Genomic DNA, 72,089 nt, shown 5'->3' on the forward strand with positions numbered 1-72,089 from the left:
GATTCAGTGCCAACTTCACCTTTCTCTCACCCCCTAAATGGCTCATCTCAAGTACTGGAAGATTGCCAAATTATGGTTATATTGGCCACACAGGTAAAAAACACACTATTCAAAGCTAAGAATACAGCATCCATGGGACCAGATGACATCCCGAGCTGTGTATTACATGAACTACAAAATTAATTGGCACCTCACCTAAGTGTCATGTTTAATCATACCCTCACCTCAGGCTTCATGCCCACTGAGTGGCACACAGCTACAGTTATCCCACTCCACAAGAGGGGATCCGCCTTGGATCCTGGGAACTACCGTCCCATCAGTCTGACGAGCCTGATCTGCAAGGCCATGGAACGTATTACCATGGAACTTATAAACAAAGCCATTGGCAAACTTAAAATACTGGACCCCACCCAGTTTGGGTTCGTGAAGGACCAATCTTGTCTCCTGAACCTGACTGACCTCTTCAAATCAGTCTCCAGAGCAGTGGATGAGGGTAAGGCAGTTCACACAGCCTATCTGGACCTTGCCAAGGCCTTTGACACCATCCCCCACTCTGGAATCATAGATAAACTTACTAAGCTGGGCATTAATCCCTACGTCACTTGATGGGTTGCCAACTGGCTTACTAACAGAACCCATACTGTAAAAGTAGCTGACTCCAAATCCAGCTCCAGACAAGTGACAAGTGGAGTACCTCAGGGTTCAGTCCTGGGAACTCTCTTGTTTGGCACCTTCTTCTCTGAAGTACAGGCCAACACTAAGGGATTCTGGCTAAGAAAGTTCACAGATGGCTGCAAACTGGGAGCCATTACTGAATACCAAAATGATGTGGATACTCTACAAAAGGGCCTTACAAAAACAGATGCTTGGTGCCAGAGCCATGGGCTCAAGCTCAATGCCAAGAAATGTATAGTTACCCCCTTTGGGAAAAAACATGTACTCGTGAATTACTACATAGGTGGCAGTACACTAAACACCGAAAGTGTGATAAGAGACTTAGGGACACAGGTGGACAGTGGTCTCATCTTAAGTAACCACATTGCCACAACAGCCAGGAAATCCTTCTATTTGGCACACCTCATCACTAAGGGCTTTTTGTCCAGAAAGAAGGAGGTCATTGTCCCACTGTACTCATTCCTCATTATAGAATACAATGCCCCATTTGGTATGTACCTCTCAAGACATCTGCAACAACTGGAAAGGCTGCATAAATACCTCACTAAAAGAATCACAGGCCTAAAGCAGATACCCTATGCTGACTGCATATCGTCTACTCTGAGGCGATCTCTGCTTTACATACAAGGCCATGTCAAACCCAGAACTGTTGGATATGCTACACTTAAAGAAATCCCAATCCCTCAGAGTCAAACACTCCAGGGATCTAAACATTGTCATCACAATAAACAAAACATGCTGTAGTGATAGGTTCCTGACCCAGAGACTCCCCAAACTCTGGAATAGACTGCCCATACATGTCAAGCAGAGTGCCTCTTTGGCCCTCTTCAAAAGGAACCTTGATGACTGGATGGGAGAAAGGAAATTCACTCCAGGGATCATGTCAGTCACCCTGCTAGACAGGGGTCCAGGGAAGTAAATAGTGTGGGGAGAAATAACCAGGGAATTGTTATGGATAGGCTTGTATTGGCCCTAGGCCCGATAGCCTAGTACCAACCTATGAACCTATGAACCTCAAAGATAATATAAGCAGCATTGTTACTGATGGCAACTGTTCTACAACTCCATGTGCCCATTGCAATTTTTGTGGAGCATAGACAATAGTGGTTATTTCATACATCCAGAGATGAAACATAAATATTTATTTAGTGTAACAGCTAACTGTCTAACACAACATGTTGCTTACTTAGCACACTGTATATCTTGTGGGTCCTACTATGTGGTGAAGACTGACAGGATGTTGAAGGACAGGCTTAGAGAGCACCTATATCATGTTAGGACATGCTTAAAAAATAATGCACTGAACATGTATTCAAATTCCTAGTTATTGAAGTTATTGTACCTAACCCATGTGGAGGGGATGCTAGGACCTACAGGGAGAGTAGGGAGGTGAGATGAATAATTAGGTTTAGGGCAGATTGGGGACTTGGCCTCAATGAGAAAGTGCCATGAAAATCAATTTTGAAGTCCAGAGCCCTCAATATTAAATGAGCCCTGTGTCCATATATGTTTATATATTTTGATATATATATATATTATTTATTTTTATTCATGTATTTATATAAAGTTAGGATTGACTATATATGCATGACATGTGCTGTGTTTTGTTATGGTGTGATGCATTTTGAATTTCCTGTTTTAGGAATGTTGCTTTAAGGTAATTTTTTAAATTAGCAAACTAGTATTTATGTAGGCAGTGCTAAATGAGTTGTATCATCTGAAGAAGCCTTTTTGGTGAAAGCGCTTACCTCTGTTTTATTGCTGATACATTAAACTAACTTACATATTTCAATCTGTTTGAGTATGCGTTTATGGTCCCGCTGAGCCTTGGTCTGTTCCACTGTCTTTACACATTTATTTGTGTTATTTTTGGGATTACCTGTTTGGAGTTTAAATGTTCTTCCTGTGTCTCTGTGGGGTTTTTCCCACCTCCAAAAACATGCTGATAGTTTTCATCTCAAACTCACCACGAATGGAGCTGTGGGCAGCAGCACAGACTGTAAATGATGCCCTATAGGAGAAGAATTGTATAGACAGACCATTTTGGGCATATACCATAGTGAACAGTATCCTCAAGTTAGGAGAACATAGATCACAGTCTGGCAAGGCCAGACAATTGATGGCGTAAAAAATATGGCTGTAGGTGATTTGGTCAAGTTGACTAATGTTGCCAAATGGGCATGGGTATTTGCCGGTGATAAGTGTGCTGAGGACCTGACCTATTCTGACCTACACCAGGGACCCATACTAATGGTGGGAGGGGTGTGTGTGTCCCTGTTGACCACTGTGTGTGTGCCCAACATAAAGCTTAGCAGCACTGGTCAGTAAGCCCAACTTAGTTTTCTTGGGATAGCTATGTTGAGAAAAAGCTGGATGTAAATTCAATCAACCTGCCAAACATGAACTAAGAATTGCTACGATCCTTGTAGGTTCACTGACAAGATGGAGCTTGGAAGTGGATCCCATGGCAAGGAGGAGACTCGACACATTATATATCCAAGAGACAAGATGGAAGGACAATGCACCAAAGCCACTTGGCTGGGGATCCAGAGTCCACTACTCTGGACTGCTCTGTCTATACTGACTATGTTTCTGTTCCCTACAGTAGTACTGGTCACACCACTGTTTGTAAACCTTACCTTTCAGATTCTTTGGCATTCTCCTGTCATATACTACATCTGACACTGTATGCCAGTTGGCTGCAGCCGCCTGATTCTAGGTTTGACTTCCTTGTTCAGACTTCCATTATCCTCACCTGTTCAGCTATTTTCCCTTCTATCTCTGTTCTCATTTTTTTCTGATTTCCCACATTTGCTCCCATTAAAAACATCTTATCTGTACTCAGTTTCATCCCATGTGCCTTCAGTTTTGCATTCCCCTATCCTTTTCTGAAGTTTTTGCCCTGAATCTGTCTTTAATGCCACATCATCTGCATATAGTAACTTTGTTTATGTGTCCCGTCCGACCAGTTTGCTAATGTAGTCCATCACCAATATGAACAGCAGTGGGCTCAGAGATGAACTTTGAGGTACACCCACTCTGTCTGGGAACCCCTCTGTGAGACCGAACACTATTCATACTTGAGCCATTGGGTCCTTGTACATAGCTTGCACTAATTCTACCAATGTTTCTGGGACTTTAAACCACCACAGGACTGCCCAAATCAGCTTTCTTGGGACCTTGCCATATGTGTTTTCCTAGCTTATGCCCAGTTGGACTCTTTCCTCATGTCTAGCTTCTTTTCAGCTGTCTCACTGCAAACATTGGTCAGTTGTACTTCATCCTGATCTGAATCCAAACTGCTCATCTCCCATTTTACTTTCTACTGCTCTGCACATTTGTTTATCACTCACCCTCTCCAAAACTTTCATGCAATGTGACAGGAGTCTGATACCTCTGTATTGTGCACAGTTGTTAATGTTCCCTTTTTCTTAAATACTGGCACCATTATGCTTATTCTCCAGTCATCTAGGGTATACCTTTCTCTCCACACTGCTATGAGTACTCTCAGCAGCCATTTCTTCCCTGTCTCAACCAGCATCTTTATCATATCTGCTGTGACATCATCTGAGCCTGCTGCTTTCCCCGATTTCATTTTCCTTAGTGCTGATCTTACTTCTTCTGTGGTGAGCTGTTCCTCTTCTCTCGTTGTAGGCTGTGTCTTGGACAGTACAGCTTCAGTGGGTTTTTCTTTATTCGGAAGCTGCTGGAAGTACTCCTTCCATCTGCCTTGATGTCTTGTTGGCTGGTGAGCAGATTGCTGCTGGTATCTTCTTATGAAAGATGTCTGACTATCTTCTTTATCTTTCTGTCTTTACCTTGCAACCTGATATAGTTTCTTTGTGCCATCTACTGACTGCCTTTCCAGAAGCTGGTAGAATGGCTCTGATGCCTCCTTCTTTACTACTGCTACTCCTTTCCTAGCATCTTTGTTAGCCAACCAGTATTGCTTCCTAGCCTGGTATGTGTTTTCTGTCTCCCACTTTTTTGCTGCACTCCCCTTGACTAATTTCTTGAACTGCTGTGCTTTCTCTGCAGTCAACTTCTGGATTTTTAGGATGGTCTCTGCTGACCTTAGAGTCTCTTCTGACCACTACTGACAGCTGATTGTGGCAACCAGTGGTTTATGCCTTGGGACAATTGTTTCACTGAGGATAACTTTGTAATTGCTGATTCTATCCTACTTGTCCTTTCCTTACTAGGAGGAAGTCTACTCGAGTTGCATGATGGCCTTTCTTGTATGTGATCTTGTGACTGTCACTCTTTCTGAACTATGTGTTGGCTACTATCAAGCCATTTTTCAGACACAGATCTAGAATGGCCTCTCCTTCTTTATTCCTGCTGTTCCACCCATGTGGACCCAGGCAGGCATCATATCCTCTACTGCCTGTCCCAATATGTGCAGTCAAGTCACCCATTATTAACACAAGTTCATGTTGTCCTACTTTCATCTAGCAGGTCCTGCAACTGCTGTCTGAATGCACTTTTTTCTTTATTATCACAACCTTGCTGTTGGGCATATGGTGAGATTATGAATACTGCCCTAACATCAGGATGGAGTATGATTGCCATGAGTCTGTCACTAACAGATAGTTGAGAAGAAGCTAGAGATAAGGGAAGAGTTCCACATCCCTCACTGCCCTCTGAACCATCTCTCTCACCACAATTCCCACACCATTTCTAGCCTGTCCTCCTCCTTAGTAATAGACTCTGGATCCCAAACCAAGTGGCTTTGCTGCACTGCCCTTCCATCTTGTCTCCTAGATACCATCATATCATCAACTTCCAAGCCCCATCTTGTCAGTTAACCTACATTTATTGTATCAATTTTTAGTTCATGTTTGGCAGGTTGCTTGGTTTTACGGCCAGCATTCTCTCAACAGAGCTATCCCAGGTAACCCAATTTGGGCAACTGGATACTAGACAGCCAGTCATTTATTGACCCCGAACTTCTGGGCTTAATGGCAGATGCATACTAGCCAATAATGATACATATTTCCCTTCCACTGTTAGCATGGTTCCCTGACATTGGTCAGAGTAGGCCACGTCCTCAACTCATTATCACTGGAAAATGACCATGCACATTTGGCAACATTAGTCAACATAACAAAATCACCTAGACCCATACTTTGCACTATTGAGTGGTTAGCCCTGCCACTGCACACAGTCTGTGATCCGTGTTCTCATGGCCAGTATTGTGAGCGCTATTCATACCTTTGTACCCACAGGGATAGGAAGACCACACATCTCAGCAGTGCCCCTGTGGGGGCCATACATATTCATTAGGATCATTTCAATATCCCTGTCCACTCTGTACCTTTCTTGTATCTCCTGATTGTTAAAATTTTAATGAGATACTCTCTGCCTATATTTCTGCCTTCTAGACCAGCAAGCACCACTGTGTGCAAGAGGTTTTGGCTCGACCAAGACAAGCTTGTACTTGGAAATAGTAAGTCAAGCTGCAGGTGACAGCATCATCATGGATTGCAAAGTAGATAGAAAAGGCAAAATTATTGACTGTGAACCGCAAATATGTGAGAACAGGCCTCATTAGAATACACCGTTTTACTTAATTTCTCATTTACATCTCATTTTGACTTCATTTGCTTAAGCTTGTTCATGGCCATCTCATGCTGGGGTAAATGGCATTTGTGAATTGCACCTTTACTGTGGAAACATGATGACAGCAAGGATAGCTTTTACACGTTCATATAATGACTGTGAATACCATACATGTTAACACTTATTTTCCTGTAATAAGCATGAACGTGCTTATTCCTGTAATAAGCATGTTCCATGGTATGAAAATCTTTGAAGATAGAAGAATGCTGAGATATATTAAAACTTACTTTCTAGAAAGAGGAATGAGGTAATATAAACTAGTATTCCATGGTATGTACATGGTATGCAACTCTTCCTTGAAGGTAGAAGAATGCCAAGATATGTTAATATTTAGTTTTAAAGAAAAAGCATGAAATAATATTAATTACTATTTGCTCATAAAGAAGTTATTTAGCTCATTTTTATTGATTTCATATTTTGTAGTTTTATTATTTAATCACCATTTCATCATTCAACTATTTAGCTTCCCTGGCAGTTAGCTTAGATGATTAAGGAATTATTAACAAGTTGCTTCCTGTGGTCCAGTGGTGCAAGGTTTGATTCTGTCAGCATCCATTGCCTAAATGTGTGACTCTGAGCAAGTCATTTAACTTAACACCCCTCCAAGGCTGAGTGTGAAAAGGTCCATTAAGATCAGTGTTCTACGCTGGAAAACAAATAAACAAATATTATTACAACATATGGAAACCCAAGCTATGAAATATGATGACAGTTTTGATATCTTTCTGAATGTATACATAAAAAAGGAGGAGTGGGAGGTGAAGCCCCCCATGTAGTGGATGTGAAGTAGCATTTCCAAAACTGAGCAGTGTATAGGGAAGGGACCTCTACTATGTTCTATTGATGCATTGTAGTGCATTTTTACATTTTTGGTGCAAGAAAAGGATTTGCTTTGTTACTTTGGAAATTGTCACAGTTTGGATTGCATAATAATAATCGTTGCCTCAAGGGTTAGTAGGATGGCCTAACAGTTAAGATGTTTGCCTTATAAACACAAGGTGCAGGGTTTGAGTCTCACAAGAGATAATTGGCTAAGCTTAAAATGGCTTGCAAGGCCCATTAGCCTAGTACTAATGTATGAACCTATGAGTTCATGGCTTGACTTTTTCTATGATTTTATTTTATTTTGTTTGCACTTTTAACATACTGGTTGCCACTACACACAACATGAATGTTTTTGATGTTAGATTGTTTATCATTTTTCCACAGCAGACTATTTTTTTTTATTCTTGCTATTATTCATTAGTCAGAAAAACAAAGAAGCCTCTTAAAGTTGAATAAAATCCTTTACTGGTGTCTCCTGGTACATCGGCTTATGCCTTCATGGGATAAATTACACACCAGAAAAAAACCTTCCTTATGTAGTAGTACGTCAATCAACACCACAATCAAACCGTGTTCGTATTAAAGTGAAAACATCCCTTTTGAACAAAGGACCACAACAAAAAGTCAAAGACACATTTCCATTACTGTTCCCAAAACACTTCCCATCCAAAAGTTACACGTTGAAATTTACTTCTAAATTCAAACCTGTTGGATACAAAGTATTAAAACTGACAATAAATTTAGTTACCAAAGCTAATAACTTATCTGTAAACATTTCACCCTTTTGACATAAAGGTTTTCCTGACAGACTAAAAAAATAAAGTAGAATCTGAACCATCATGATAGGTGCAAAAATGGTTGGCAACCAGGCTATCCAATCTACTCTGTCTGATATCCCCCAAATGTTCAAGGACGCACCTTTTAAGCTGTCCCTTTGTTTGTCCTATGTACCATTTTACAACAGGACAACCACAACCAATGATATATGCAACCTCACTTGAACTGCAGGTAAACCTCTGTGTGGCTCTATACATCCTATTATTAATCTTTGTACCATTTAAATGGGTCAAACTTTACAACCCAGGCAGGAAAAACACCCCACCTGTGCATTGGTATCTATGCTTAACTTACGTTTGTTAAGCATTGCCTTAAGATTAGAAAATCTACCGTATGAAAAAGTGACCTTTTCAGGGAACACACCTCTGGTGGCATCATCTTGCGTGACAACTGTCCAGAATCTTCTTATCAAACTATTCAACTTTTCAGAAAAGGGTGAGACTCTGCTAACAAAACACAACTTTTCCTCTTCGTGATTGATCTGTACACTATGGCCACTCCTCATAAAACTCCTTCTATCAGGAACACCCAAAATCCTCCGTTCTGTCTTTTCTAATAAATCCACACAATATCCCCTAGATGTTAACCTCTCCCTAACTTTCAAAAATTCCTCTGGAATCAAATTTTTATCATTCATATTATTGAAAATACATCTATACTCCCCATATGGGAGTGAGTCCATCAAATGAGGGGGGTGCATACTTGACGCTAGAAGAAAATTATCATCAGCCGTTTCCTTCACATAAAACCTAAACTGCACCTTTCTGTCCTTATCAGCATACAATTTTAAATCCAAAAGTTGTATGAATTCTTTGTGATAATTAAATGTGAATGATAAACCAAAATTATTATTTTCTTCAAGATCCATCATGAATTTCTTAACATCTTCCATTTCCCCTTTACATATGAAAACCAAATCATATATGTATCTCTTATAAATAACTACATTATTAGGAAAAAAAATCACTGTTATAAATGAAAACCAGCCCAAAGAAATACATGAAAATGATGGCATATGATGGGGCAAATGAAGCCCCCATAGCAGTACTGCCCTTTTGTAAATATGTCTGATTTTCAAATACAAAGCAGTTGTGTGTTAAACAAAATTCCAACAACTGTAAAATGTAGTTTGTCCTAGGACCTTCCCCCATGATTCTAGCTACTGCTTCCATCCCCAACACATGACTAATGCTTGTATAGTGTGCCTTAACATCAACACACACCCAAAAATAATCGGCCTGCCCCCCCCCCCCCCCAGCTAGATCACAAAAATCCATACTGTTCTTAATATGTGAAGGAATTCACAAAACATAATCTTTAAGTTGAGAATCTCAAAAAATTCCTACATTCTGCAGGTAAGACCTACTCCCAATACTATTGGCCTTCCAGGGGGATCCGACAAACATTTATGAATCTTGGGAATTGTAAAAAAACTTAGCTCTTCTGGGATTCCTAATATAAAGCTTTTTAACATCATTAGTGTTAAAGAAACCCAGTCTCTCCCTTTTCTCCAAAAGGTCCAATAGCAAGGAATTAAACTCAACTGTTGGATCACTGTGTAACATTAAATAAACTTTTTCATCATTTAACAAGTCAAAAGACATCTTGTTATCTTGCTCCCTAGATAGGATAACCCAGTTGCCACCTTTGTCCGCTTGTATAAAAGCCACATTCTTATTTTCATTGCGTAAACTCTGCAACGTTATCCAGTCCTCCCTACTCAAATTTAACCTTTTTTTCATTTTTTGCATTTTTTACAAAAACACTATATTCACATTCTATTTCTTTACACAATGTTGACTCGAACACATTAATGACTGTAGTATTTTTTGGAGGAACACAATTATTCATATACGGTACTACAGGTATCTTAAGCTTCCTGTATCCAGTAACAAAAGCCTCCCCCAAACTTTCATTGTTATTAACACACCCATCATGAACATCCCCCTTACATAAGTCAACAAACTCATTTTCATATATTGATAAATCCAAAAGGGAACTGTCGGAGTCGGTAGAAACCTCATCCATCCCAGATTCCCTAAAACTTACCACATTCTCATGAATGATTTTGTTATGAAAAAACATCTTTAAATTCAACTTCCTACAAAAGCAACCAACTTCAATGAATATATATGCTAAACATGGAAAGTACGTAGGAACAAATTTTACATCTTTACTTAAACTCTTCACATCATTGTTTAGAATCAAATGTGAAAGATTAATAATGTCCAACTGCCCAGACTCAATTCTACTCTTCTTCTCCTGGGCCCCGACACATGAATCAAAGACATTGAAGTCCCTTGGAACATCCGCGGCCCTTATCTCCTTCTCCTTCTGCTGTTGCCTCCATTGCTCACTCCGCCATCTCTGCTGTTTCCCTGCCACTTCTGGCCTCTGCCTCTCGACTGCTGCTGCAAACCACCATGTTGATATTGTTGTTGTGGCATTTGAAATGTTTCATTCATTTGCACATTTAAATTTTCGAATGAAACACTTTTTTTACTGCTAGAAACCGTGTCCCCCAAGGACAAAGAAGAATCTCAAGATGCAATAGAATTTCTTTCACCTTGCTGAGCTCTGCTTCTACCTCTCTTCGGTTTCCTCTGCCATGAAAATATTAAATTACTTTCATAGTCCCTCATATCACGTCGCAATCTATGCTTTTTTCGAACAATAATGTCCCCTTAAACCTTGGAAACCTTTACTCTGATAACCCCCATTTTGTCACAAAAAACTTCTTCAGACACCACTGATACAAGCTCCTTCTGCAACTGCAGGATATCCACCTGCACCTTGTCGTGCGCCCTACGATTATGTTTAATCAAGATCTTTAACCAAGCTGAGGTACACGACAATGACACCATCTTCCACTCCTCCAAAAGATCAGCCTCTTCTTCAGTGAAATCAAATGCTGGAAGGCAGTCCACTCGAAGACCACGTGGAGTCAAATTTGACATATTTGTCCAAATGCTTCATATCATAAAAGAGGGCTGTCCTTAATTAATAGTCTCTCCAGTTTGTCACATTCACTGGCATGTTGGCTCACATCTCCCAGGGACCACAAATCACCCATTACAAAATTCTCCTCCCTTTGCTTCCATAACTCTACAAAGGTAAATGACTCACTCCTGCCAGAGAACAGGATACAATAGTACCTGAAGAAGCTCTCCTCACTGACATATTGAAAAACACCAGCTAACAAACTAGCAAAAAAAGGAACACAAAGCCAAAACAACAAAGAAGCCTCTTAGAGTTGCATAAAATCTTTTACTGGTGTCTCCTGGAACCTCGGCTTATGCCTTCATGGGATAAATTACACACCAGAAAAAAAACCTTCCTTATGTAGTATTACATCAATCAACACCACAATCAAACCATGTTCGTATTAAAGTGAAAACGTCCCTTTTGAACAAAGGACCACAACATAAAGTCAAAGACACATTTCCATTATTGTTCCCAAAACACTTCCCATCCAAAAGTTACACGTTGAAATGTACTTCTAAATTCAAACCTGTTGGATACAAAGTATTAAAACTGACAATAAATTTAGTTTCCAAAGCTAATAACTTATCTGTAAACATTTTACCCTTTTGACATAAAGGTTTTCCTAACACACTAAAAAAATAAAGTAGAATCTGAACCATCATGATAGGTGCAAAAATGGTTGGCAACCAGGCTATCCAATCTACTGTGTCTGATATCCCTCAAATGTTCAATTTGTTTAATATGAACAAGGTTTGATTGTGGTGTTGATTGATTTACTACAATATAAGGAAGTTTTTTTCTGGTGTGTAATTTATCCCATGAAGGCATAATCCGGGGTACCAGGAGACACCAGTAAAGGATTTTATGCAACTCTAAGAGGCTTCTTTGTTTTTTTGGCTTTGTGTTCCTTTTTCTTGCTAGTTTGCTAGCTGATGTTTTTCAATAGTATTCATTAGTGTCTGTTTTTAAGCAGTATGTAACATAACTAATCAATGGAATCATGTCTGTAGTCATGAACATTTGTTCCCACCCATTATGGTCCTGAGATGTTCATACCACCAAAGCCTTATGGTGCCACTCTTCTTCTTCCATACTAAACCTAATGAGACCAGGACGTATAACAAGTACACAGTTAATTTTTCAATCTAATACAGGTATTTAAAATCTGCTAATGCATACCCTCGATTTTTGTGTGCTTTGGATATCAGTAGATTCACGGTTCTGGCCACCAGAATCTGTCAGTGTAAGTGAATGAGTGGTATGAATATCAAGGCACTCGTCACTGAAAAGTAGATGGCTAATTTTGCTTCTTCTGTCGCTTGCAGAAAGGTATAGCAGATGAAGAAAAATGCTTTATTTATGTTTAGTCTTTAAGCAACTTCCTGAAAACCTAGCAGTGCATCCTCATGTACCATTGGGGTAAGCAAAACAGTACTCATATCCAGCAAAACAGTACTCATGTCCACTTTGTTGCTGGCTTGGTCAAACCCTATGCTGTCTCATCCTTTTCAGTCTCCTTTATTCTTTCTACTGGCATGGAACTTTGAGGGAGGCATGGAATGTGATCGTTTTGTCTTAGCACTCATACAACAACAAGCCTTTTTATTGCATTGCTGGATTTATTTGCTCTAGCACACCTCATTGAGGGATAATTCTTCAAAATTATTCAGACAGTTGCAGTGGCAGAAGTTTATCTGGTGGGAAAGTTAATCACAATTACAGGATTAGTGTGAAATATGTATCCTTACATCATTGCTGGTGTACCATCATAACCTTTAAGGAACTCCTTAAATTACAAAGTGCACAGATACCACACACTTAATATCAATTGGCCATATCTCTGCTCACACCTCTAACACCAATCAACCATATCTCAGCCCAGTCTTTTCCCTTCCAGCTCTCTAGTTATACAACATTATATTTCTTCCTTTTGATACATGACAAGTGTTCAGTATCTTTCTTTGGATATGTCAAGGAGCCATTTTCAACCTTGAGTTTCTAAGTTACTATGCACTATTTGCTTCCCCTTTATTCTAATTTGCACTCGTGCACTCAACTTTATTTTTCCTAGTGTTTCATTTCTCAGGCTGTCCTGACAACCTACAGATATACTCCAACCCATGCTTCAGGCCATGGAGGAGATCAAAGCATTATATTGTTACTAAGAGAAATGTTCTACTTTAATTCCTATCCCCTGTGCTATGGCATGGTATCACCCCCCTGAGTGGGGTATGTAATTAGCAGACTACATGAAACCTGCAATGGTTTTCCCCAGGCCTCCTCTAAGCAGATCCAATGATGTTGAGTGCCCCAGTCATGTACTCCTCTCTTCTCCCCTTCCAGAACAGGTGAGTCCATCCTCCCTGCCAGTCCCTCTGATGCTTCAGCTGCTAATCGAGTTTGCAGCACCTGCATTATAGTCAGGGCTTTCTTTTCCTATACCAAATTTGGTGGATACTCATCTTTTTTTTTCTACATCTAAGAGGAATTTTAGCAGAGTCAATCCCTTGACCATAGTGATGACTAAGGAAACTAGTTACTACTTTTCATTTTCAACAGTCGATCCTTAACCATCCTTGTCAGTAAAATTTCCTTCTACTATGCAGTTCTCCATCTTCTGATGTCCTTAATAACAGCTTACTTGCAGGGGAAGTGGGCTTTGATGCCATGATCATATTAGATGGAATCATATTGCATGTATCTCACACCTTCTTGCAACTTTTGGAAAAAGATGATCATAAATGGTTTCAGATAGTCAACATTAAGATGAGAATTTGTTTGAAACCTGGGGAAAACTGTTATAGTCTGCTAAAGACATCTAGTTGTTCTATAGGTTTCCCTTCTGATGTCACAAAAAAAAAAGATCTGATGTTTTCAGTTTTCATTCACTCCTCAACTAATGGGTTCTGATCCGATCCTTGGATCTGACTTGACCATTACACTAGCTTGTGGTCTACAAAAACTCACTAGCTCCTTCCCTACCCATAATGCACCAATCTCTAACATCCCTTAGATCTCATTTGCTACTTTTGTATCTTGACATGGTCACCTTCAGCTCTTGAGTCATAGAGTTACAGATAAATAGAGAGAGACATTTTGGCTAATATTTTTCCTTTTCAAAACAGTTTATTTGTTAGATATATACCTTTTCTTTGTCTCTGTTTTACTAAACTCCTTTCATATACTTGTTAGTGTAAATTTCTACCTACCATTGCTGATTGGCCTGGTTTTCCTTCTCAACCCTTATACACTTTCTGTATTTCTAAATTTACCATTATTGGTATAATTATATTACCTTTCTATTACATCTTCTGTAATTTCTTCAGTATGAATGGTGATATTTTACCTGTTCTGTCCTTTCCTAATATTTAAAAATAAATAAATAAATGTGGTAAGTGTGGGCACAAATTGCCTATCTCTGATGCCCAATCTCTTTGCATATATTGTTTGGACCTCGATCATTTAAAGCTAGATTGAGGCATTTTTAATAAGTTTAACCATTGTGCTCTTGCTGACAGGAGAAGTAAATTAATATTGAAGGGTTTGCTACCCACCTTTTTTTCTGAAGCCATCACTGCATCTCAATCTCCCAAACAGAAAGCTAAAGGCCCACTGGAGAGTTCTAAACCTTCAGAGTCTTTTACCTCTTCCCTGTTGGAACTTCCGAAGAAAGTACAGAAATTGGATCTGAAACTTGTTAAGATCCGATTTTCTTCAGAGCCAACCAAAATCTATATCGAATCCTATTGTCTTGCATCAGAAGCCTCTACCCAGGACCACATACTCACCTCATTTGGCCACAGTTCTGTCCAGAGTGCCTTCTGTTTTTTGGAAAGGTACTCTAAATCTCCATCCCTGGCATCTTCTCATTCTTCCAGGAGTGTCACTGAAGCAGATGTAGCAAGAATGGTGAGGAAATTCCTCATGGCACAAATTCAGATGGGAGTTGTCATGGCTCCTACTGCTTCGGGTCAGGAAGCCCGATCATCCACTACTCAACCCATTACAGCTCCTTCTCTAATCCAGCATGTTGCTTTAGAGTCTTTGGATCAAAGCCTTCCAGGTCCATCTGATTCGGATCCAATGAAAGCACTTTCTTTGGATCTGAATGTTGCCCTGAGTGCATTGGCTCTGACTTCCTCAGAGCCAGATGACTCTCAGAGCTGAAGCATCCCTGTCAGGTCTGGGAGATTAGAGTTGACTCTGAGGTTTTTGGAGCTGTCTCTTCCTCTTGGACCCTCAGCACTGGACAGCTCAGCTCTGACTTCCACCCCGGGTGGATTATTTTTGGAATGGAGGGAGGTGATGGGCCAGAAACTTGCTTTCTCAGCTCAGTTGCCTCCCTTATCTCCCAAGTGATCTGCCTTTGAGGTTTTGAAGAGGGTGTTCTCTGCTCCAGCAGGACAGATTGGTCCTAACCCCCAGATCTACCTTCTACTTATTAGATGACTTTGCATCATGAGCCTCAACATTCTACCCCACAGGACAGCCAGCTCAAAGCTTCCAGACTACCCAGTAGGATATCCTAATCTCTCCTGATACTTCACTGGACAATCCCACAGAGGAAGTCCCTAGGAAGAGAAAGTAAAAAAGCAAGCACTTGGACTCTCCTCAGTCACTAAGGATACTGATTTTGATGAAGGAGACTGGTCTCCAAAATCACCACCTGATGACGTCTCATTTGGAGACATTCTTGAGATCCTTAAGTAGAAGGCTGGTCTTCCCAAGACTCTTCCCCAAAAGAATCAGTATTTCTGGAGGCCTTTGGAGCTGGCCAGTCAACCTCCTGAGTTACTCCGCCTGCTGATAAGCTCATTGATTTGATCTCTAGGCAGGCATGGAAGGAATCTCATTCAGCTGAGCAACAGACCAGATAGGATTCTGGCTCCACCAGTAGGTAAGGAATTATGTGGTAAAGGGGTGCCAGTAGATGCATGGTGGCAGCTACAAAAAGGAAATTGCTAAATAGAGTTCCACTATCCATCCTCCTAACAGGGAGTCTAGGGAAACTGACAGACTTGGGAAATGTGGTTATGATTCAGCAACTTTTGCATTCAGATTGCTGAACTATTTGGCATATTTTATGAGACCTCAAATAGATATCATTAGAGAGGTATCAAAATCTCTTTCTGGAACTGAAACTGCTGAGGCTCAATCTTTGGTAGTCTCCCAGTTGGCTCTTGCACATTGTACAAGGTGCCTCAAGGACTGTGGCTTCAGGTATTTCTATCAGAAGATATGCCTGGATGCGTCTGTATGATTTTGCATAGTCCTTCAAGCCATCATTCATCAATCCTCCTTTTGACAGCACTCTTTTGTTTGGCCCCAGAGTGAATAAAACACTCTCCAGGTGTGAGAAAGATGAAAAGAGCCTCTCTGCAGTGGGCGTGCATTTTTTGACTCCTCAAAGGACCTTTTCTAGGACTCAACAAGGAGGTCAAAAATGTGGTTTAGAAAGTCCTAGCGTCCTTTCCAGGACATATGGGGAGGGAGATAGTTCCCTCAGAGGCAGATGATGGCACTATAATGGACTGCAACACCACCATAGCAGAGGAGTCCCACAAAACCAGGGGTCTAGAGATTCTTTTACTGACAGACCCTTACAGTGCTCCTGAAAGGAGGCCCAATTCCCCACCTCTGGAAGCAGTTGGGAGTCACTTATTTGTGCATCAGAGAGCCTGGCTAGATATAACAAAAGACAATTGGGTGCTGAGAATTATTTCCAGATGTTGTATAATTCCCTTTTCTCTACCTCCTCCATTGTTATCAAAATGTTCCTATGTTACAACCAATCAGAGGAAAGCAGCAGCACTAGAAATCCAAATGCTGCTACAAAAAAAGAGTTATCCAAGAGATCCCACCAGACAAATAGAATCAGGAACTTACTCAAGATTCTTTTTAGTGCCAAAGAAAATGGGAATGGAGACCAATTTTGGATCTCAGTGTTTTGAACAAGTTAGTTTGACACACAAAGTTCCAGATGGTCATGGTTCAGTCCATTCTGCCCTTTCTGGGCAGGAAAGACTGGATATGCTCAAAAGACCCTTTAGGCAGGGGTCTCATGCTATTGAACTGCAGGACTGTAGCCCTCCCCAGCTGTAAAATAAAATGAAATTAAAACAAAAGCGATCTGCACAAGTTAACCCATTAAAAAAAGAAATAAAAATGAAAGTGATCCCGAAACTGTATAACTCCATCCACGCATTCTAAAACTCCACCCACACATATATATTATTCCCATCACATAGGAATCAATACGGACTGCTAGTGAACTAGTCCAGATTAGGGAACACCATTCAAAACAGAGATCCCGGAAGTCTATGCAGCTACAACTGCATAGGCTTGAAGAGGATCGGACTGCAATGTATGCAGGCTGGGACCTATTAACTTGCTCTCACAGAATGCAACATCTGGCTTGCTAACTTGCTGTCATAGGACAAGCAGCAAGCATGTAGGTTCTTCCATTTTTACCTTTAGTTGAATTTCCTTATGCAGAATTGAACAGTGGCAGCAAGCATGTAGTTTCAACTGAACATTTATGATTTAGTTGGAAGAAAACTCCTTCTGGCAGAACAGAAGTTTTCTGGGCAAGCAGTGAGTATTATGGCAGAAGCAGAATAGAACAGTGTGTTTCCAACAAACGGAGCGTGGGCAAGCAGCAAGTACTATGGCAGAACTGAACGTTTGAGGTGTACATTTATAATTTAGTTGAAAGCAGAAGTTATAGTCTTCGGGGCATGTGCGCATAGTCAGTTCTTCTTTTATGGAGTGTAGTAGCTTCGGGGCAAGCAGCAACTATGTAGGTTCTTTAACAAAGGTGTGCACATAGTCAGTTCTTCCACTGAAATTTAACATAGGTGCGTGTGTGTATACAAATGTTCGTTTAGATACACTGCAACATAAGAATATGCTCCTCTGCTATGATTTTTTTTCTATACTAGTGGTGGAGAGGTAAGCTCTTCCCACCCCAACCCCAAAAATGAGACCCGGAATATTTTTTTTTACATGTAATGTATAGCTTGCCTGCTAATGAAGACAGTCAACCAAATAAAAAAACATTTCATTTTGATTGATTTTAAACAGTCAAGAACCAGCACGTGAAGCTTACGTTTTCCTTACCAAACAAGACAAAAACGAATGACCATACTTTTAACAAACTTGCTGGTATGAGTGTGCTTAATGAATAAGAATTCTCTGACATTGTTTACTGGATGAACAGGTAACAATTAGCACCATTATCGCATGTATTACTGGCCGTTAGCGTATTTTTGCAACACTAAATGATGATTACTTATCAGGATAATGCCTGATTAAGTGCTGTTTAGCTTAATAAACATAGGTAGGATAGCAAACTTCAGAAAGAGATTATTAGCTGCTTTTCTGTTGTGAACCTTGAAAACAGCGTGGGTGAATGTACTTCTGGTGAAAAGTTTTTTGTTTATTTATCTCTAATTATTTCAATTAGAACCTAAAGTACAGAAAAATGCTGCTGTATCAGCACTGCCACAAAGTAATGATGCCTGTGAAAATGTAGGTATAGTGTGTGTGTGTGTGTGTGTGTGTGTGTGTGTGTGTGTGTGTGTGTGTGTGTGTATGTGTTTTGAGACCCAGGTAGCTACAGCTTAGCTGTCCTACCCACAGCCACTTGTGAAATGTTTGCCTCATATATTTGTTCTATTCCTCATAATGTCTGTGGTTTTCAGGACTTTGAATTCAATAAATAATGAAGATAAGAAAAACTCAAGTGTTTAAAAGATACCTTTGCTGGTTAATGCAGTCTCAACAGGTATTGCAAGGTCATCCTTCTATCCTCTCTCAGCCCACAGCCATAGTGACCTTGGACACTTCACAGATTAGGTGAGGACAGGGGGCATTTTCTGGAGAAAACAGTCCAAGGCAATTGGTTCCCCTGAAGAGGCCAATTTGAATATCAATGTTCTGGAGATGAGAACAGTGCTTTTGGCATTGCAGGCATTCCAGGGCTCTCTCCTGAAGGGGCTATGAGGCCCTCCAAGGCTGCTTTGAAATAACCAACTGGGATATGTTCAAGGAAGCAGCCACAGTTAATCAGCATCTCAACACTGATGAATATACTGAGGTAGTGATGGCATACATTTCAAATTGTATTGATGGGGTAAAAATACCAATCGTATCACTATTAGAGCTAACCAGAAGCCATAGCTCACCCCTAAAGCATATGAGCTTCTAAAGGAGAGCAATGCAACGTATAGGGCTAAGGACAAAGCAGCCCAAAGTGTAGCAAGAGGTAATCTGAGGAGGGGTATAAAGAAGGCTAAGAGGGAGTATGGCAGAAAGGTGCAGAGCCACTTTGTAGACATGAAAGATGCAAGGAGACTATTGCAAGGCATACAGAAGATCACTGACTAAAAAATTAGGTCAGCACAGTGTGACGACAGCATCAAATTCCTGGACAATTTGAACATCTTTGGTAGATTTGAGGAAAGAAACAACAGGTTGGTACTAAAGCTACCCACTGATGTGCAGGATGCAGTACTCAGCCTCAGCACAGAGGAGGTAAAAAGGGAGCTAAGGAGAGTGAACGCCAGGAAGGCTACTGGCCCAGACAACATATTGTGCAAGGTGTTAAAAGGCTGTGCTGATCAACTATGCAGAGTGCTCAAGGAAATATTTAGCACATCTCTTGCCATGGCAAAAGTACCCTCATGCTACAAGGAAACTAACATCATCCCCCTACCTAAGAAAACCACTCCCTCCAGCCCTAATGACTACAGACCAGTCGCTCTGACATCCACTGTTATGAAATGTTTTGAGCGGCTGATCAAACAGCATCTTTCATCATGCCTACATCCTGATTTTGACCCTCTGCAGTTTGCGTACTGAACTAACCGATCGACTGCTGATGCCATATCAGTAGCACTACACATCTCCCTTTATGCATTTAGAGGGCAAAGACAACCATATCTCTCAAATGTGCAGATTTTTGCAGAATGTCCAGATTTTTGCCTCATATTTTTGGCCTTTTCCTCATAAATTTTGTGATTTTCTGGCAAATCGTTGAAGACTGAAGCCACTAAATAATACTAAATAATGATAGACATTTGAGTTTCAGAGTTTATATCCTTCAGAAAATGCATAATAATGCAAAACCTGTTACTCTAGCAACTTTCTAAGTTTATAGGAGCAGTATTTAAATTCTGTCCCTATTGTTGGGCCTTTATCCCCCTATTCTTTCTTGCTTTGTCTAGATTTCTTGCACTGAGAGGTTGAGAGGTATGAAGACAACTATGTGAGGTTGCTGTTCATAGACTTCAGCTCTGCATTTAATACAGTGATACCAATCCAACTGATAGAAAAACTGGCACATTTAGGAATCAGTAAACATATCTAACTGGATCCCGGACTTCTTGATTGAGAGACCACATAGGTAAGAACACATCAAAGTATATCACGATTAGCACTGGAGTTCCACAGGGATATGGCTCTCACTGCACTGTTATTCACCATCCTGACCCACGCCTGCTATACTAGGCATAAGTCAAACCATATCATCAAGTTTGCTGATGACACCACATTCATGGGGCTCATCACAAAGGAGGATGAAAGGACGTACTGAGAGGAGGTAGCATCTCTGATCAGTTGGTGCGAGGTGAACAACCTTCCTCAGAATGTAAACAAGACCAAAAAGATTATCATCAACTTCAGGAAAAGGAGAACAATCCACCCAGTGCTCAGGATCAATGGTGAGAGTGTGGAGAGGGTTAAGAGTACAAAATACCTGGGTATACATATATCAGAAGATCTCTCGTGGTTGGGAAACACCAGCCAACTGGTTAAGAAAGTGCACCAATGTCTCCACCTTTTTAAGAAGGCTGAAAAAAGCTAAGCTTCCTCCTTATATTCTCTCCACCTTCTCTGGTACAATAGAGATCATCTTCACCTGCAACTTCACAGTGTGGATTGGAAGCTGCACAGTTACAGAAAGGAAGGCACTACAAAGAGTGGTGAGGGTTGCAGAGAAGGTAACAGAATCCAGTCTTCCATTGATACATCTTTATTCTGCAAGAAGCATCCAAAAGGCCACTCAAATAATACAGACCAACACACATCCTGCTCATGGACTGTTTAAGCATCTGGCATCAGGCAGGAGATATTACAGCATCCACTGCAGGACTACAAGATTCAATAACAGTTTCTTCCCTACAGTGATTAGACTTCTGAACTCGGGCACTAGTCCCTGGGGTCTGGCCGCATAAGTCAATTTTTATTTATCTGTGTAATATATATACTTACATATTTTCCATGTAAATACAATATTTATTTATTACATCAATAGTAAGTATCATTTAACCCACTCAAGTGCAATATTAGACAAATAACGTAGGCATTGTTCAATCTGTAGTGTGTTTTGTATTATTTTAAATAAGGTATTTAATTTAGCTCAGGGAAGGATATTCTTTTTGTATATGAGTGTTGGTATATGTCTCTGTTCTTTCTTGTGTGTATTGCAAGTAGTATTGTATTTATTAGTTATGCTTATCCCTTTGCTTGTATGTGTTGTTTCACTTTCCTTTGTAATCTCAAAAATTAAGATGACAAACTAAATTTAATTTAGGCTACACATACATAGTTCTAAATGATAATAAAGTTTTCTTTGTCTTTGACTTTGACTTCCCTCTTGAAATATAATGGCAATCCAGACAGTTAACATAGTAGTTTGGTACATCAAGAAACAAGGAGGAACCAGATCTTAAACTTTGTATCAAGAAGTCCTCACTCAGAGTGTGGCAATGGGCGATTTCTTCCAGTCGCTTTATAATAGCAGCACATATCCCAGGGAAGTCCAGTATGATAGCAGACAAACTGAGCATGTCCATCTTACTACCTCATGAGTGTTCTCTCAACATCAAAGTAATGTATATGACTTTCAGTCAGTGGGGCCTACCTTGCTCCAATCTTTTGCCTCTCCCCTAAACAACAAGTTCAGCAAATGTTTTGCCCTACCCCTCCTTTGGGGGAATAACCAAGGGATGCTCTAATCCACAATTGTCCCCCCAGTCTTCTGTGTGCATACCCTCCAACTCCCTTAATTCCCAAATTCCTGCAGAAAGCAATGTGGTTCAAGAGCAAAATCATCCTCATTGCACCTTACTGGCCTCAACAGATTCGGTTTCCATTCCTTTGGCCTCATCAACAGTATCCACCTTGGATTCTGGATCCAACTCCAGATATTCTGTGTCACCCAACAGGGATGGTTCACCCAGATATCTCAAACTTCAGACTAACAACATGGTTTCTCCAGTTCCTTTAATAGCTAGACCACCAATGCTCACTTCTCCTGTCCATTCCCTACTTTCATCTTCCCATAAACCTTCTACTAGGAAACTCTACGGGAGTAAATGGAAAAGGTTCATTTATTGTGAAGAGCAAAATCAAATTGAGCCCTTCTCATCGCCAGTTCAATCGATTCTGGAATTTTTGGTGAGTCTAGTTAATGGAGATGATAGCTCATCAGTTATAAATGTCCAACTATCAGAAATCTCTAACTTTTATGTTGTAATTTATAATTCTTCACTGGCTTCCTCTAAGCTGTGCAAAGCCTTTTTGAGAGGCATTCTTCTGCTAAGACCTCCTTATAAAGACCCCACCCTACCATGGGATTTAAATTTGGCATTCTCCCTTTGAACCAGCAGATAAATGTGATCTTTAATTCCTGACCTGGAAAACTATCTTTCTATTTGCAATTACATCTGCTAGAAGAATTTCAGAACTTCAAGCATTATCTTCTAACTCTGCGAATTTGATGTTTTTATAAGGATAAGGTCACTTTACATACCGATGCTTCCTTTCTTCCTAAGGTGGTGGCAGAGTCCAACATCAACCAGTCCATTAACTTGCCAGTATTGTTTACAAAGTTTGGAAATAAAGGGGAACATATGATGCACTTATTGAATATTCAATGACAATTATGTTTCTAACTACATAGAAAAAAAATAAATCAGAGGGACAGATCAGCTGTTTATCTCCTTTGCCCATACTGGAGTGGGAGAATCAGTTACAAAGGTAATTCTAGCTAGATGGTTAACAGATTGCATTTCATTTGTCTATAACACATTGAATCACTTTCCAAAACCTTTAAAGGCTCATTTAACCAGATCTATGTCAACTTCTTCTCTGTTACAGTCTACAGTTTCTATGGATGATATATGTGCAGCTGTAGCTTGGTCAAATCCTCATACTTGTGTTGCTCATTACAAAGTAGATCTGATCTGGAGGGGAACAACAGCCATTGGCTCAGGAATATCCTTCCTTAGAGTCCACCCAGGATTTTAGGTAGCTGGGGACTCAGTCCTATTAGTTGAGGAATGAATGAAAATTAACAACATTAGATAAAGAAGTTATATACACACCATAACATTCCATCCATGTTATTCATTTTCATTCCTTGACTTTCTTCCAGCATCAACACATCCAGAGGTTCTGGGCTTCCTTTACCCAACCATAAGACTGATTCTTAGGGTTGGAAGTCAGTTGATTCCCATATTCCTTGCCTTCACAGTGGCTCACTACATTACTGAACTCAATATCTGTCATCTTTATCAACACCTCTCTTGGAACCTGTTCCTCAGATCTATTCTTATTGTTATCTAGCCTTTTACCTTAAGCATTTTTTCAGTCCTATAGAACTATCACCTCAGTGTATTTTAGTACGTATTATTTATTCTAGTAATTTCCAGTACTACTTTATTTCTTTCTTCATGCTCATGAAGGAATTTGTTCTGGAAAATCTTAAGTTATGTGATGATTTTTTTTTCTGTCTATAAGTCAATAAGTTTTCCTAGCATTGTTTCATTAAGCATACACTAGTAGTTATATCATATAAGCTACCTCATGGAGTGGATCAGTTAAGAGATACAATAGGCCAAAATGGAAAAAAAGACTCATGGAGTGGATCAGTTAAGAGATACCAATCTGCCAGAATGGGAAAAAAACTCTTTATTAGTGAAAATAATTATGATGGGTGATTATTTCACTAATAAAGAGTTTTTTTTTCCTTTCTGGGTGATTACTATCTCTTAACTGGTCCACTCCTTGAAGTTTTTTATATTTTTTGGAGTTATATCCAGCTTGATGGTTAGCACTGTTGCTGTTATTTATATAGCTTCATAGGTTAGTACTAGGCTAACTCCCCTTGCAAGCCATTGTAAGCCTAGCCAATCATCCCTTGTGAGACTCAAACCCTGCACCGTGTGTTTGTAAGGCAAGCACCTTAACCATTAGGTATCACTTAAATAGGCAAGGACAGGAAATCAAAGAATGTGGCTACCCCCACACCTGTAATTACTAACAAACAATAAAATTCAGCAGCACTGACTGAAGAGCAGAGTCAAAATGTCCAGTTCAGTTAGTATATATTCCTGCAACACAGTTAAATCAATTTAAATACTGTATTCTTTGAAAAAAAGTGCAGATAAAGGTACTTAAATTCTCTTATACGTCCAGTTGAATACAGCTAGGTCTTAGCCGGCCAAAGCTGAGGCTTTTAAGCAGAAAATATTTCAAACTGTACCACTTAAATAGGCAAGGACAGGAAATCAAAGAATGTGGCTACCCCCACACCTGTAATTACTAACAAACAATAAAATTCAGCAGCACTGACTGAAGAGCAGAGTCAAAATTTCCAGTTCATTTAGTATATATTCCTGCAACACAGTTAAATCAATTTAAATACTGTATTCTTTGAAAAAAAGTGCAGATAAAGGTACTTAAATTCTCTTATACGTCCAGTTGAATACAGCTAGATCTTAACTGGCCAAAGCTGAGGTTTATAAGCAGAAAATATTTCAAACTGTACCACTTAAATAGGCAAGGACAGGAAATCAAAGAATGTGGCTACCCCCACACCTGCAATTACTAACAAATAATAAAATTCAAGCAAGCACTGACTGAAGAGCAGGGTCAAAACTTTCAGTTCAGTTAATATATATTCCTGCAACACAGTTAAATCAATTTAAATACTGTATTCTTTGAAAAAAAGTGCAGATAAAGGTACTTAAATTCTCTTATACGTCCAGTTGAATAGTATATAACAGCCCACCAGATTCCAAAGCTTCAGGGTTCTGTCCATGAGCTCAAGCCATTAGCTCAAGCTGAACTGACTAAAGGTTAGGTTTGGGCATCAATCTTTCAGAGCTTTCCTGCTGCTGAGAAGAGAGCTCCTATGTGGGCTTTCAAGGATCAATGGTTAGCTAACACTGCTCCTTTGCTAGGCAGATAACATCCCTTCAGGGGGAAAACCTTCCACTTTGCTTTTTTTTTACAAAAGAAAACTTCCTTTTTCATAGAAAGAAGTACTTGTAAGATATAAAACAATGTTTTGTTGCCAATGTCATGACTTCTATGTGTGTTTAAATGTGTTAGAGGTTCTTTTAAATACTGTTTCTGTGACTAGACTGTGGTTAATTTACTTTTTGGGAGTAGAGAAAATGTTCAAATAGCTTTTTACTTAGGTTTGTTTGAGGTAAAAGTTGCTTTTTTTGGTTCCTTTTCTGTTTTGACAGCTACTTCTGCTAAGCTTCCCTGAGAAAAAGGCATCATTTTCAGCTTGATACTGGAACAACATACCAGTTCCTTGGCTGTAACTTCTTCCATCCATAAAAAGGAAAAGATTTTCAAGCAGCCTTTGCCACCAAAGCAAGACTGTAATTTTCATTAGCTCCAGATGGGTGTCTTTGCTGTGGAAAAAGCTGGTTCCTCGGATCACTTGTCTTTTTCTTCAGATCTGTGTGGCGTAGTCCACACAGCCACCATGGATCAGGTGTTAGACACATTCTGTGTGTCGCTGTAGGGGGTCCCTTTAGGGTCCAGGTGAGAGCCACTCTTTTTTTTTCCAAACGTCTTTATTAAATGTACACATATGACAAAGGCAATCTTACATTTATATAAATGAAAAACCTACTAAATTATATCACTTTAGTTGCAAACAGTTTATATCACAGACACCATTGAAACAACTGTAGCTGTAAACATTATACATCACTTATTAACCATCCAGTCATTGCCAGTTAAGCATTATATGGTTAATTCAAGTCCTGCATCGTAAACCTCATTCCTGCTCTGCATATATTGTTCCCACAATTCCCATTTTTTTCCTGTGTAGTTTGCTCCATCCCTTTTCTAAAGATCCCAATTCCATTTGTTTTATTTCTGTTACTATATTCACTACTTCTAGTAAAGTTACTTTAGACTTTGATTTCCATTTTCTAGTAATTGCTTTTTTGGCAGCCACCATAATTAGACTCAGCAAGGCTTTACTATGTCTAGGCAATTTCGAGTCTGTAGCATAACTGAAAAAAATCTTCTCTGCAGTCAGTCCAATCTGCTCACCCAGCAGGTCCACCAAGAACCCCAAAAGTTTGCCAGCTATCACACTCCCGAAAAACATGTTTCCAGCCATCTCTTTTTTGCCTGTCACACCTTCAGCAATTGCTATTCACCTGAGGAAAATTTCTTTGGAGTCTAACTGGGGTATAAAAATACCTATGTAAACACTTCCAGGCAAAGATTCTAACTCTTCTAGACTTTATTGCATATTTGGGAGATATACACATACCCCCCCCCCATTGTCTTCCAGTCTCTCTTCCCTATCCTTTCTAAGCTCCTCTGATTGATTCTTATAATTATCATACAATATTTTATATGCTTTACTAATTATTCCTTTTTTAATGGCAACCTCTGTTCTAGATTCTATTAAAAACTCTACTAGTGCTGGTCTTTTATTTAGGAGGCCCCTATTTCTTTCTCTTTACCTATACTCTGATATCAATCCTTGATAGGGAAGGCAATCTCTAACCTGCAGTACAAATAAATTCTTGGCCTCTTACCATTCTATTACCTTTCTCTAATTATTTGTTCCCAATACATTGGGTCTTTTGCCAGTTTTTTCCAATAAATTCCAGCCCCCTCTTCACTATTATCTATATCCCTGACCATAGTTATCCTTATAGGCAAAATCTCTTTTCTCCATTCTTGTGCTGGTTTAGTTCTTAGAATACTCCCTGCTATTTTATGAATATAATACTCTGTATGATTTTGGTCATTCTACTTAAGAGTCTATATTAAGATTTGACCCCATTTGTTGTTTGTCTGATGAAGTCTGGCTATTGAGCTGGATGAAAAGCGCTTCACGAACACTTTTGTATTTTTAACCTTTAGTTTTTATGCATTAAACTTGCGGAGTTCAGTTATCCATCTCTCAGTGTTTTTTCTCAGTTGGTGCATGTTCTTTTTAGTTTTTGTATTTTTTTGTACAGGTTCGAAAAAGAAAGCAGGAATCTCTTAGAATAGAGGACAATTATACAGACTGACTATATGAGGACAGTCTCTTAATCCTCCCAGAAAATCTGAATCTCCATTTTGGTTTGACAATAGATTGATTCAGATAAATGGGCCATGGATGTGACCCACTTAGGATACAGATGACAGTGAGAGGAAATTGTTTCTTTCCAAAGAATTCCTTCTTATCCAACAGACCAAACACTTTTCTTTACCTCTGTTTTATATCATATGCTGTCACAGGGTAATAGAAGCAGTAGCTCCTCCACAATTAGGGGAAGTATTTTATTCCAGAATGTTTCTGGTGATAAAGATAGAAGATGCTTGGAAACCAGTTTTGGATCTTCCTTTCCTGAACCAGTTTATGACAGTGCTCAAGTTCAAAATGCATTCATTTTACACTCTGTTACCTCATCCTTTTCATTTGAGTTTCCTAGTAGCCTTATATTTAAAAGATGCATATTATCGCATTCCCATTCATCCAGAATTTAGGCATTTCTTAAGGATCTGTGTGAATGGATCATGTTATCAGTTCTCTGTTTTACCCTTTGGGCTATCCACTGCTCCAAGAGTGATCACAAAGTGTCTAGCTCCTATGATAGCCCACTTCAGGCTGCAGGGTATCCACATTTTTTCTTATTTAGACAAATTGGTTATCTTTGCAGAGTGTTTTTCAAAGTGTCAGGAATCTCTGTCTTGGTTCACAGATATCCTACATGGGCTGGGATTCCAAGAGAACATTCAAAAGCCTTTTTTGACTCCACCTCACAGGATGTTTTTTTCTGGAGTGCCTGCTGGACACCTCAGTGCAAAAAGCTTTCCTTTAATTGGGAAAAATAGATCTGCATTTAGATCTATTTCTGGGGTTTTCCAATCAGACATCAGTCTCTGTGATGGAATACCTCAGGATTCCAGGTTTCATGACTCCATGATTCTCATGATATCTCTTGCAAGACTCCACATGAGAAAAATGCAATGGCATCTGAAATCTCTTTGGTCCCACAACACAAATGACTCAAAGAATCCTAGACTCCATGACACTAAGCTGTTAAGGTAAAGAATAACTTTAACAAATCATGGTTCAGCAGAGACTAACAATCTCATTTTCTGCAGAGCACCCATGTGTGAGGGAGACTAGGAAATTAAGATCATGTCTCTCCAAATTATGCAAAGCATTGATATTTTATACCATTTTTGATGAAATGCTACATTATTGTAACAATTAAAATAAAACCACTTTCCAATTAAAAATAAACACTATAACATTAATTTTGCTAACTGAGATTTCTTGACTCTTGACCTCTACCTTTCCATATTAGGCAAAAGATCTGAATTCCAAAACATAACTTTGGCTCTTTAGTGCTGGCAGGTAATAAGGAAACAGGCCATCCTGGATTAAAAATGTAGATAAAATACAAACACTAAAAGTTTTCTTTTATTTTAACTTTTCCCTTCACAGTAGGCTAAATAATATTGGATATGTCTGAAGAGATAGAAGGCTCTGAGTTATGCAACTTTTTTCACAATAAGCCACTCCCAACAGTTAATGCTCCTATGAAATTGTTCTGGGTGGGTAACAGAATGCATAGAATGAGGAGGAAAACTTACTTCAAATACATAAAAGCTAAAACAAATTATCTACAAATTACAATCATGTACAGCCAAAACCTGGCTGATAAGCAATATGTACCTGCTACAAGTTTAGATAAGTGGCATACGGGTATCTTAAGATTATTCCAAATGTTGTTTCAAAGGCATGCTGCTTATGGAAATGTTCATAAATAGGTAAGAAAAGCTGTCAGTAGTGTCCTGGTCAGCTATTCTGCCACATTCATGGTAGTTGTTCATGGATTAAGAAAGAGGGTTTCCATTCCCTAAGAAGTCTGGTTGTTAATCCAGGAGTTTTGGGTTATACCAGAATATTCTGTAATTGTTTTTATCAGGGATTACAAGGCCAAAAGTGATAATTGGGAGATTATCTTAAGATGAATGATGAAAGATAGTATGGAATAGATTATGGAATAATAGTCGAAAAAAGGGAAGAAAATATGATGAACTGCACATTGCATATTCCCTTAATGCCAAAAAGCAAAACTCCTTGTGTATCCAGACTTTGAAAAGCAATATGAGTAAACAAAAAAACCAAAGCCAGTCGGTCAAGGCAGAACACAGAACTTTAATACTGACACCAGGTTAAGCTCTTTTGTCTTATTAATCAGATATCATCACAACCTGAATAAAATCATTTGAAAAACTGTTTAAAAACTTGAATGAAAAATACACCCACACTAACATCCAACGAAGAAAAAAAATTAGTTCACACACCTTCAAGAAATTCAACTATTCAAAAATGTAAACAACATAATTTATTCAGGTTCTGATGATGTCTGATTAATAAGATGAAAGCACTTAACCTGGTGTCAGTATTAAAGTTCTGTGTGCTGCCTTGACTGACTGGATTTGGTTTTTTGTTTAATGTCAAAAAGATATATGAGGACTTGGATTAGGACTATGGAGGGAAGGTGGTTGCTGAGACGGCAAATAGAGAAAAAAAGTATTGAAGAAAATGAGCAGCAAGAGAGCTATATACAGATATTGTGTATATCTGCAAAATGGAGAGAAGAGTAAACAAATGCAGCCATAGAAAGGCAAAACCACAGGAGTCAAGAATAATTTACATAGAGACTGGGCAGATGCTGTTAGCTTAGCCATTATTGAGGAAGACAATGTGGACGACAGACAGAAGGTACTGAAGCACAAAGAGTCACAGGCAAAGGCAAGGAATGACAGTGATAGCTGTAGGGCTAGTTTAATAAGCCTTGAAAAAGCTGTAAAACTAGAAAAATCAGAATCTGGAATCTGACCATATGCAGTGTAAGTATATGTACCATTCCACGTGCAATAATAACCAAGCTGTTTGTTGGATGATTCTGCACTATTAAATGTACTGATATTTAGATACATTAGTGCAACTTTTTATCGAACTGTGGTGGTGGTGCTGCGGTAGCATTGTCGCCTCACAGTAAGACGTTGTCCTGTTCGATTCTCAGCTAGAGCATCTTCTGTGTGGAGATATGTGTGAATGGGCGCACATTCGTTGAAGGTTGTGCGTCAGAGCTGGCAACTCAGCACGTAAAAATCTACTGCCAATCATTAGCGGACCGGAGTTCTGCTGTGGTGACCCCTAACTGGGAAAAGCCAAAAGACCCAACAAAGTGTAACTTTTTATCGACCAATTTTCTGTGAAATTAGAAAATGTGGAAGAAAAATACAATTTTATTTTATTTTGACAGCAGAGCTACAAAAATGCTGAGTGATGCCTTTAAATAGTTATACATTATACAACTGTGTTTTGGGTGGTTCTCTGAGCGAGTCAATTATGTATACAACAGCTCTGAGTTCTGTTTTTATTCTCTCTTTAAAACTATGTATATATCCATTCACCGTGCCCTGTTACTTTCTTCTATTGCAGTTAGATTCAATTCAGCAGTTGGATGTTTCCTCTTATTTCCTTCTCTTGTGTTTAAATTGCCAGAGCCACACAATGATGACAGCTTATATATAATTAATAATCATACTTCATTAGTTCTAATGGTTTCAGCTTGTACTAATTAATGGCACTAAAGTTGAATGGAATGTAAAGCAGATAGCTGGCAGTTAGTATGTCATGAATATTAAAGGGAAAGTGGTCAAGGACAGCAGAGGTGATATTTAATGAAGTATATACAATCCCAGACAGAACTCACAATGTTGAGATAGAAGAAGTGAGAAAGAATTTGGCAGAGGAAATGTCAGCAAACTGAGGTTAGGGATAAGCTGGAAGGCAAAACCCATTAGCTGTAGAAATTAATAAGTAATTAAGGAATAGGAAGGTTACAGGGAAAGATGACTAGATGTGAGATTTATATAAGGAGATAGTGTAAGCAAGAAGCTGCAGTTACATAAAATATTTATTGAAGGTTTTACCTGACTCTTTCACAAGATCTAGGCTAGCATTATTTCTGGATCAATGTGGGGAATCATCTCCTTATATCATTGATTAATGCAGATGTTGAAGTACTGGCTATGACTTTTGTTAAGGACTAGATGATGTTTTACCTGGTTTTGCAGATTCAGGTTAGCGAGAGTTTATGAAAAAAAATGACTGAGAGAAGATGGTGGACACTGGGTGAATTTGTATGAGATCCTGAAAAAGAAGGAAAGGCACAAGAAGTTATGATATCTTTGATGTTGCTTCAAGTTTTGATGGATATAAGCAGAGTTGTAGCTGGGAGCAGCCAGGCTTGGTGCAAGGCACCAGAGACCATGACTAGCAGTACCAGCATTCAGTTTCTTTCAGGACTTTGAGTGGTATAAACATTGCAGACATTCAGAAATAAATACCATTACTAGCTGTATTTGCAACCAGGGCAAAAGTGCTCAGTGGTCTATGAGGTTCAAAGCTTGAAAGGTACATAGGTATATACTATGGTCTATATCATCATTTCAAATGTTCAGTTACTTGAATACCAAAAGGCAGACACCAAAATATCGAACTGCAAGTTAACCGAACATTGAAAACCTCGAAAATTAAAATATCAAATTTCCATAGTTGGCTAACTCCACCTCTTGCTTTGTACTGCATACCCAAAGAAAAGAAATAGCCTATACTTCACCCATGTGTACACTTCACCCATGTGTCCCCTGTGCTAAGCAAATGTGCAAAACACAACAAATATATATGAACACGAACAAACAACACCCAACTATGAAAACACTTTAATTTATGTAGTGCGTTCAAACTTTCATCTGTATGTTACACTTTCAACAGTAGAGCTATCACTCGAAGGAATTCAGCCGCAGAATACTCATTCCTGTTCCTGAGCACTGCTTGCATACAGACCTGCTTTTCAATACTTTTGTGCTTTTTAGGTGTGTTACTCTTTTAATTTATAGGCAGACCTGCAAACACATACAACTTAAACTGTTTTAGGGTGTCATATATTACTATTGGGCTACACGAATGTATGGTTATATATGAACTTAACTTAACCTTATATTCTAAACTTAAAATAAGCTTCTATTGCACATGTATGTTATATTCCTGTACAGGTTAATGGAATCTCCTAGTGACGTTTTAAGTCAGTAAATGTGATGGGGCCAACTATGGCAATGCAATATTTTGATTTTTGCGGTATTAAACATTTGGGTAACTTGCGGTTCGATATTTTGGTGTCAGCCTTTTAGTATTTGAGTAACTGAACATTCAAAATGATGATATAGACACATATACTAGGCTAAAGACCTCCATGGCCTTAGCTATGCAACTCAATCCAAATGTGTCCCTATGTATCATGGGCATTAATTAGGAAGGGATATGTTAGTTATGAGGTTTCTACAGGTTATGTGGGGGGCATGTCAGTTTGGGCATAGTTACTGTCAGTCTCTGTCTTATTTCTGATTTCCCAACCACTGGTCAAAATTACACTTAAATAATGTTAGGGGTGGACTTTGTTTCATATCGATGGATAGCCTGTTGGAGATGGTTCACTACTGGAGTACCCCAGAGCTCTGTGCTGAGCTCAGTCCTGCTTGGCATATACTTCTCAGAAGTCAAGGCTAATGTCAATGGCCCCTGGCTCACCAAGTTCGCAGATGACTGTAAATTGTGAGCTGTCATAGAGCCACCCCCGCCCCCATGACACCAGCATCCTACATGAGGGTCTAAGACAAACAAATGACTGGTGCCCAAGCCATGGATTTAAAGTCAATGCAAATAAATGCATTATAGTTCCCTTTGGCAAATTATCCACCCAAGCTAATTACTCCATTGACAAAACACCCCATAAGAGCTGAACCACTAGTTAGTGATCTGGGAACGTATGTGTACAATAACCTGGGCTTTGACCAACACATAGCCAAGACTGTTGCCCATCTCATAATCTATAGCATATGCCTCTTTGCCAGGAAATATTATTCCACAGTCTTTCCACTCTCTTAAATGATCTCCCACTGCAGTTCATGATTTGCAGGGGCACCATATTTCTTTTCAAACTAAGGTCATTAGGCTGATTAATGTGCTTGTTAGAAGGAAATAAACCAATTGTTTCTATACATTTTTTTGAAAAATGTATATTAGTATGGTAAAAATAATAATTTTGACTGAGGTTAACCAATTTTCCATAGAAAAGAATAGCTTATCCCATTAAGTGTAATTGTAGAAACCTTTTATAATTAATAGTTGCTATTGTTTTACAATCCTTAGTAACAGTAACTCCTAAATGTATAATCTCTTTATTATTCTATTTAAAATTACTGTTAACTTTCATCAGATAATTTTAATTTTTAACTAATCAAGTGTTACTTTATGATGCTTGCACTTTATAGGTTCTTAGGTTCACAGGTAAGTACTAGATTAGCTGCCCTTGTGGGCCATTTTAAGCCTAGCCAGTTTCTCTTTTTGCACTCAGAATAATGTATAACATTTCATTATAGACTGGCCTTACCAACTCCATGGTCAATAATTATATATTGCCTTTAATGAGATAAAGAATTTAGGAGCTTCATTTACCCATTAGTAGTACAAGGACCAGTCCTGGAATAAATTTTCTGTTTACAAACCATAGATCTAAGATGCACTTCAGAATGGACAGGTTCATAGGTTCATAGGTTCATAGGTAAGTACTAGGCTATCTGCCCGAGGGCATATGTAAGCCTAGCCAGAATGTGTTGGCTTTTGCCGCCCCCTTAGATTAGTTCCATGAGCCTCTGTCTAGCAGAGCCATTAGTTCCCTGTGCCCCTGTCCAGCAAAGCCACTGCAGTGATCCTGGGGTAAATTTTCTGTTTCCCATCCACACGTCAAGGTTTCTCTTGAAGAGTGTTAGTGAGGAGCTCTGCCTAATGTAGATTGGAATCCTGTTGCAAAGCATGGGGAGTCTCTGGGACAGGAATCTATCCCTTCAGCAAGTCCTATTCATCTTTATGGTGAGGTTTAGATCCCTAGACCGTGTGGCTCTTGGGGATTTGTTTGAAATGTGGAATGGGGGTCCTGGGTCATGGTGGGTGATCTGTAGCAAGCTACAATTTGAATTGCAGTTTTTCCCATTGTTAGTTGCACATGGATGATCTCTGTGGCATTGTGCAACACCACTAACCTGGAGATATGGGTATCCTTGATGAATATGGATACACCCCCACCTTTTGTGTTTCGGTCTGGATTCTGTGGCCAAAAAGTATGGTATGCGTTATAGCCTGGTAGTGCTGGAGTGCTCTCTGGAGCTTTAAACCAGGTTTCTGTTACTGCACATATATCAATGTTCTCCATACTGAGGAGTGCCTCGAGTGCATGCATTTTGAGGTTTAGACTTCTGGCGTTGACTAGCATTACCCTTAGTTTTTGGTTACTTGTGCTATTTACAGTGGTGGGTTTGTCTTTTGAGCCTTGCCTAAAAAAGGCAGTATGGGGGCAGCAAAATCCTTGACCAGTATTCAAAAGCCTAAAGGTGACAGGTGCAAGCCATCTCTTGCGAAGCAATGTGGCTTGTCTTGCACGTCATCCCAGGTGGACAGATACTGGATCCCCTTTGAATGACACCAGAAACTTAACCAATTGTTGAAATTGATCATTTTTTCTTTATACTGTGGCATCATTCTTGTTGAGGGCAGGATGCTACTCAGGGTCAGGGTCATACCGGCTTGGGCTATGTGATCAGAAAGCTCTGCCATGTCACTTTTCATGTAGTCTGGGGAGGTACATCTCAGATCATTCACACCAACATGGACAATGACAGAGTTGTATTTGTACTTGTTCTGGAGCGACCTGAGTGCTTGTGTTATGTGGCGGATCCTGGCACCTGACAGTCAGCTATCTGTAACCTTCTCCTTGTCCAGCCTAGTTAGTGGGACATCAGTGTACCTGACTATAGAGTTAGTGTGTTTGGTATGTTATTTTGCCTTAAGGGCTGTGATTGCATAGCACACTGATTATGTGAAGTATGCGTTTCATGGTTTGTGATGGGGTGTGGTAATTGCTTGGGTGTCTGCTTTGGAGGTCTCTGTTGCTTTTGCAGATATCTATTTAGAGCATCCGAGAAGGTTTTTGTGTGTTTATGTGTGTTATTTGCCGGTGTTGGTTTAGTAGGTCTATGTGAGATTGATGGTGTGTTGTAAGTATTTTCCTTCTCCTCTTGACTGTCAGTTCCAGTCTTGGGTTGTGAGAGCTTTGCCTCCAGTTTGGCTGCATAAATGCATCTTTCGCAAATATTAGTTTTTGGTGGTAGGAGGAGAGGGATGTCTGTGTACATGAGGCAGTTGTAACATTGCCTCAAAATGTTCATATTCATCAGTTGGACTGGAGAGTACACCTGAAAATGCCCTTTGGACATGCCTGAATAGGTAAAGTGAGCTGTTTTACTGATTGGCTGGTAGGGACAAATAGACAGCCTTGTCCTTCTGGACAGTATAGCGGGGGGTCTAGTGGTATGGTTAATTAGTGCTTGCTATGAGTTTTGAGCAAGTGCTGGGCTGTGAAATGAATGGTTTGAATGCTTAAGTTGAAAGTTTGTCTAGTTCCAAGGGAAAAATTGAAGAGTAGACTTCGTGGAGCTGGGAATATTTTCACCCTAGCTAACCAGCGCTGCCTGGCGCACAAAACCACACAAATGCGGTTTTTATAGCAGGGAAATGAAAGATATAGAAATTAGCCCAAAATGGCCAATAAACTACTAACTTCTGGGCTGAAACCACTCCTCCCAGGACAGATAGGCTGCTCAAAGCTCCCCTCTCTCGCAGGTGAACAGAGAAACTTCCTTCTATCCAAGTAAGGTGTGGGCAACACATAAACTTGTAACACAGCCCTGAATTCAGCAATAACATGAAAACTGGACTATACTAATTCAGAAAGGTGGGAAATAAGTATTTTGTTTTCAGAAAATAAAGCAGATATAATAAAAACAAAAACACTTTAAATGCACAGTAATGGCTATTGCACTTTAGTGTGTAGCCTGCACAGTTAAACAGATTATTTAAACACAAAAATGACTTAGTTCAAGTGCCGGCAGCAAATAAGTACACCATGTAGCTTTTTAAATTACAGAAATGATAAAAAATTGGCGGGCAGGATTCACGATGGCTTGCACGGAGTCTAAGAGTCGTGTAAGACTCCATGCAGCCATCACGATCCAGGAACAGCCCGAAATCCCATGTAAGAGACCAGCTAAAACGACTCTTACACGGGCAGGGCGTGGATATGCTAATTACCTCACTTGCAGCCGAAAGGCATGCAAATGAGGTAGATTAGCGATCCACAAAGCTGAAACCAGCTCGTGTAAGAGTCGTGTTAGGTGCAGAAATGTACTCAGTTGACAACTGAGTACGTTACTGCAAATAACACAATGGAGCCATGACAGCTCCAAATAAAGTGTGCATATGTTGCAGGCAGCATGCCAATGGCCAAATATGTGGCCATTGGCACGGTAACCCGATGCAAACATGAAATAAAATAATTTTTTTTTGGTGATCGGCGATGTGTAAACGCAGCACAGCCCCGCGCAAACGGGCTGCGCTAAATAAGACATAAAAATAAAGGTTTGAAACCCACAAATGTGGGTTTTACGTAATGCATGGATTTGCAATGCAGGGACTAGCAGACCGAATACAACATGGCCACCGTCTAGTGGTTGCTAAGGGGGGAAGCTGAGTGTAACACGTAACTAAGCATTATTATGCAATCCTATGTAAATGAGTGGTAGGATAGTGAATCACACTGTCACATAGCAAATGAGCACATTCCGTGTAGTGTAAGAGTTAGTTAAGGGGAGTAACAGAGTAGGAGATAGGTGACATCACAAGGGGGAATGTCAGGAAGAAATCAAGCTCATTGGAGCAAAGTGGTATGTTAAAGATGTCACTCACACAGCATAAAAAGAGGAGTGTCAACAGATAAGCATGGAAAAGTCAAGAAATGGAAGGTGTACACTGTGGCCAACATCAAAGTTTCTTGCTGTGTGCGCATGCGCGCGTGTGCGCGCTGGGAGGTGCGAGTAAGATAGAGTGCGCGCGAGTAAGACAGAGTGCATGCGTGTAAGGCAGAGTAAGCATGTAGGAGCTTGTGTAAAGATCTATTAACCTGTTTGCGCTGGTGTGCGCACATTTTAACCCAAATAAGCAGATTCTAGTCCGTGTAAGCATATGTGCGTGCGTGGTAGCCACTGTGAGCGTGTTTTCGCTGGTATGCGCGCTGCTCCCCCCTGAGGAAACAGAGGAAAAAGGAAGCAGAAGAAATGGTAGGAAGCTAGCAGGGAATACTGGTAGAGCTAGTAGGTGAAAAAAATTAGAAGCAGGCAATTACACAGGCAGAATACTAGCCCAGCCCAGCACTTAAAACACTGCAAACAGCATTGCAGTATGTTTCTCTCAAGAGACACTGCAAGACAGGAGTAAACTAGTAGAAGTGAAAACTGAAAAAGCTGCACTCAGACCAAACATGCTAGGGGCTGCCATAGCTGTTATAAGGAGACATAGGAGACTTGCTGAGGGTGGTGACAATGCAAATGCTGCCAGACAACCCACAGTGAGGAGACGGGGAAGAGTGTACAGGCCCAGGGTCACCAACCAGGGGTTACATGAGCTGGAGATAGTGGAGCGCTATAGAGTGGACAGAGACCTCCTGCAGCAAATTGTTGAGCTGTGCAGGCCATGCCTCACACACAGAACCAACAGAGGGGAACCCATCCCAGTGGAAACCAAGGTATGTGTTGGCCTAAGAATACTAGCAACAGGTACTTTCCAGAGACCAATTGGTGATATGATGGGGATATCACAGGCATCAGCCTCCAGGGTACTGCACCAGTTCCTGGATGCCATGTCAGCACATGTCGGTAAGCATGTATATTTCCCCAATTCCCATGAGGTATTGGCCAGCAATATGCGTCTCTTCCATCAAATAGCGGAATACCCTGAGGTAGTGGGTGTAATAGACTGCACGCACATATGCATCAAAGCACCAGCTGGTGAGCAGGGTAGGGCCTACATTAACCGCAAGGGCTTCCCCTCCATCAACTGCCAGGTTGTGTGTGATGCCCAGCGCATAATAATGAATGTGTGTGCTGGCTGCCCTGGAAGCTACCATGATTCCCATATCTGGCATTTGACGCAGCTGTACCAGGCATTTGCCAATGGGGACATCCCACATGGTCACCTAGTGGGAGATGCAGGATATGCACTGGAGCTGTGGCTGATGACACCCATCAGAAACACACACACACCTGAACAAGAACGCCATAATGAGGCACACGCACAAACACGTAATGTAATAGAGCATGTGTTTGGGCTGCTCAAGTCACGGTTCCAGTGCCTGGACTCATCAGGTGGAGCCTTGCAGTACTCACCAACTACATGTACCCAAATTGTCATGGTATGTGCTATGCTACATAATATGATTCTGCGAAAACAGCTGCAGCAGGACCAGCATAGGGCCAGGACAAACAGCCCCCCCACCATTATCATGGCCATCACAGGCAGAGTGTGACTAGGAGGAGGAACAACCTGAGCATGCCCCAGTAGGCAGAAGGAGGTGTGCCCAGTATGCCCTGGCCTTGGCAAAGAGGCAATGCATAGCACATACACTGGCTCAGTAGGAACCCTGGGAATGATACCCCTCTCTGACTCACTCATATAGTAACAGGGATGCCTAACATGACACAACCTGCTCTCAAACATGTACAGGGAGTGTAGTATGTTCATCTGACAGAGGCAGCCCTGCAGCACCACCTGAGGCATGATTGCCATGTGTTAAGCAATGTAACACCATCTAGTATATGCAAACATGAAGACCCTGCCTAACATCTCACCCTCACCAAGCATGATGCCATACTATGAAGACAACAAGATCAAGTACAATAATTGGCTGAGGTATTGCTGTTAGCAAGGGGGAACACATAGCTGACAGCCTGGGCTGACATGCTGAGCAAGACATGATGCCCCACCTGCTAGGGATGGCACGCACCCAGCACACCTGGCTGGGTGGATACTGGCAAAGGCTTTTGTCACCCCCACTGTGCCTTGAATAGGTAAGGCTGGAAACACAAGCCCACCACCATAGGTAGCACAAGGGATAACAACCTGGACATAATGCTACCCAACGCCAGAAGTCTAACCTGCAAGGTGCATGCAGACCAAACCCACCACAGCATGGAGAATGGTAATATCTGTTCTGTAACAGAAACCTGGGTCAAGGCCCAGAAGAGCACCCTAATACTACCAGGTTATGCCTCATACCATGCTCTACAGCTCCAAAACATGGAACCCACTACATTAGGAGTGTGGCTATCAGTAATTGTCAAGGATAACCACACCCCCAGGTTGGTACCACAGCAAGAAGCAGCATGGACTATCCACGGGCAAGTAACAGTGGCTCAAACTGTGTCCCTGTTTGCAGCCTGCTACAGACCACACTCACAAACCCAGGTACCCCAGCCAGGCTTCCTGAAGACACTGCAGAATATGAATGTCTCAACAAATACCAAACAAGGCACACACAAAGTATGACATAGGTGGCAATCCATTATGTATGGAAGAAGTAATCAGGGACCTAGGGACACAAGTGGACGGTAACCTGTCATGTGACACTCACATTGCCAAGGTGGCCAGGAAGACCTGCTATATTGCACACTTTAATATGAAAGGATGCACATGTAGATCAAGAGAGATCACTGTGCCCCCATACTCTTCCCTTATCAGGCCCATATGTGACAACAATGCCCCAGTTCGGATGTACCTTACCTTACACCTGCAGCAGTTAGAAAGACCCCAAATGTACCTCACCAGCAGGATAAAGGGTCCAAACATTTGACATCTGCAGCCTGGCTGAAGAAACCCCAGCCCAATTCACAAGAATACTGCCCAATCAGAGGCGATGTATGCCTGATGTACAAGGCCATGTCCAATCCAGAATGAATGGACATGCTCCACTGCAGAAACCCCAAATCCAGCAGAGACACCACAGTGAGATATCTGAACCTCCACACATAGATACATAGGATGTGCTGGAGGGACAGACCCATAACCCAGAGGCTCCTTACACTCTGGAACAGAATCCCAGTCCATGATAGGCTGAGCTCCACACTCATACTTAACAAGAGAAATCTGGTGAAGTGCATGGGAGATAGTAGGTGTACACTGGGGAGCCATCCCTGTCACATCTAGTAAAGTAAACCCTACATGGGCATAATATGCACATTGCAAGGGGTGTCGAAACTCACGCACAGTCTGTCCATGCTCAAACAAGGCCAGGGCAGATAGCCTAGTATAAACCTATGAACCTATGACGATACAAATTGTGCAGGACAAAAAGGATTATCACACAGCTGTCCTACCTGATGGTAGGAACCATGGTGATAATCCATAGATATGCTCTGCAGCACTCTAATATCACAAACAATACACCAAACCCACACACATTGCCAACATCCTACCTAACAGATTCTTTGCAAACTCCCCACTATCACCTAACTGCCAAATATCTATCCCAGCAGAGTGCTGGCCCCCTGACATTGCAGATGCTGAGGTAACAGCCAGCATCTACAAAGCACACCACACAGCATCAATGGTACCAGATGGTGTCCTGGGTTGTGTCCAACAAGTACTGTAAGAAGAATGGAACACCAAATAGCACTACTGCGCACTATCAGTCTTACCACAGGATATGTACCCAAAGAGCAGTGTACAGCAACAGTGGTCCCTCACCATAAAGGTGGTGCCTGAATGGATACTGCAAACTATCACCCCTCAACCCTGACTATCTAGGTTGGCAAAGTAATGGAGAGGATGACCATGGATCCCAGGAAAAATGAGATTGGGTACCTACAGACATTGGACCCTACCCAGTGTGGCTGTCATAGGGCAGATCCTGCCCCTTACACATTTCTGACTCATGTGAAATGCGCACCAAGGCCGTTGATGTGGGGAATGTGGATCACAAAGCATATCTGGACCTTGCTAAACCCTTCCATACAATACCCTAGTTGGCAGTACAGATAAGCTCACCAGCCTAACTATAAACCCCTAACCAAGTAGATGGGTTGCAAACCAGCTCAAGGACAGAACTGACCTGGTCAGACATGCTGCAGCCATGTCAGACTGCAAACCAGGTACAACTGGCATCCCACAAGGCATGGTCCTGGGACCTCTCTTGTATGCTCTATATGTCACATAGGTACAGGCCAGTATGGAAGGACTCTGTCTGAACAGGTTCACAGAGGACTACAAACTGCCCACCATATCAGACCCTCCAGCTGACACAACCAACCTACAAAAGGCACACATAGAAACAGACAAGTGGTGCCACAGCCATATCAACAAGCTAAATGCAGAATAGTGTATAGTCATCCCCTGTGGAAACACAGTACATGGCCAGAAATTACCACATAGGTGTTAACCCAGTAAGTACATCAGGAACAATAAGAGACCTGGGGACACAAGGTGATAGATATCCTGCATGTGACAACCATGTGTCTGTAGTGGTTACAGAAACATACCATATACCCACTCAATCATGAAGGTAAGCACAGCTGGGTCCGGGTAGGTCAATGTGCCTCTCCAGTCATCCATCAGCAGCCTCACAATTCTGTACAATGGCCCTTCAGGGATGTACCGTAGCAGACACCTGCATCAACTGGAAAGACCCCACAAATACCCCACCAGGAGGATCGCAGCGCTGTAACAGATGCCATGTGTCACCTGATTAAACAAACTGCAGCTCCACACAGTGCCATACCGCCTGGCTGGAGGTGAACTGTGCCTGATGCATAAAGCCATGACCAAGCTGGTACCAATGGACATTTGGCACCATGTAAAATCTGAATGCTGGTGACCTATGCAGCTGACAGGCGTGAACCCCAGCACAGACATAAACAGGACATGCTGTACCGATTGGTCCATAACCCAGAAGCTCACTCCACTCACGACTAAACTCCCAGTACAGGTTATCCAGGGAGTCCCTCATTGACTGTTATCCAGAGGACTCATGATGACTGGATGGGAGATGGTAGGTGTACCCTGGATATCACCTGTATGTCACGAGTAGACAGAGGCACAGCACACTAACCTTGACATATGTCATGGCAAACACCAGTAAATGTGTGTTGAAGGACAAACACTCTCTGACTAGCATTACAAATGGACTAGGGCACATGGCCATTGTTTGTCACTGTCCACACAAGTTGTGGAATACATTAACAATGTCGGACAATCATGTACTATGCTGTCCATATCTGAACAAAATGCAACATGGTCATATCTGCACAACTGGCCCTCAACCAGTCTGGTGTGCTCACTATAAATATTACAAGCAGTGATAGGACTGAAACCTATGATACTGTCCACCACAGTGAAAGTACTGCACCAGTACACTATACGACAATACAACTGTTTGGTCAGTAGGAAAGGATGTTGACAACTGTATGCAAACTATCCCATGGTGACCCTGCAGGCACAGCATAATGCCTGTTAGGTTCAGACACAAAGCAGTTGGGCAGTAAGAACACAACCTGATGTCCAACACTCAACTGTACATGTGAAATATAGATGACATCCACACACAAACACAAATGTGGTGGACCACAGATCCCAACATAAGGAAAGTTCACACTGGGCATGCTCTCACACTTAGATAAATGAGACGTGTCAGTCAAGAAGCCATAGAAACTGTGAACTGGGCATGCTCACACACTTAGGCCATGTCACAATTCAGCAGTTGCACACACATATCTGGCATTTGTATGTGTTAACACAGGAACCTCCCACAATACAGAAATCTACCCAGTGCACACAGTGAAATTACAACAGAGACATACGTAAAGTACTGGATCCCACTCATATGCAAACATCTTCCACAGTACACAAGTTGTTCATAGAGATAGGGAAAGCTATGGCAATAAAGACCCACAAACAGTATATGAGCAACAGATACTTGCATCTGACAGGTAAACATATGGCCGTAGAGTGCAATACTAGGCTGTTGTCCCTAGGGAATACAGAAGGCTATCCACAGTGTATTTGGCGTCTGCCTCCGCAGTACAGTAGGCCACTGTGCCTGTGCAAAGTTAATGCATAGATATGCTCTCCCCTGTACAGATGGATAGTAACAGATGTACATACCTCTTCATCCATAATGATGTCAGCACACTATACATATGTCAGGAGCAGAAATGATACCCAGTAATTTGAATAGCGCGCTCTGCTACTGCGTCTCTCACAAGTGTCATAACATAGTTAGGTAGGGGTTTAAATCCTGCAAGTGCTCAGTATGTGTGTGACTGTGTGGGGGGGAGTAGTGTGTGTGCAATTCTATGTGTAAGAGAAATGTCCCTTTTGGCAACTATTACTACACAACACACGCTGCATATTCCACTGTCTAAACACTGATGATGTCAGCACCCTATAAGTACAGCAGGAGAAAGCAATCCCCCCAGTAATTTGAATAGCGTGCTCTGCTACTGCGTCTCTCACAAGTGTCATAACATAGTTAGGTAGGGGTTTGATTCCTGCAAGTGCTGAATGTGTGTGGGGGAGTAGTGTGTGCAATTCCATGTGTAAGAGAAATGTCCCTTTTGGCAACTAGTACAACACAACACATGCTGCATATTCCACTGTCTAAACACTGATGATGTCAGCACCCTATAAGTACAGCAGGAGAAAGCAAGCCTCCCAGTAATGCAAATAGTGCTCTCTGCTACCGCGTCTCTCACAAGTGTCATAACATAGTTAGGTAGGGGTTTGAATCCTGCAAGTGCTCAGTGGGTGTGTGAATGTGTGGGGGAGAGTAGTGTGTGTGTGTGCAATTCTATGTGTAAGAGACATGTCCCTTTTGGCAACTAGTACAACACAACACATGCTGCATATTCCACTGTCTAAACACTGATGATGTCAGCACCCTATAAGTACAGCAGGAGGAAGCAAGCCTCCCATTAATGCAAATAGCACACTCTGCTACTGCATCTCTCACAAGTGACATAACATAGTTAGGTAGGGGTTTGTATCCTACAAACGCCATGTGTATTTTTGTCACACAGTGTGTCCATGTGTGTGGGGTGTTGTTCCCAATATTGCACGACATACATTATATCAGTAATGTCAATGCACACATGATGTATGTGTGTGTGCCACCTACACATATGTACCTGTGAACTTCAATAGTTCCCATGTCTGAAGCCTGCCTCATGTGAATACATGGAATATGCATTAGACATCTGTATGACTGTGGTGTTCTGTGCAGGGGCTGCATGTGGTATGTGAATATACAGTGTGGGTTGTAGATGGTGTCATCCCACCAGCGAGGGATACACGACTGGTCTGGAGCATACAGTCCACATGTTGGTGATGAACAGGTGCAGCATGTTGTCACCTCTTGTGGGAGTGGTAACAAGTTGTTCCATAGCAATGCAGGGAATGAATGCTAAGAACCCCTCAGATAGGGTCTTGGAGCTAGAGTAATGCTCACACTCTATGTTTGGGTAGTCACAGTCCACCCATATAATGGTGTTTGTAGAGACCGTCATATTCCCAGTGTTGTCAGGAAGGCCAAGTGGGTTTCCTGGGTATGGGAGGGTGGTGTGTGCCAGGCTATGAACCTGAAGGCAGTCTAACCCACTGTTAGTTGCACATGTGTAGGCTCTGATGCTTTGTGCTGTGCCACCAACCTGGGGGATGTGTGTATCTGAGGTGCCTTTGGATACATCCCCCCTGTTCTGGTTTGGTGCATGTGTAGGGGACAACAAGCATGGTATGAGGTATGACCTGGCAGTGATGGTGTGCACCTGGGAGCCTTGTACCAGGAGTCTGTTACTGCATGTATATTTCTGTACCCCATGCTAAGGACAGTTTCCACTGCATGCATCTTGAGGTTTACACTGCTGCTGTTGAGTAGCATTACTATTAGTGTCCTATCCCGTGTGATACCTGTGTAGGTGGCTATGTAATGTCAGCCTTGCATTCAAAGGCACTATGTGTGTAGCAACAGCATCTGCCAATATACAATGGCCCATGGGTGACAGGTGCAAGCTGTCCCAAGCAAAGCAATGTGGCTTGTTCAGCATGTAATCCCACACTGACAGGCATTGGATCCCCTTTGAATGTCACTGAAACATACGGTAATTGTAGAAACTGATCATCCTGTCTACATATTGTGGCAGCATTCTTGGTGAGGGTAAGATGCTACTCAAGGTCAGGGTCATACCAGCCTGTGCCACAAGCTCAGACAGCCCCTCTATGTCCCCTAACATGTAGTCCAGGGGGGTGCGTCACAGGTCATACACACTGGCACAGACAATGACTGAGTCATATTTCTACATGCCTTGGAGTGACCTGTATGCTTGTGTTATGTGGTGGATCATAGTGCCAGACGGGCATCTGAGCATAACCTTCACCTTGTTCAGCCTGGTGAGCAGGACCTCAGTGTACCTGACGATAGAGGTACCTCATACAACTGTAGCAGGTGTGTTGTCAAGCCATATGGCCTGTGACTGTTTGGCACACAGGCTTTGTGAGATATGTGTTGCACGTGCTCTGCTCTGGCTTAACGTTTGCTTGTGTGTCTGCTTTGCAGGTGTCAGCTGCTCAGGCAGGATGCTATTCTGAGAGTCTAAGAATGTACCTGTGTGTTTCTGTGTTTGGATTGCGGTCGTGGCAGGTCTATGTGAGACTGGTACTGTATTCACTGTAGTATCCCACTCCACCTGACAGGGTATGCCAGTACTGAGTTAAGAGAGCTTAGCCCCCAGTTTGGCTATGTGGTTGCATCTCTCACATGTGTTGTAAGTGTATGGGAAGGGGAGAGGGTTGTCTGTGTACATGAGGCAGCTGTAACATTGCCACATGACTCACAGATTCACCAACTGGACCAGAGAGTAGATTGACAGGTGACCTTTGCACATGCTACCATAGCATTGTGAATCCCATACTAAGTAACTACACATGGGGTCAATGGGGAACAAGGTACTCAAGGTGAGTATGTGAGGGTGTAGTGCTCCTGATTTGTTAGTGCTGGCATATATGAGTGCTGTCTTGAGGAAATGCGAGGTAAGTCATATGCAATGTGTTACAGGCAACCTACACACAAACAGGACAAACAGTGATGTTCTGTGAAGTAAGATATGGACATCAGTACAGTAAGCAATACAGATGTCACTAGGAATCAACAGAGGCACTGTAAATCTGCACTGCAGGTGGAATCAGTGTTTCAGGAACATAACAAGCAAACATGCATACAAACAAAGCTAGTCAGCAGGCCTGTATGTAGACTATGCTACAACAAACAAGGTGTATGACTTCCAGTAGGTATCAGTGCATATATGCAGGCACTATAAGCCTGTACCCAAACATTCACAGGTCAGACGGGCTGGGTCCAGCCCCACCCCCCACAAGTGTATAGACCACGTACCTTCGCAATGTTGAATAACTGGCCTGATACCCAAGTGCTCATACCTGTAATAATAATACACATTTCAAATAACAGAAACTGAGCCCTCACTCAGCAGTTCCAGACTTAGTATGATGTATGCTACCTGTCCTGGCACCACAGTATCCTTGACATGTATGGAGACTCTCCCTCCTGTCATAGTTAGTTCTGTGTTTTGGTGCTGTCATGCATGGTATGAGGTGTGACCTTGTAGTGCTAGTGTGCTCTTGTGAGTCTTGAACCTGTTGTGTATTACTGCACAGATATCAACATCCTCAAACATCCTCATTGCAGAGTCGAGTGTGGACAGCATGCAATTCGCAGTTGACATGACCATCATTGAGTATCAATATGTACATTTTCATATCCCCTGTGCTACCTATGTTGGTGGCCATCTCTTGACAGCCACACCACCAGTATGCAAAGATGTGCAGACAGTACACTATGGTAATTACTATGGGTGTACAAAACAATACAATGACATTCATACTGTAACTGCATCAAGCATGCTGGTATATACCCACAATGATATCATTACACTGTACTGTTGTCAACATTATACTATTAAAACACTTCTATGTAGTCACCCTGTGCATCAGCACCATGTTAACTTGTTCCTGCACTGATGTTACAGATTGCAGGAGGTGGCACAGTTTCATCATATGCACAGGGTGTGTACCTGGTATGCCTGAGTCTGCCACTGATACAACCAATTGACATGTCTGTGTGTGTATTGGTGAGGGACAGCAGTACAAGATGGGGCAATGTTGATGCAGTGTGCGTGTGTATGCGGTAGCCCTAGGTGTTATCAATTTGCATGTGTGTATGCATGCACACAGTCCCACCTCATGGCTGCCATATACAGGTGTTTTTGGACAGCCACAGACTGTACCTGCCAGGTCATACAGATCACTGTCTGTGGCCACGGACACGGTACCTGTGCCTGGCAGGGGTGCTATGGACCGTATCAGGTACTAAGCCAGACTGGGTACTGTCATCAGAAGCAGGTGGCTGGTGACTGGAGACAGGTCCCTGTTGGGACTGTCCTGAGCCACGTGCACGTGGTCTCCTGGGGTGGTCTGATGACAGCACAGACCCAGCATTGCTGGGGCTGCTGCTGGCACTATGTGAGCGGCCACGGGCCTGTTCTCCGCGATGGCTGCCAGCTGCTGCTGTTGCTGGCATACGGCCATGTCGACGCCTCAACCGTCCACCATTGCCCTGGCTCATGGACATGTAGTTGTGGAACAGATCTAATGTGTCCCCCCAATGTCTGTCAATGACCTCGGTGAAGTTACGTCTGGCAGCTGCAACATCATGCATACTGTCACTCATAGCTGTGCGACATGCTCTCAGCTCCCTCAGACCCTGTCTGGTGTACCGTTCCATACGTGACTGTGCCTGCATTACAGCACGAAACATAGCTGAGGTTGAAAGACCTCTGTGAGCATGTCTGACAGGGGTGGTATGCCCACGGATGCTCCCATGAGAACCCCTGGATGTCTGCCTGTGTGGTACCATGTCAGGACCCTGGACATGGCTGCTGTGTGGGGATGCATGTGCCACCGATACCACATTACCCTGGTCAATGGCCACTGTATCCTGTCCATCACCTAGGGACATTGGTGACAAAGGATGTATTGGCAGGATGACTGTGCGCATTGATGGGGTTGACAGCTGTGTAGTGTCAATTGGCTGACCAATGACGGACCCTGGCACACCTACCTGTGCCATTACACAGGTATCATCATTATCACTATCCACAGCAGCTGATTCAGGTTCCCTGCTGCACAACACCAGAGCAGCACCAGAACCTGTGGGAGTAAGACAGGAAACACAGTTTACAATGTGTACACAATGTCACCACTGATACACACATGGGCACATGCACACATGGGCACATGCACACATGCACACATGCACACACCTCAGTATATGAGATATCAACACACAGACACAAACACACCTGTAATCAAACACATAGCACTACTGCTTCAGCCTATTATTACTGTTAGTATCAAGAGTATTGAAGGTAATGGTATCACACACTCACCAGCATGGATAGGCTGCCTTGCTGTTACACCAGAGGGACCTGCAGAAATGAGACATTTATTGTCAGTGGGCACAACTGTGCCATTGATACTGTGGGTATGATACAGTTCAGTAGTGCAACAGTTAGCTTCCACAGGTCTACTGCTGATATTGAGAATATCACTCTTGCACAATAATTACCAAGATTACAGCTACAAAACGAGGACACATCTCACACATGCATAACCTAACAGTGTACAGAACGGTCAACTATACACATGGCATGTTACCTGCACGCTCCGTGTCCTGCTGCTGGGTGGCACCAGCCTCCATCATTACACATGTATACTGCTACTGTAGCTGTTGGGCTGGAGCCACAACACTTAGAAGTAGTCCCTCCAGTCTGGTGAGGGGGAGATGTCTAGACACCCCACGACCTGTGGCAAGCTGCTGCCTGTGGATATCTGATGCATGCTGATGGACATTTCTAATTAAATCACTGCAGTGATGGCATACCTGCTCATATGTCTGGTTATGTGTGCCTATGTCATTTTCCCGACGGACCAGGTCTTGCCACAGTGCAGCCCTCTCCTGCTAGTTCTGGCTGGTGCAGGAAAAGAGTATTGCAAAATCCCGTACCAGGCTCTGGTGTATCTCCTCCTCCTCTGCAGTGGAGTACACAGGGTTTCACTGATGAACAGTAGTCCTGAAAAGGAGAAGGAAAATATGTCAGCAATATCTGTCAGCAAACTATGGCACACATAATACTCGACTGTAGTGATATAACTTAACCACCATATATAGCATCTGTCTGTCTATTGGGAGATACACATGTAAATGACCGGATATCAGTGCTCATCCGACAACTGTGCAACAGTACCTGGCACACTCCATACGACAGACTAGTATACTGCAGCGGTCAGCACACTGGTTCAGGTCCAATGCACAACCTCATACTGGGGGTTTATATCAAGGTACTGTATGGGGAACATTATCAGCCCATGCACTGCACACAATGCACGTTACATATTTCACTGGTAATGCACACTACTCTTACTTGCCATAACCCTACCTACACAACAGTGACATACAGGGTAACACAGCACAATGTATGGCAATGTAATATGTGTTGATCGCAATACCTCACACATCTGTCTCTGGCCTCACACCAAGGACACACACTACCATGACAGACAGACAGTCATGGTGAGCAATCACACCAGTACATAACATGCACCCAGTCACTGGCACAATCATTCCACCTCACATATTTGGTTTGCAATGTGTTCATGGGTGTGCATTGTGTCTTAGGTAGGTAGTGTGCTTTTGGCCCTGGGCCTACAGCAACATACTGTTATGCTACCCTGCCCCTTATGACACATGTGTTATGACCGTACCTGCTTCTTACAAACAGTTACACAGGGTGACTCATATGGCATATTACCTATCTGCATAACATTCAGCAGGGGTATGTCTGACATCTACTCATGGGGAGCCTTGCTTCTTAATTCTGTGTGGTTTACTACAGGGTATGTCGTATCTGTGGGTAGGGACCTGTACCTCCACCATGTGCTCTATACTGCAGTGACAAGGACGACAGACATAGGTAATTTGTGTTGTGGATGTTGGAAGTGTTACCATGGTTGTTAGACAACTGTCATGGGTGTGACCGAACTATGTATATCCAGCAGTGGTAACCTCTAAGTAGGTAGTCTATGTGTGCTCTGTGGTCTTGTCAGTCACTCTGCATAGGTAATGTGTTTGAGTGCATTGACACAGTTACTTGCGTATGTCTGTGTCCTTCTCCATATCTGTAGCTGTCATGGGAGGTACATACCGTGTAGGGCATTGTGGGGTGTAGAGGGGTACAGTGACCTACATGTCCATAGCTGACACACCATGTCCGCTGACACATTCCATGTACAGGTATTACAGGACTAGTGTGCCACTGTGTATATCAATGGGGAGCCTATTGTACACTTGTTGCCCCTGTTCCCCCCTGACACATGCAGTGGTGGGCAGGCATGCACATATGTGGTGGTTACTGGTGTCAGTGTTTTTGAATGGGGTATGGTACTCCAGTATCCACACTGGTGTTCACTCCATGCCTTTGACACAAGGCACCTGTTGCAATACATCTGCACACATGTGCCTCACACAGTATATATATGTATATATATATATATATATATATATATATATATATATATATATTTATATGCATATATCTGTATATATATATATATATATATATTATATATATATATATATGTTTGCATATATATATATATAATATGTATATATAATATGTATATATATAGATGTAGATATATACATATAGATGTGGGGAGAGAGGGGGAGAGAGAGAGAGAGAGAGAGAGAGAGAGAGAGACAGAGGGAGAGTGAGAGTGAGAGGGGGTGGAACAGAGAGAGAGAGATTGTCATATACAGACATATCTGTTGTCAGTCAGATCTATCTGTATATGTATATGTATCTACATATATCTATATATGTATGTGTGTATTACATATATCTGTATGTACATATTCTATCAATCTTGATGTCTGTGCAGTAAGTGAAACCTGGTTCAAGGCTCCTGAGAGCACACCAGTGGTACCAGGCTATACCTCGTATCATGCTTTTTGGCCCCAAAACTCAGGCCAAAACAAAAAGGGAGGGGGAGTGTCCATATTTATGAAGGACACCTACACCTCCAGGTTAGTGGCAACACATGAAGCATCAGAGACCATCCAGGTGCAAATAACTGTAGGCAAACCTGCTATACAACTGGTAGCATGTTACAGACCACCCACCCAATCTCAGGAACCACAGTCAGCCTTCCTGAAGACATTGGAGGATATGAATGTCCCACCACACACCATCATATTGGGAGACTTCAACTACCCTAACATACACTGGGTGCATTATTCTAGCCCAAACTCCCTAGCCCAAAGGTTCCCGGAATTCACTAAGTCAAATGCAATGGAACAGCTAGTCACCTCTCCCACAAGGGGAGATAATATACTAGACCTGATCATTACAAACATGGGGACAATGAGCTACACACCGGAAGTATACCCCTCACTAGTCACATCTGACCACAGACTAATCACCCTGGATATACATATCCCACCTCCCCCACAACACAAAAGACTACAGTGAGAAACCTCTCAAATGACGACTTTACACTTCTTAAAACTGAGTTGGTATCCTTTATGCCCACTGGGCCAGTGGAAACCACATCCCACAATGCAGACTCCTTTACAAATGCTTTCTACGGACATATCCAAGAATGCATGGATCATGCAATCCCAAATAAAACCAAGACCCTCTCCACCAAGGGCAGGCGTCCTGTCTGGTGGACCCCAGCCATGAACAAATTGTATAACAATAGAAGGTAGCTACTGCACGACAGAGCAGAATTCCATAAAGATAAGGCATCTCTGATCAGCACTAGTAGAAAGCTTCGTTCTCATACAAACATGCAAGGCCAACAATGAGAGGGAAATTGCTATGGACACTACAGATAACCACAAGGCCTTCTTCTGCTATGTTAGACACCTGGGTGGAAACTCTCAGAAATGTTCAGAGTTAGTTCACAGTGACAAAAGCTACACTGAACACACAGATATTGCCAACATTCTGGCAGGCAGGTTCAGTGCAGATTTCTCCCCTCCCTCACCCCCACATGAGGAATTACTTATCCCAGCTGACTGTAACCTCCCTGTCATCTCAGATGTCCAGCTGAGAACTGCCCTCAGCAAAGCTATAAACACAGCATCAATGGGACCCGACTGTATCGCAGGTTGCGTGCTACGTGAACTCCAAGAGGAGCTAAACCCGCACATAAAATGCTATTTAACCGTAGCCTTACTACAGCATATGTACCTGGACACTGGCATACAGCAACAGTAGTCCTACTCCACAAAGGAGGCACCTCTACAGACCCTGGTAACTACCACCCCATAAGCTTAACCAGCCTGGTCTGCAATGCTGTGGAAAGAATCGTTATGGAACTCATACACAGAGACATTGGGGACTTACAGACACTTGATCCCACCCAGTTTGGTTTTGTAGAGGGAAGATCCTGCTTTTTGAACCTGGTTGACCTTTTCAAATCAGTCACTAGAGCCATTGACGAGGGCACAGTGGTCCATACAGCCTACCTGGACTTGGCTAAAGCTTTCGTCACAATACCCCACTCTGGCATCATAGACATGCTCAACAGCTTAAATGTAAATCTATATGTCACAAGATGGGTTGCAAATTGGCTAACAGATAGAAACCCTAAAGTCAAAGTCACTGGTGCCATGACAGACTCAGAGCCAGTCCCAAGTGGTGTCCCACAGGGCTCTGTCCTGGGACCCCTCATGTTCGGCATTTATTTCTCAGATGTGGAAGCAAACATGGGAGGGTAGTGGCTGACAATGTTCAAAGATGACTGCATACTAGGCTCCATAGTTGATACACCAGCTGACACATACATCCTACAGAAAGGCCTCACTGAAACCGACAACTGGTGCCGGAGTCATGGCCTTCAACTGCATGCCAAATAATGTATAGTCATACCCTTTCGGACGGACAAAGTACCCACATATTATCACATAGACAGTAACACACTGAGTACAGACAAAGTAATCAGAGACATGGGGACACAAATTGATACTGACCTCTCATTTGACACCCACGTTGCCAAAGTGGTTGGATAGACTTCCTACCTTGCCCACCTTATCATGAAGGGATTCACATCCAGATTAAAAGAGGTCATTGTACCCCTATACTCCTCCCTTATCAGGCCCATGACTGTGTACTATGCCCCATTTGGTATGTACCTCACCTGGCACTTGCAACAGCTAGGGGGACCCCATAAGTACCTCACCAGGAGGATCAAGGGTCTCCAACAAATGTCATATGCTGCCAGACTAAAGAAACTCCTGCTCTATTCCATAGCATACTGCCTACTTAGAGGTGATCTGTGCCTGACGTACAAGGCCATGTCCAATCAGGAATTGATGGACATGTTCCACCTTGTAAAATCCAAATCCGTCAGAACCACAACAGCTACAGATTTAAACCTCAGCACAAATATGAATAGGACATGCTGCAGGGACAGATCCATAACTCAGAGGCTTCCCATACTGTGGAACAGGATCCCAGTTCATGTTAGGCAGAGACCCTCACTGACACTCTTCATGTGAATTCTTGACGAGTGGATGGGAGATCATAGGTTTACACCAGGGGTCATCTCTGTGTCACTACTAGACAGAGGCACAGTAAACTAATGCTATTATGTATGGGGGTCTTCACTGTGTCACTACTATACAGAGGCGCAATTTTCTAAATCTATTCTATACACTGTCTGCAGATAGCCAAGTACTAAACTATGACACTGTGAAACTATATATGTCTATGTATTTCTACATCCCTCTCTATCTATGTATACACATATGCGTATTATATATATATATATATATATATATATATATATATATATATATATATATATACATACATATCTCGATATACATACGTATACACATGATATATATATATATATATATATATATATATATATATATATATATATATATATATATACATATATATATATATATATATATGTATATATATATACTCCTTTTTAGTTCCACATATGTATACACACAGTAATGTACTGATGAACATCCATTACTGTACAACCTACTTGTACATTGCAACCTACATTGCTATGTGCACATAGCTACCTTCACATACATATGTATGTAGAGCCTTCAGTGACAGTTGCAGTATGTCCCCGGTCCTATGCACGTCTTCATATACATAGATACAGACCAATAACACATCTGGAGGGTTCACAGTATGTAGACTATTATACTAGTACTTTACATTACCTGTGTTTGTTGCAGCTGTTTGCGTAGGCTTGCAGTTACTTGGCCTGCTGTCAGCCTCTTTGTTTTGTTGTTACTGTTTTTTTTTTTTTTATTTATTTCTCTTTCTCTTTCTCTTTCTCTTTCTCTCTCTCTCTCTCTCTCTCTCTCTCTCTCTCTGTCTCTACCTCCAGAGGGTGCAATGAAAGTATTGCATGTGTGGACTGGGAGTACAGGATGCTTTTGTAGGTATCTGCACATGTCCATGTGATGGCCTCTGCACCAATTGTTAGCCAGCATTTACTAATTGCATGCAGCCTGTTGTGTAGTGATTGCAGTTGTCACTGTGATTTCAGGACAGTGCTATAAAAAGGACTGTTAGGAAGGCATAGCCCTTTCAGATTATCAGGGTGGGGACCATGCTGGTTTGCTGTGGACACTGTTCTGTGAGTGTAAGTGTTGGTATGTCTCTCATATTTCAGGCTGTGTTGTAGACACTGCAATGCATGTTGTTCTGTAAGCTGAGTATTCCTTCTTCCAGTGTCCTCTTCTCCATGTGTATGTAAACTGACACCTACGACTAGTAATACTGTGTATATGGGTGTGTGTGCTTTCCTGTGGGGATTGTGGTGTAACTGGTATATAGCAGTGGCTCTTGCAATCTGTTGCTATGGCTTCAATATTTGGCCTTTACATTCATAGGTTCATTGGTTCATAGGTTGGTACTAGGCTATCAGCCCTAGGGCCTATACAAGCCTAGCCATAACAATTCCCTGGCTATTTCTTCCCACATTATTTACTTTCCTGGACCCCTGACGTGATCCCTGGGGTGAATTTCCTTTCTCCCATCCAATCGTCAAGGTTCCTCTTGAAGAGGTCCAAAGAGGCACTCTGCTTTACATGTATGGGCAATCTATTCCAGAGTCTGGGGAGTCTCTGGGTCAGGAACCTATTCCTCCAGCATGTTTTGTTTATTGTGATGACAAGGTATAGATCCCTGGAGCGTGTAGCTCTGAGGGATTGGGATTTCTTTAAGTGTAGCATGTCCAACAGCTCTGGGTTTGACATGGCCTTGTATGTTAAGCAGAGATCGCCTCTGAGTAGACGATATGCGACAGAGTATAGCTGGTGTTTTTTAAGGCGGTCAGCGTAGGGCATCTGCTTTAGGCCTGTGATTCTTTTAGTGAGGTATTTCTGAGGCCTTTCCAGTTGTTGCAGATGTCTTGAGAGGTACATACCAAATGGGGTGTTGTATTCTATAATGGGTCTAATGAGGGATGAGTACAGTGGGACAATGACCTCCTTTTTTCTGGATGAAAAGCCCTTCGTGATGAGGTGTCCCACATAGAAGGATTTCCTGACTGTTGTGGTGATGTGGTTATCGAAGGTGAGACCACTGTCCACCTGTGTCCCTAAGTCTCTTATCACACTTTCTGTGTTTAGTGTACTGCCACCTATATGGTAATTCATGGATACATGTTTTTCCCAAAGGGATAACAATACATTTCTTGTCATTGAGCTTGAGCCCATGGCTCTGGCACCAAGCATCTGTTTCTGTAAGGCCCTTTTGTAGAGTATCCACATCATTTGGGATTCAATAATGGCTCCCAGTTTGCAGTCATCTGCAAACTTTGTTAGCCAGAGTCCCTTAGTGTTGACCTGTACTTCAGAGAAGTAGATGCCAAACAAGAGCGGCTCCAGGACTGAACCCTGAGGTACTCCACTTGTCACTTGTCTGGAGCTGGATTTGGAGTTGGCTACATTTACAGTGTGGGTTCTATCAGTAAGCCATTTAGCAACCCATTGGGTGACATAGGGATTAATGCCCAACTTAGTAAGTTTATCTATGATTCCAGAGTGGGGGATGGTGTCAAAGGCCTTGGCAAGGTCTAGATAGGCTGTGTGGACCACCTTACCCTTGTCCATGGCTCTGGAGACTGATTCACTCCTTGCATGCCTGCTAGGTGTCTTTCCTGTAATGTGTTGCTATGGCTTTCCTATTTTCCATTTACATTCACAGCTTGTAATGCTTGCTAAATCTGTTTGGGCAGCAATTCCCTATGTGTTTGTTGTGGTAGGGTGTTGCTGCATGCAGTGTGGTCTGGCCATGGTGTGGCCCTTGACACTTACAAGGGTATTTGATCATGCTGCTGAGCAGGCCTCAGATACTCTCCGGTGCATCTTTTATCAGCCTCATGGAATGGTACATATCAGTGGGATACTCCAATGAAATATTCTAATATTCTGCAGTTGTGACTGTGGGTTATTTCGAGCATATGTATTACGACACCATTTGTGATGTGCAAGTGGTGCATACTTTCAGTAATTCATAGTTACCATTGCATGTGTAGTTACACCTTTCTGCCTACTGTTAGTACATTTGACAGGGTGTCAGTGGGGCACAGTTGACATTTGTTTTCACATCAGGGACATCCCTGTAACTCAGTCACAGTTGCTATGTCTGGGCTCTTAACTATTCAACTATGGCAGTGTTTATCCTGCTCTGAGTATGTGTGTGGCTTGCCAGATGCTACTGTGACATTATTACCTAGTAGCTACCAACTAGCATGGTTGTTTCTCATCACATAGTACTATTTTACAAATCCACTAGATTTGACAGTAAATATACATGACATGCTTTGTGTACTAGACTTGCTATATTCCCTTTACATTAATTCCTACTATTTTATGATATATTTCTTTCAGCACAATGTTCTTGTATAGCAGTCATGGCTTAGTGGTAAGTCATGCAGACTAGTGTTTCCAAGGTCCTGGGTTCGAGACTGATGGAGGTATTTTATTTTGCTGCTGAGGAAACTACAGGCCTTGTCATTCAGAGTGACTAAGGCACTTTTAAGCAGTTGTAAGCAGGTTAACGCTGGTTTGCGCAGAGCTCATGCATGCGCACTGCCGCTTAGCTTCGCGCACACACGCTTAGCTAAGCACACAGAAGCACACTCCCGCTTACTACTGCTTAAAAGTGCTTACTCTCGTGCAGACCTGCGCTATTTTCTTTTAAAGAAAAGAAAATGGGGAGATAGGAAAGTGGTGAAAAAGGGGGCACAAAGAGGGTAGTACAGTAGGAAGACAAGCTCGGGTTTTGCAGGAGGGATGTAGGAAAGGCCCATAGCTGCCCATTTCTTCGTCAGCAACAGCTGTGCATATGTTTGTAATTTGGTGTGAAATTTGAAACCTTCCACCCCTGAGAGAGGTGTGAGGACAACAATAATATTTGTTGTACAACCAATTGTAATTGCCAGTTTACATGTCCAGCAGACATGTGTGCAAAATGGGCAGCTATGTATGGGGCGTAATTTTTTTGTGGGTACAGAGTGCCCTTTTTTTTATTTTTTCAGGTGAGAGCAGTATGTCAGGTACATGAAGTCGGTATAGCTGGGGAGGTAGGAAGGGGAGGTTAACAGACAAGACAAACAAGACACATACAGGGGTGGTGTATGACACATGTGGGGGGGGTTACACAATTGACGGGGATGGATGTTTGGATATCTCAATCCCATGAGCCCACAGATGGCAACAGTGGAACTGAGATCCCCACCCATGGGCAGTTGCCACTGTGCCTTCACTGCCCAGGACGGGGCTGTGCTGGGAGCTGTGTAGGACAGGCAGCAGGCACGCCCATGAGTTGTGCCACCCATGCCTCAAGCTGGCATAGGGGCCCAAGCACAGCGTACCGGATCTCTCTATGCACCACAGTCCGGACACTATGGAGGGTGAGTGGATGTTCTCCTCTGGCCATGCTTGCAGAGGGGGGATGAGCCCCATCCCCTGCAGTGCTTCCACCTGCAGGTGGCACAGGGCCACCGGAGGAGGGTCCAGCCTGGGCACTACTGCCAGGTGCACTCACCAGCTGAGGTGGGAGAGGTGGGTCCGCTGGAACCCGCCTTCCCTGTCATCCTATGTTTTGCATTATTTAATGACAGTTTGGGTTAGTAACTTGCAATACCATTCACAATTAGTTGTAACAGCATGCATTAGTATTCCCATTAACCAAACACCCATAAATTCAAGCCGTTGAACAGCAAGCATAACACCTGCATAATTTGAACAACAATACACAATCCAACAACATGCAGGGTTGAGTGATGGCAACAGGCCATCAGTTTTGGATGTATGAACAGGGCACATGCATCAGCGTACATGCAAATCTGTATGAACCAACAGGACAATTGTCCAGGGGAGTTAATTGTGAATACACATACCCATTTCACATGGAATGGATTATTTGTGGTTATAGGGTAGGGTAGGGTGAAGAAATATTTCATTAACAACTTCAAATACCTATACATATGCTGTACATTTCTATTAGCTGCAGATATATATACACACTACAGGTCTGACTACAGTTTCCTATGTGTAAACTTATGCATGTTGGTGATAGGAATGTTACTGCTACATCAATATACATTTCATTTTTATTCATACACATTCATATATGGCTCTGTTCGGCTACACCATCCTGCTACATTTGCTTTATATGGCTCTAGACAACTGTGGATGTTTGGTATTTCATACAACCATACTATCTGCATATTGCAAACTGAGAGCAACATATCCAGATTTTGGGACACACATTCCAGCTTCAGTACTTTATTCCACACATTTTGCTGTTTGGTTGTGCCTGTCACATTCATTTCATTCTGTACTGACTGCAGTATACTTTATTCAGGAGTTATTACAACTTTATTGGTGGATTCATACCTCTTTCTCACACTCTCACTTGTTTTATTTTTACAATTCAGGATGGTACTTAATTCTAGGCTTTATTGACATGTTTTACTTGGTTATAACAATCCTTTCCAACAGTCTCACTTGTGTCATGTTTCAGAATTTAAACGGGATATATTTCACACATGTGTTTTACTCAGCTTGTGTAGCTGTAATTTTCAGCCTGCTGCAGGTTATGTACTATTATATTACAGGTGGAACATCTTTATTTCAGACTTGTTTCATTTTTATTTTTGGATTACAGGCTGCATCACACTTATGTAATCACACAGTACTAGCAGAATCTCTCTTACACTGTTACTTGCACTTTATATTAATAGGTGACTACACTGCACTCTTTTGCAAGCTGTCATACTTATATTTTTTAACAGTTACAGGGAGAGAATTACTAACCTGCCTGGTGGCGCAACCGCACAAGCCTATCGGTATAGGCTCGACAATTCGCGGAACGGACACCAGCAGCTGCAATATAAATGAAGTAATATTGGAATACACATCTCCATAATATCAGCTAGGTTAACTTTCTACATAAATAATTACATGTAACTTACTCAGTAGTGGGGCCTAGGGGATTTGCTGGGTCTCCTGGATCCAACGGTTCAGTTGTTCCTGCTTCCGTCTCTTCAGGTCCGCATGGTGGTGACGGACCTGTTCACCAGTCCTTGGTATTCCTGTGGCACTGGTGAGATCATGTGCCAACTGGTCCCACACCTCAGCCCTATATGCTCCCCACAGGACCTGGATCTGCATGAGTTGGGCCTCATGATTATGGACAAGGAGTCAAACCATATATTTGGACTCCTCAATGCCCCACCTCTGTGCTCGGAAGCAACTACCCTCTCCTACACCTGCCATCCTGACTGCAAATTGGTTCCACAATCAGTTATGCTGTGTATTCCCACCTATGGGGCTTATATATTCCGTTTTTCCAGCACTTATCTGTGATTGGCCATTTTGGAAATGTATCAGCTTCACAAAACCTGCTTTGTCATGCTTCTCTTTCCATTCATTCCTATATATATATATATATATATATATATATATATATATATATATATATATATATATATATATGCTATTACTGCATTTCTATGAGCAACTGTCATGGCTTAGTGGTTCAGTACTTTGACTATGGTGCATGGTATCCTGAGTTCGAGCTTGGCCATTACTTTTTATATTTTATGACTGTCTACACAGGCTAGGAGGTGTGTCTGTGTAAAGGCAGTTTTGATACAGCTTGCTCAACGTTGCCCGTCGGTTAGCTTGTTGGCACAGTGTGCAGCTCTGCGCAAATGGGTCACGCTGGCTTACGCGCCGTTTGGCTGTCAGCACGCATATTGCACTCAGCTCAGCTATGTGCACACAGTTTCAGCGTGTTAGAACTCTGCTCAACCCCAGGCACTCATTTTACACCTGTTAAACCACTGTTCACCTACGGGCACTCATTTTACACCTGTTAAACCATTTCTCACCTACGGGCACTCATTTTACACCTGTTAAACCACTGCTCACCTACGGGCATATATACTCAGCTTGTTAGGGTGTAGCTCAGCTATGGGCATTTCTAACATTTGTTTTTTTTTTCACACATTTCTTCATAAAACATGGCCCATTTCATTACATTTTACATAAAAATAATTTTATACATGTACATATATGTCAGGGAATTGTTTCGTGCTTATTTCACTAGGATTAAAAATTGATGTTGTGGGGGCTTGAACCATGACTGCCTCCTCTTCAGCTGACGTCCATACAGCTACACTATTGCTTCTTGGCTTACTTTGCATATTTAGATCTTATATGCTTTTCCACTGACTGCTAACTGTGGCTTAGCGATGGGCATGCTCTCGCAAATGAGCACACTCACAGGCAAATATCTTTAAAACTTATAAAAAAAAATATAACATTAATTTTTACATTTTATGTTAATAGTCTGTGGGGGCATGTGTTGTGTTGTGTTTATTGACATTTACACGGACTCTGTCATGCGGGTTTACTTTCGGGACTGTTACTCTTCTGGGGGCGTGTCCATTTGCAGGGCTCGCCCTACGGACACGCCCCCTACTGTCTTACACGGACCGTGTTAGCCTTGGGTGTGAGTCAGCATGCCCTCATGAATATGCATGGCATGCTGACGTCACACTGTTTAACTGCAGCCTCCGTGTAAGCCTTGTAACACTTACACGGAGGCTTTGTGAATCCTGCCTGGCATTTTAGGCAGAATTAAAGACCCCAAGAAAATGCAGAAAAATGATACTTAATCACTCCAAATTCTCTCTTTTGTCTCTCTGCTGCTGTAGAACTCTGCAGGACACCTGGCAAGCACTCGCTGAGCTGAATACAAGCGCAAAAAAAAAAAACGCACAAATGCGTTTTTATAGCAGGGAAATGAAAGAGATAGAAATTGGTCCAAAATGGCCAATAAACTACTAACTTCTGGGCTACAGCAAACAAGGCACACACATTTCAGAAATAAACAGTTCAAATAAGCAGGCACAATAAGCCTTTAACCAGAAATTCCCAGCCCAGAAGGGCAGGATCTATCCTCTCCTCCCACAAGAGTGCAGACCACAAACCTTCATAATGTAAAATAACTGGCCTAAATGAAGGGATGAGCTTTGTTTTATGTGGATGGTAAATATGCACCACAACAGTGTTTAATTGATGTCTAGACCTAATATCTGTTAAAGGCATTTAATAAATTGTGTATATGTATTCATGTATTAGTGAATCCTCTGCATTGCTATCAATATATGTTCAGCAAATGTCTAAGTTTTGCATATGTACTCATTTGTTTTCAATCATTCGATGTTATCGTTAAGTTTCATGTAGTTAGCTAAGGGCTCAATAGTCAAAGCCAACAATAAGGGAGATATAACCTTGTTTTATGCCTTTGTTTATTAATTAAGAAATGAAAGATCACAATTTAACATATGGGAAATAATTTTGATAAAGATTATTAATTACAGATGCGCATTTACTTGGGGAATTATACATTTGTAATGTTTTCTAATACTTTAGTCAAATAAGACCAATTTATAGAATGAAAGGGTTTTTCTAAATCCAAATTATTTACAGATATTTCTACTTTCTTATTACTGGCATAGTTCATTAAAGTAAATGTTCTTTTGACCTATGTTTTGTCCTGTATTTCTCAGTTTGATTTCTGTCTATTTATGAAGTTAATACATTTTAATCTGTTAGCAATAATTGTAAGGAGTTTGTAATCAACAATCAACATTTGGTAATGATATAGTTCTATAAAATAATACAAATATGAGTTTTTGTTTTCTTTATGCAAATGTGAATGTGTTGTATATTTCCATGATAGAAGTATTTTAAAAATGGTTCTGATTTCTATGAATACTTTCTGTAATAGAGATACATAATTTTGTGGTAATAATTTATAGAATTCCAGAATAATCCTGTCATTAATTGTAGCCTAGCTATCCTTCAGTTGCCTGACTTACTCCTTTATTCATGATATAGAAATATAATTCTCATTTTTTTATTTGTTCCATTAGTAACTGTTGATTATGTTCCTGAGATTTTGCTATATGAATACACTTTCATTGAGTCCCATAGACTCACACTGGAAACCTTACTATTTTTGTTAAAATATTGTATTTCTGTTAATTCCTGTGTTTAAAATGTATGTTCAAAATGTATGTTGATAAACAAGATGACAGTATTTTAAATAAAACTAGTTTAGAAAATGTTATCATTACTGTAAGAAGGCTTGCATTATGATCTAATAATGGACATGTTAACATCTTTGCATTTTTTTTTCTTGAGACCAGGTGACTTCAAATATTAACCCTCAGAATTCTTCATTCCAAGATGGCTGCCGGCTAGACTAGTCCCTATTCACTGTGCTCCTCACTGTTATGTAACAACCGGTTATTTTTTACAACTTTGGAGTAATATTTTTCCTCAGTTTTTTTTTGTAAAAAGTTCCTCTGAGACTATTCCTGTGTACAAGGATTATTTATTTTCTTGGAATATTCAGCTTTTGAATTATTTTACCTCAGTATAGTTTTGGCTTCAACAGAATTTGGGCACATGCACCTTGGAGGCTCATCTCAGAATCAGTTATCCTGTCTTCACACCTCTACTCTGGGCATGGCTGGCAACTCTGATACCATGGAGACGCAGACAACCAAGGCCAAATTCTCTTCTATGCTTTCACCAGAGAAGGATACTAGTTCAAAAAGACTAAGAACCACTAAACAATCTTCTGAGAACATTAAAGCAAGTACTAAAGACAAAAATGACTCTAATTTCCATTTAGATGAATTAAAGATGGCATTACAACCTATTCAAACTGCTATTCAAAGTTTCTCTGAACAATTCACTGATTTTGGTAAAACTTTAAAACAAATAAGTGAAAGAATGGACATTATTGAAAGTAAAAATATAGCCTTAGAAATAAGAGCGGACTCAGTTGAAAGAGATATGAAAGCTAAAGATAAACTTATTACAGAAATTCAAGATAAATTACTGGACTTAGAAGCTAGGAGCCGCAGAAATAATATTATAATTAGAGGATTACCAGAGTCTTATGAAAATCAAAATTTATTATCAGTGACTAAGCAAATATTTGAGTCATTACTAAACTGTGAGGAAACTTCAAAAACTGTAATTATAGAAAGAGTGCACAGAGCCTTGCGTGCCAGGCAGGATTCCTCTTCTCCTCAGATCATATACACCAAATTACTCAATTTTCAAGATACTCATCATATTTTAGAAGCAGCTAAAAGCAAAAAACAATTTGTCTGGAATAATCATAAATTGTCATTTTCACAGGATTTGCCTCCACAAATAAAAACGAACAGACAAAAACTTTCACCATACTGTGCAGATCTCATAAAAAGAGGAATAAGGTTCCGTATGCGCTATCCTAATACTCTCTCTTTTAGTTATAATGACAGAAGATTTATGGTCACAGACCCTAAAGAAGCCAAAGACACTTTTCTAAAAGTATTCAAGACTCTTCCTGAATCAGTCTCATAATAACACATCTCCTAACTAGATGTAACTGCTGTTATGGTTTGGTCAGTATTCTTTCATTTATTAACATGTTCTTTTAATAGTTACTGAAATGAAGCCTGATCTTAAAAAACAGCAATATCGATCTGGTTACATATTATGTTTTATCTGCCTTTATTGTCATTTAGCGCTGTGACCAACCTAGAATATTGGTATTTCCATAAACCTTAAGTTAACAGTATGTGTGAGAAATCAGCATAAAATGTTATGTATAGTGCCATTGCTTTAAACAACAAAGTGTTAAAAAACAGATTGGAGGGAAATTTTCAGGGTCTCGAGCCACTGCAGAGTTACCATAGTATTCAGTTTTTCTTAAATTACTTCTCCGGAATATGCACGGACCCTTTCTGGGTCTTCATGGCTTCAGGATGACGTTGATCTCCTAAAGTGAACAGTGAACCTCTCCGTGTTTCAGCTACAAGAGGTTAGTGGTTTTGTTTCAGCTGTGTGCTTCGTGATTGTGATGTGTTTTGACATCTGAAATGGAATGCGACTTCTCACTTGAGGGCTATCTTCAGTGTTTTCCCATAGCTGAAACCAACAGAAAGAGTCAATCATCTATGTCTGCTATTCATCATAGCAGTTTCTTTGCTCGCAAGTGGAATAATAAATAAATGTCGGGTCAGCAGCTTTGCGTACTGCGAAGGGATTATCAAGGCTCTTGCAGTTACTGGCTTGGATGCGGAAGTAGTGTCTCTTCGAATGAAGGAACAGGACGTTAATGCTAGTTACTTCAGTTTATAGGACTCTCTCTAAACCGAGAGGTATTGACAATTATTCTAAAAGTGTCATACTTTGTTGTTCCTTTTCTGTTTGGAAAAGATGTTTCTCTCAATATGAAGATTTGGTAAATAGTCACATATAAGTATATTGTAAATAGAAATGTTATGTTTGGTACAATGAGATAGATAGGTGGTTGCAGCATATGGAGGATTTTGAGGTGATTTTTATATTGATTTTAAAAGTTCAGTTATTTAAATATAAACATACATTACTGTTTTTTAAGATTGAAAATAGTTTAGTTAATATGTTAAAACTTTATAAGGGTTCGTTTTTGCATGACTGTTAGTGGTAATATGCAACCCCTTGTTAACATATGAGGACACATTTTATTTAAATTTTAAATGAAAGATTAATTAGATTAGGCTGTATATTGCCTTGATTTATATGGTTTTATATATATATTATAATAAAATGTTATGTTTATTAATGTTATGCATAATTAAGGTTATGAGTGTTGTGGTCTTGTGTTGTTGGCTGACCTATAATTAGTTTTGATGATGACCTTATTATTACTAGTAACATTATATTTTTGTGTCATATAGTTTAGTTTACATGATATGTTAGATGATTAGTTGCATTATACTGTTTTAATAGCATATAGTTATACTAAATATTCTCTTTCATATGATATTATATATATTCTATACTTATACTATTTTTATGTTGCATGGTTTCTGAAGTGCTGTTATGTTCTTTCACATGAACTAATTTTATAATATGTCATTGAATTATTAGGTTTCATTAATTTTATTTTAGTCTCATTATTATTTCTCCAATACAATATGTTTTTTTTATCATATATTTTTATTATAAAACTTGATATATGATGTTAATTACTTCAATGCAATAATTTTCTGTCTTATAGGAGCTTGTGATTATAATTGGAATGGGGATTGAGTATGTCGGACATCTTGTGCTATGATAGTTGTGTAAATATGGTTAGTTGGGTTAACATTGTTTTAGTCCTTTTCAGGACTTTACTTAATGTTTCTTCTTTCATTATGAAGTTATTGGCAACCAAATTCATTCATTGTGTATTGGCATTATCATATCTTCCTTCTATGGATGTTTTATGGTGGGTAGGCACTGGGGTAGGGAAGAAGGAAGTATGCAATTTTAAAGTTAATATTATGCTAAAGCATAGCTTACTTGAGAGTTACTGTTTTACCAAGACTATACTAGGCCTTATTTTAGTTGATATCATCTATTTACAAGAAAATACACTAATTTTCCTCACGCTTGCTATCAAACCTTTATTATATATATGACAAACTTAGTAATAATTGATTCCTGGAATATAAGAGGAATCCAAAATAAAGCTAAGAGATCTTTATTATTTCATCTGATGTATAAATCTCCAGCCAATATATGTTTTATTCAAGAAACACATATTCCCAGAGATGATTGGGACAAGGATAAAAATAAAAAATGGATCAAAAAAATAATAGCCTCTGGGGACACTCCAAATTCTAGGGGGGTAGCTATTATTATTAAACAAAAATTTCAAGGCATTGTTATTGATGAAAAACATGATAAGGAGGGGAGATGGTGCCTTTTTACTGCTACAATACATAATCTTGATAAACCTCTTCTGGTACTTAATTTATATGGTCCTTGTAGCCAAAAACATTTTTTTATTCTACAGATTTATAATATACTTTCTTCTTACAAAGAACATTATGTTATAGTAGGGGGGATTGGAATGCTGTACTAAACCCAGACATTGATCGCACTAGTTGTTCCACTTCCTATAATAAACAAGCATCTCTTGCTCTCGAAGATTTAATTTTGGACTATAATCTAACTGACCTGTTACATCTTATAGAATACTCAAACAAAAAAGATATATACACTTATTACTCAAAATGTTATCGTTCATGGTCAAGATTAGATTTTTTTCTTATATCTAATATTCTTTCAAATTGTTTATTAGACTTCATTGTTGAACCCAGATTTCTCTCAGATCATTCTAGAATTTTACTAAAATTAAATATAACTTTTAGAGCTGAAAATTTATCCAAACAAAACAATTGGACAATGAATAACAACTTACTCCTAAACAAAGATATTTGCAAATTATGTACAGAAACAATTCAGGATATGGAAAACAAATTAGATTCAACTGATATTCCTTATGATATACAGTGGGCTGCTTGTAAGGCGAGGTTAAGAGGAATGTTTATTAGTAAGGCTGCATATCTTAAAAAGCAATTTAATGAGAAAGAAAGAGTCCTTAAATTAAAAATTCAATCTCTTGAAAACCAATATAGATTAAACCCTGATCCAGTGTTTGAAAAGCTTATTATAGATTGTCAAAAAGAACTTATTTTACTCCATCAAAATAATTTATCAATATTAGAGCAAAGATTATTAGCTACGTACTCTGAATTGGCTCAAGTACCTTCTAGGACCTTGGCTAGAATAATTAAAAATAATTTTGAGAGGCCTAAAATATCATCCCTACAATATAAAAACAAATTATATAATACGGACAAGGATATTTTGAATCTATTTACAATACTTTATACAGAGATATATTCTAAATCTTTGAATTCTATGGTGAATAGTCATATAAACAGCTTTCTAAGCTCTTTAATATTTCCTAGGTTAAATGTAAATCAACAAAACTTTTTCTCAGCTCCTCTTACTCTCCAAGAGATTTCTGAGTCAATCGATAGACTTAAACCTGGTAAATCTACTGGACCTGATGGTTTCACACCGGAATTCTTTAAATCCTTTAAGTCAGTAATTGCTCCTTTTCTTCTAAAAGTGTATAATTACATAAAAACTAAAGACATAGCTGATCTTCATTGGAACACCTTTAAAACTATACTAATTCTGAAAAATAATAAGGAGAAGACAGACCCTTGCAATTATAGGCCCATTTCATTAATCAATTTAGATATCAAGATTTTATCATCTATTCTTGCCAATAGACTGAAGCAGGTTCTAACTTCAATAATATCCACAGGCCAAACAGGATTTATGTCTCAAAGACATGTATGGGACAACACCCTGACTTTGGAATCTATTATTCATTTACAAAAAGTGATATAAACCCAATGTATGCATTGATTCTGGATGCATTAAATGCTTTTGATAGAGTGTGTTGGGATTTTTTATTTCAAACCATGTCCTGTTTCAATATTCCCATCTCTTTTATAAATTTAATAAAAGCTATTTATAAAGAAACTTCTACTAGACTTCACATTAATGGTTCCACATCATCCCTTATAAAGATTACAAGAGGTACGAGACAGGGTTGTCCTTTGTCTCCTTTTCTTTTTAATCTATATTTAGAACCATTATTATTATATATAGCTCAAAACACTTTTCATAGAATTCCTAGGATTCTCAATACTAATGTAATTTTCTCTGCTTTTGCTGATGATCTAGTCTTATATTTTCAAACTCCTATCACAGATCTTAATAAAATAATTAACTCTAGTGAACGTTTTTCTCTCACTTCAAATTATCTCATAAATCCTCTGAAAACTCACATTCTTCCTTTAAATCATTTGGCACATAAATCTTACTTATTTTCCGATTTCAGGTTTCAAATTACTTTTGGAGTGAAATATTTGGGTATACATATGGAACATAATAATCATTCTTCATTTCAAAATAACTTGAATAAAGTTTGGATATCAATAATGTCTGATATGCGTAGATGGGAACATATGAATTTATCACTTTTATCTAAAGCTGCAATAATCAAAATGAACATTCTTCCCAAATTTTTATATCAATTTAATTCTTCAGATCAGATAATTCCAAAATCCTTCTTTGACAGAATTAATAAAGAATTAGCTAAATTTGTGTGGTTCCCTAAATCTGTTAGGGTTTCTTACTCTAGATTATCAATCCTTAAAGATAGGGGTGGTTTGGGATTACCAAATTTTTATCTTTATTACTTAATTGTTTCAGCAAATAAACTTTGGTCCATTTCTAAAATGAGTAATATTAAACTTATTCAATCTTCGAATAGGTTAAGTTATGATATCAGTACATTTTATCTAAAAACATGAAACCTGAGGCCATTCCATTCTTATCTATAGAAATTCTGAACACTCTAAAAATTTCTAACTTCCTTAAACAAAAGATCAAAGCATTTCAAGAGTTATTAAAACTTATTAATCTTGATAAGATTTTCCTACTACTTCAACCACTTCATCTGAATCCCAACATATTGTTAGATAAGTCACCATTCAATCTAACAAATTATCCCCTTATAAAGTATATGAATGTTTGGGATCTATTGAAGTATAAAGAATTGGCCATGGCAAACCTTCGTAACATTCTGAAAGTTAATTGTAAGTATACTATAGTTTTAAGGCAATTAAGATGGGTGATTATGAATAAGTGGGATCTCATAAAACCAACAGAGCAAGATCTTAAAAATCTAGACACGATAATTAGAACACTATCATCACCTGTGAAAATGTTATCAAACTCTTACAACTTGATAAATAAATTAATACAAAGCTCGGGCTGTCTTTTTTCAGATGTATGGGTGAAACATAATTCTCAAATAACTGAGAATCAAAAACTTTGGGCCATTAAAAATACTCTGGAATTCTCCCCATTTAAGAAATTGATTTATACACAATTAATGATTAATAATAATGCTTATCATACTCCTGATAAAATAAATAAATGTAATGGTAGTAAATCTCCTTCTTGCACATGTTGTTCTTTTTCCCGAGCTGATCTTTTACACATTCTTTGGTATTGCCACTTTTCACATAAACTCTGGACTTCTTTGAAAGTAAGGTTACAGAAAATGGGTTATCATAAATCCACTTTGTCTTGGGAAATTGCCATACTTCATTTACCTGTAGTACATCTTTCCAAAATGGATACTCATGTGTTGATATTTATTTGCTCTCTTGTTAAACTTTACATTACCCAAAACTGGCTTGACCATACTAAATTAAATTGGGATACTTTTAGAAAAATGGCTTACTTATACATTGCTGCCCAAAAAAATATGATGAAAAGTCCAAAAAAAATGGCTTTAAAAAACAAAGTATTAATGAAGGTCCTGAGTATTATCAATATTTAATAACTTTTAAAGTTTTTCTGGTCTTGGTACAATAATTTATAATCCATTTACTCTCATATGTCAATTTTTACGGATGTCTTTAATTTGAATTTTTTGCATTTGTTTACTGGTTGCCTGTTGTATATAATGTATATATTTATGTATGTTATTTTTCTTATCATAATGAGTTGCAATCTGCTTTCACAAGATGTAAATTTTTATTCAACTCCTAGAAAGTCTTTATTTACAATGTATGATGTTGTTATGTTAATTTTTATAAATCAATAAAAAGATTTTTGAGAAAAAAAACCCTCAGAATTCTTGAGTCCATAACAAATTTATGAAAGCAATATAGAATAAATAATCTAAGTCAGAGAAGTCATTAGCATCAACATGATTAAGCAAATCTGTAAAATTTAGTAATTCCAAAATTCAAGGTTTAATTGCAGTAGTATTTTTCATTGTTTATTCCGTTAAAAGCCCTCTCATTACTATTTTCATATTCAGAGTTAAAGCTTCTAGCTATTCTTAGAAATTCAGCTCTACGTCCCATAATTCATTACACGTGATTCATTAAAGTGATAATTATTGTTTGGCACTGTATTTTTATTTGTGTTTAACATAACAAACTATTCTTGGAATAAATTAGTTTCCACTAGAAAAGTATTTTCTGCATAATGTATTTATTATAAGTACTTTAGCTGCTTTTTTTATTGCCACCTATGAGACCATTTATAAAAACATTTAAAACAAGACAATTCTGCTAGTTATTAATCAATGCATGCTTCCTTTACCTTAATAATTGGAAGACTAGTTGTGAAAAAAAATCAGAAGATAACTATTGTCTGAGTTTTCATTTTATCTGACAAATGACATTAGAAACAGAAAGTTAAAATATCACAGGTTACTAATTCACAAGAAATCAGAGCCCTTCCATGGAACTTAAATCTCCAACTTTGAATATTAATTCTATTCAAATTACTCTTCTAGGTCTCTTTTGCTCTTTTATGAGGAGTCTAAACATAAAACTGTATCATTGCAAGCATTCTTAACCCCAGAAGATGCTGATATTTGTGCAGTCACAGAAACATGGTTCAAAGCTGCACAGAGCACCCCAGCCATACCAGGTTACTCATCCTATCATACATTTAGACCCCAAGCCATGGGCAGTAAAGCAAAAGAAGGTGGAGTTGCAATATGTATATAAAAGACATGCACACCTTCAGGCTGGTCAAACAATATGATGCACAGGAGACACTCCAGGTGCATTTAACCTTTGACAAGACCCTTGTTCAAATCATAGCTAGCTACAGGCCCCTAACTATGAATCAAGATGCCCACTCCACCTATATGGACCTCTTCAAATATATCAAGATTCAACCCTTTACCCTAATCCTGGGTGACTTTAACAATCCAACCATAGATGGGAAGAACTACTCATGCCAAAACACAAATGCCCAGAGATTCCTTGATTTTTGTCAATGCAAATGGCTTGGACTGCTGGTCAACACCCCCACAAGAGGTGAAGATATCTTGGGCTTGGTATTAACCAACATGAGTAACTGCTGCAGCATCCTTACAATGTCATCCTCTCTCTGGTAAGATCCAACCACAAAGTGGTCACTTTTGAAGTCACCATCTCCCCTGACCCCCCCCCCCAAGCTAGGGTCAAACAAAAAGACTTCAACAACGCTGATTACAATCACCTGAGGGAAGGTATAAACAGCTTCACAGCCCCCTCTCCTCCATAGGTACTGGCACATATGTCCAAACCTACAACAAAGTAGTATAGGTGCATTTATATATCTGCATAGCATCAGGAATACCCAACAAGACATAATCATCCTCTTCATGGAAGAGTAAACCTGCCTGGAGGA

Source organism: Protopterus annectens, chromosome 2.part0, assembly GCF_019279795.1.
Source record: "Protopterus annectens isolate FY-2018-M chromosome 2.part0, PAN1.0, whole genome shotgun sequence".
NCBI lineage: Eukaryota > Metazoa > Chordata > Ceratodontiformes > Protopteridae > Protopterus > Protopterus annectens.